This window comes from Amblyraja radiata, unplaced genomic scaffold, assembly GCF_010909765.2.
Source record: "Amblyraja radiata isolate CabotCenter1 unplaced genomic scaffold, sAmbRad1.1.pri S116, whole genome shotgun sequence".
NCBI classification, from domain to species: Eukaryota; Metazoa; Chordata; class Chondrichthyes; order Rajiformes; family Rajidae; genus Amblyraja; species Amblyraja radiata.
This window is the reverse complement of record NW_022630102.1, coordinates 1,500,001-1,570,197: the sequence shown is the minus strand read 5'-3', so window position 1 is coordinate 1,570,197 and position 70,197 is coordinate 1,500,001. Positions and strand designations below refer to the sequence as shown.

At 47.8% G+C, this 70,197-nt stretch overlaps 1 protein-coding gene across 1 annotated transcript; it reads left to right on the top strand.

Moving 5' to 3' along the window:
* The first annotated feature begins 24,837 nt into the window (after window positions 1–24,837).
* Window positions 24,838–39,503, top strand: LOC116969157 (gastrula zinc finger protein XlCGF49.1-like). Its single transcript, XM_033016079.1, has 3 exons — window positions 24,838–24,971; window positions 25,056–25,205; window positions 39,018–39,503. Exons 1-3 carry the CDS (start codon window positions 24,903–24,905, stop codon window positions 39,438–39,440), a joined length of 642 nt encoding a protein of 213 aa, XP_032871970.1. The 5' UTR covers window positions 24,838–24,902; the 3' UTR covers window positions 39,441–39,503.
* Window positions 39,504–70,197: the final 30,694 nt, after the last annotated feature.

Sequence of the window (70,197 nt, the reverse complement as noted above, 5' to 3'; positions counted from 1 at the left end):
AATTCTAATATTATGGTTATTAGTTGACTGTGTTATTGATTATATGTTATCTGATAGTTATTGTTGTTTATTGGTCAACTAAGCAGAACAAAATTATAAAAATAGTATTTGACAAGTACATGGATTGGAAAGGTTTAGAGGAATATTGGGAGAGCTTAAATGGGGCATTTTGGGCGGTAAGTACAAATTAGATAGAAGATCCTGTTTCCGTGCTGTGTGACAGTATAAATCTATCGCTACAACTCTAAATTCAAGAGTAATCAACGCGGGAATGAAAGAGTTTCCCAGAAAGCGGGTAGTGCGAGTTATTCCAGCGTGCCGTCATTCATTAGATAGTGTACTTCCAATGTTTAACATCATCAATGACCTGTCTCTCCATAATCGCAGAGGACTGGAGAATACCCAGGGTTGTTCCTTTGTTTAAGGAAGAAAGTAGAGATGAACCAGGAAATGAACCTCGTCTGTGGTTGGGAAGCCATTGGAGAGGGATTGTTTGAATACGATTTGCTCGCACATGGAATAGAATATGACTACTAGCGAAAGTCAGCGAAACATAGAAAATAGGTGCAGCAGGAGGTCATTCAGCCCTTCGAGCCAGCACCACCATTCATTATAATCATGGCTGATCGTCCCCAATCAATAACCCGTGCCTGCCTTCTCCCCATATCCCTTGATTCCACAATCCCCAAGAGCTCTAACTCTGTCTAGCTATATCAAAACTTGCTCTTAAATCCATCCAGTGACTTGGGCTCCACTGCCCTCTGTGGCAGGGAATTCCACAATTTCATAACTCTCTGGGTGAAACAGTTTTTTTCTCACCGCAGTCTTAAATGGCCTCCCCTCTATTCTAAGACTGTGGCCCTTGTTCTGGACTTGCCCAACATTGGGAACATTTTTCCTGCATCTAGCTTGTCCAGTCCTTTTATAATTTTTATATGTTTCTATAAGACCCTCCCCCCCCCCCCCCCCCCTTGTCCTTCTAAACTCCAGTGAATACAAGCGTAGTCTTTTCAATCTTTCCTCATATGACAGTCCCGCCATCCCAGGGATCAATTTCGTGAGCCAACGCTACATTGCCTCAATTCCAAGGATGCCCTTCCTCAAATTAGGAGACCAAAACTGTGCACAATACTCTGGGTGTGGTCTCACCAGGGCCCTGTACAACTGCAGAAGAACCTCTTTACTCCTATACTGAAATCCTTGTTATGAAGACCAACATTCCATTAGCTCTCTTCACTGCTTGCTGTAACTACACGCCAACTTTCAGTGACTGGTGTACAAGGACACCCAGGTCTCGCTGCCCACCCCCCTTACCTAACTTAATCCCATTGAGATAATAATCTGCCCCCTTGTTTTTGCCGCCAAAGTGGATAACCTCACATTTATCTATATTATATTGCATCTTCCACGCATCTGCCCACTCACTCAACCTGTCCAGGTGACCCTGCAACCTCCTAACATCCTGTTCACACTGCCACCCAGCTTTGTGTCATCCAAAAACTTGCTAGTGTTGCTCCCAATTCCTTCTTCCAAATCATTAATATATATGGTAAACATTTGCGGCCCCAACACTGAGCCTTGCGGCACTCCACTCGCCACTGCCTGCCATTCTGAAAAGGACCCGTTCACTCCTGCTCTTTGCTTCCTGTCTGCCAACCAATTTTCTATCCATGTCAACACCCTACCTCCAATACGATGTGCTCTAATTTTAGTCACCAGTCTCCCGTGCGGGACGTTATCAAAGGTTTTCTGAAAGTCTATATACACTACATTCACTGGCACCGCTTCATCCATTTTCACATCTTCAAAACATTCCAGAAGATTAGTCAAGCATGATTTCCCTTTCATAAATCCATGTTGACTTGGACTAATCCTTTTATTGCTATCCAAATGCCCCATTGACCTCTTTACTAATTGACTCCAACATCTTTCCCACCACCGAAGTCAGGCTAACTGGTCTGTAATTCCCCGTTTTCACTCTCGCTCCCTTTTTGAAAAGTGGGATAACATTAGCTAGCCTCCAATCCACAGGAACTGATCCTGAATCTATTGAACATTGTAAAATGATCACCAATGCGTCCACTATTTCTAGAGCCATCTCCCTGAGGACCCTGGGATGCAGACCATCAGGCCCCGGGGATTTATCATTCTTCAGTCCCATTAGCCTACTCAATACTATTTCTCGCCTAATGAAAATGTCTTTCAGTTCCTCTACCCCCTTAGATCCTCTGTCCTCCAGTACATCTGGTAGATTGTTTGCGTCTTCCTTAGTGAAGACAGATCCGAACTACCTATTCAACTCTTGTGCCATTTCCTTGTTGCCCATAATTCACCCGTGTCTGCCTTCAAGGGACCCACATTTGACTTTGGTACTCTTTTTCCCTTAACATATCTAAAGAAGCTTTTACTGTCCTTCTTTATATTCCTGGCCAGCTTCCTTCGTACTTCATCTTTTCAGCCCGTTTTGTTTCCTTCTGTTGTCCTATGAAAGTTTCCCAATCCTCTGGCTTCCGGCTACTGTTTGCTGTGTTATACATCTTTTCTTTTAGTTTTATTCTATCCCCAACTTCTCTTGTCAGCCACAGTTGCCTCCTACTCCCCTTAGAATCTTTCTTCACGCCAGGTCATGTCATATGAAAAACTGTGTTTTTGAGGAGGTAATGTAGGTGATCGTTGAGAGACGGACAGTGTATGTTTTCTACATGGACTTTGACATGCATTTAATAAACCCCATCATCGCCGGATGATATAGAAGATTAAGATTTACTATATTCACGGTGAATTGTTCAATTGTATTCAGAACTGTTTTACTGATGCAGGACAGATAGATGCGTTGGAAGGGAGTTATTCGGGCTGGATGTATGTGATTGGTGGAGTCCGCAGTGAACTGTGCTTGGAACTTTGCTGTTTATGATGTATGAAAATGACTTGGCTGTAAATATAGATAGGCTGCTTCGTAAATTTCCAGACACAACCAAAATTGGTGGAGTTGCGGAACATGTTATAGGAAATATGTTATCTAGCTGGAAAGGGTACAGAGAGGAGTTACGAGGATGTTGCCTGGACTTTAGTGTCTGAGCTATAGGGAGAGTTTGAGTAATAATAATAAATAATAAATTTTATATTTAATGGGCGCCTTTCATACAAAATCTCAAGGACACCTTACATAGTAAACATATAATCGGAATATAACAATAAGGACATCACAGAGACACAAATTAAAAACAGGATTCAATCCAAAAACAGAAAATCAAAAACACAGTGTGAAGAGGGAGCAGCGGCAACCAAATCGTGCCAGCGTCCACTCTCTCTTCACGGCAGCCATCTTGGACACAGACCTACAGGACTACAAATAGACAAAAAAAATCATCCCCCCACAGTGGATAGCACTGTGGAGGAAGGCACAATGTCCAGTCCCCACCCCATGTTCACCCCAAAGTCAGGCCTATTGAGGCCACCGCAATTGCCTCTACGGAGGCCCGATGTCCCTGGCCGTTCTCACCGGGTGGTCTTGCCCCGGCGTCGGGAGAGTCCTCTCGGCCGCTTCCTGGTTGGAGCCCGCGGCTGCCGAAGCCGACAAGGCCGCGCCGGTTTGGAGCTCCCAGGCTCCCGTTGTTGAAGTCGGCGCCGCCTCTACGCTCCGCAAACCCGCAGCCCGGAGTTGTTGCTCTCGGCGGTCCAGCTCGCCAGAGCTCCAGCGCGTCGCCCCAGGCAAGGGATCGCCCGCTCCACTCCGCTCCGCTCCAGCGCTCCGATGCTGTGCCGCCGCCGAGGCCGAGGTGCTGGGCGGTTCCCGCCAGGAAACGGCGCTCCAAGCCCGCAGGTAGGCCACGAGGACGGATCGACGGGCAGCCCGGAGAAGAAGCTGCCTCACCGACCAGGTAGGGACCTAGAAATAAAGTTGAGTTGAGTAGGCTGAGACTCTATTCCTTGAGCACAGGAGGACGAGGAGTGATCTTATAAATGTGTATACAATCAAGAGAGGAATAGATCAGGCTGCTGACATGGATAGAAAATTGGTTGGCAGACAAGAAACAAAGAGTATTGATTAACGGGTCCCTTTCAGAACGGCAGGCATTGACTCGTGGGGTACCGCAAGGCTCGGTGCTGCGACTGCAGCTATTTACAATATACATCAATGATTTAGATAAAGGAATTACAAGTAACATTGGCAAATTTGCAGATGACACAAAGCTGGGTGGCAGTGTGAACTGTGAGGAGGATGCTATGAGAATGCAGGGTGACTTGGACAGGTTGGGCAAGTGGGCAGATGCATGGCAGATGAAATTTAATGTGGATAAATGTGAGGTTATCCACTTTGGTGGCAAAACCAGGAAGGCAGATTATTATCTAAATGGTGCAAATTGGGAAAAGGGGAAGTACAACGGGACCTGGGGGTCATTGTTCATCAATAATAGTAAGCATGCAGGTACAGCAGGCAGTGAAGAAAGCGAATAGCATGTTGGCCTTCATAATAAGAAGAGTTGAGTATAGGAGCAAAGAGGTCCTGCTATTGTTGTACAGGGCCTTAGTGAGCCCACACCTGTAGTATTGTGTGCAGTTGTGGTCTTGAAATTTGAGGAAAGACATTCTTGCTATTGATGGAGTGCAGCGTAGGTTTACAAGGTTAATTCTCGGGATGACGGGACTATCATATGCTGAGAGAATGGAGTGGCTGGGCTTGTATACTCTGGAATTTAGAAGGATGAGAAGGGATCTTATTGAAACATATAAGATTATTAAGGGTTTGGACACGCAAGAAGCAAGAAACATATTCCCAATGTTCGGGAGTCCAGAACCTGGGGCCACAGTTTAAGAATAAGGGGCAAGCCATTTAGAACAGAGACGATGAAACACTTTTTCACCCAGAGTTGTGAGTCTGTGGAATTCTCTGCCTCAGAGGGCGGCGGAGGCAGGTTCTCTGGATACTTTCAAGAGAGCTAGATTGGGCTCTTAAAAATAGCGGAGTCAGGGGATATGGGGAGAAGGCAGGAATGGGGTGCTGATTGAGGATGATCAGCCATGATCACATTGAATGGCGGTGTTGGCTCGAATGGCCCACTCCTGCACCTGTTGTCTATTGACAATGCTCTGCGCAGTGTTGATGTACTGATCCTTGTAGTGCAAACTCATAACCCCTGACCAAGTGCCGACAAAGTTGATAGAGTGGTGAAGAAAGAATATGGTCTGCATTCTCCCACGGGACATTCAGTATGAGAATCACAAATTCACACTGCAGATTTACAGAAAAATAGGATCATACTGGTGTAACTCATTAGGCCATGCAGCATCCCTGGAGAACAAGGATATGAGATATGTCATGTCAGGAAACCTCTTCAGGCTGTTTAAAGTGGGGCTGGTTGGAGAAAGCTGGGAGACCTGGAGGACCAGTCGCCTCACAGTGTCAGAGACCCAGGTTTGATCCTGACCTCGGGTGCTGTTTATGTGGAGTTTGCAGCTTCTCCCCGTAACCATGAGGGTCCCCCCCAAGAGTCCTTCACTTTCCTCACACCGCACAGACGTGGGTTAATTGGAGCTCTGCAAATTGTCCCTAGACTGCAAGTTGATATAAACATGGGATACAATAGGACTAGCGTGAAAAGGTGATCGATGGATGACGTGTACGCACTGGGCAGAATGTCATGTTTCCATGCCCTATCCCTGAACTAAACAAAACATGCAATTGAATACCTTTCAGATGAGCAGATAGTTCCGAGGAAGCCTTCATGTCATTGTTGAACGATTCGATCAGATCAGAACCTGTTGGAATCAGTTCGTGGAATGAGTCTGAGGTGCATTGTGACAAAAAGATCAAATTCTATATAGAAACATGTCCTGTACCTTTTTCCCCCATTGCTTTCAGCAACTCCTCCAGTTTGGGGAGCAGGTGGTGCATTTTTACGAAACATTTCCATATCAGATTACGGACACGCGGGTCTTTCTCAGCCACCAGGTTGAGGAGAAGCGTGGAACCGGCCGCACGGCTTCCTCTCTTGGAGCGTTTGATGACTCGCTGTGAAGAGCGTAGAGACGAGGAGTTATATAGCTGTACTGCACGGAAACGGAACCCTCGGCCAACCTTGGCGATGGATTTACTGGAGTCACAGTGCCTTAAGTGGTAGAGTGATAGAGTAGTATAACACACGGAGACAGGCCATTCAGCCCACATTGTCCATGCCAACCAAGTTGCAATTGTAAGCTAGGGCCATTTGCCTGCATTTGGTCTACAGCCCCATTAGCCCCTCCTACCCACTCATCTGTCTGAATGTACTTTCAAATCCCTAATGTTATTCGCTTTTCCAGCTTCCTCTGGCATTGTGTTCCAGATATGGACTGCTCTCTAGGTAAACCTGGTGTCCCCAGATTCCACCTAAATTTCTCCCATCTCCCCTCAAGCCTACACCCTCCAGTTTGTGGATACTTTATCCTGGAAAACAAGACTGTGTTCTCGTTATCCTAGCATCTCTTTGTCTTGCACACCTCAGTAAAGTCACCCCTCATTCTCTTGCACACCGACAAAAAAATATCCCAACATACCTAACCTTCCCATATAACTCAAGAAGTAGGCCTGGGCATCCTGGTTAATCTAGCCTGTATTATTTCCAACTGAACGACAAGATTAATAAGGAAGATATTGTGAAGGAGCGGGACAGAGTCACGTCAAATAAGAAAGCGAGGAATTGCTCAGGGATGAACTTCCCGGACATATGGAGCAGTGAATGCAGTGGCCGGCTGGGTCTTTGTAACTGAGAGCATTACAGTCCCATGCCGGAGTTGGGAATTAGGGAGTATCAATGGGATCAAATTCCTCTGCCTTTCAAGCCACTCCGAAGCACAATGCGGGCATGTGATGAATGCAGAGCAGGACGTTCTGCACCATCCGACTTCATCAATTAAAAGTGTAGGAAGCTGCAGATGCTGGTTCATGCCTAAGATAAACACAACATGCTGGAGCATCTCAGCGGGTCAGGCAGCATCTCTGGAGATAAGGCACAGGAACAGAGGTTTCCCTCTCCCCCGACTTTCAATCTGAAGGAACTCAACCCGAAATATCAGCCAGTTCATTCCTCCAGAGATATCCTGCCTGACCCGCTAAGTTGCTCCAGCATTTTGCGTCTTTCATCGATTAACACATGCGCATACCTCACTGCCGCAATGTACTGTAAGAGAAAATGCATTCTCTTTAATCAAATAAAACAAAGCGCTGGAAGGTGGACACGATGGCGCAGCGGTAGAGTTGCTGCTTTACAGCCAAAGCAGCGACGGACACCCGGGTTCAATCACATTATGGGTTGTCTGTACGGAGTCTGTACGTTCGCCCCGTGACCTGCGTGGATTTACTCTGAGATCTTCGGTTTCCTCCCACACTCCAAAGACGTACAGGGTTGTAGGTTAATTAGGTCTTGTAGGTTAATTAGCTTGGTAAATGTAAAAATTGTCCCTAGTGAGAGTAGAATGTGCGGGGATGGCAGGTCGGCGTGGGCCCGGTGGGTTGAAGGGCCTGTTTCCGCGCTGTATCTCTAAACTAAATTCAAACACTTCGGTTCGGGTAGCAGCTATCAAGGCACAAGGACAGATGACATTTTGGTGTTGAGCCCTTCTTAAGATTCTGACCTGTGGTGTTGTATGTCGGTGCCCTCCTGAGACTGAAACATTTTGTCTATTAACCTGGTATGCTACAATGCTGGGGTCACTGCTCAGTCACTCAGGCCTGGTGGCTGGCAGCTCAGAAACTGCCAGAAATTCTGCCCAAAACAGGTGAGCGACTCTGTGAGAGAGAGAGCAGGGGGAGAGGGTGGAGAATAGATTTTACACATTTTTCATCTTTTTCTATAGATCACAGCAATGAAGGAGGAAAGTCTACCCTGGCCTGGATCTCACAGGGAGCCAATGAAGGGAAGGAGAAAAAAAACTGGGGTGATTAGATTAGATTAGATTCAACTTTATTAATACTTGCAGGGGGAATACTTACCGATGGGCTGAAGGGACTCCTCCTGGGCTAGTACAGACCTGATGGGCTGAAGGAACTGTTTAATAAAAACTATCTGTGTGAAATCTCATTGAAAGGCACGTTTCCAGGCCTGGCAAGGGCCTTTTGGGCCAAAATGCTCTTCCTGCGTTAATACGGGCATTTTGGGCAAAAGGGACTGGTTTCTCGGCTAATAGGTGCTGTGTGGGCCGTAATGAGTGGTTTCAGACAGGCCAAACAACTCATCTTCATTTCATTTCCATGCCATTTCAGTTTTAAGCACAGGCCAGGCCAAATAACTCATCTAATTTGCATTTCATTTCCATTGTCATTTCAGTTTCAAACTATTATCCAGCTATTATCAGACAACTGTACCGTCCTCTCACTAGTTCGAGTGCGATCCAGACTTTCTAGCAACCTCATTGGAGACCTTGAACTATCTTTAATTGGAATTTATGGGTCTTTATTTTGCAATAATTGTTGTGCCCTTGATCCTTGAACAACTACACTGTGGACGACTGGATTGTAATCATGAATAATCTTTTCGTTGTTTGGATTGTACGTAATAAAACGATTGTCACTCTACCCCGGTACACGTAACAACAACAAACTAAACTAAGATCCCGGCACTTGCATTTTACAGGGCTCATTATTAAATGCCATTCGAAGATCCAGTGAACGCCACAGCTTTCCCACAACCTACTCTGAAGAAAGGACCAAGCCGGAAATGTAGTCTGTCTGTTTCCTTCCACGGAGTTTGCCAGGCCCGCTGAATTAATCCACCACTTTGTTTCTTGCTTAAAATTGCTGCATCTGCAGTTCCCTCTGTTCCCCTCTGTGTACCCTGCGGGTTAAATCATCAACCAACTCAAATACATTTGTCAGACGTGATTTGCCTTCGTTAAAGCATGTTGCCATGGTCTGATTACTCACCGCTTTCTCAAAGAATTAGATTGTTTTAAATTATTATTGAGCCTATCATCTTGCTAACAATAGATGTTAAACAAAATGGCCCAGTGGTTGATGTAAGAATTCTGAAATTGATAAGAGTAAGTTAGTAGCATGCTAAACCCAAGGGTTTACATACTAAGGAAGCATGTTGGGGAAAAAGGTCAATATGTAGAAGGTAAATTACACTGGGAAAGGCAAATATAGATTCAGAAAGTGTTTACATTGTAAAGCATAGCTGGCCGGAGTAACGATAAATATAGGAGTTTGTAAACCAGGCTGAGGCTAACAAGATTTACCAGGACATAACAGAAGGCCTTTAATTGTACCGATTTGGCAGAGAAGGTTAAAAAGGACTCTGGGGAAAAACAAGGATGTAAGACTGCAAAAAGTTGATCACCTATTAATTATCCCAACAATGTACAATGCGCATTAAACTATTGTGTTGTGAGTGTTTTGCTGGCGATGTGAATCATTGAAACACTTTGGGTTGTGTCAGTGTATTGCACCACATCCTGAATATAATGGCGTGTTTGAGAAACTCACCACCACTGTACGGGATATTCTTTGTGACTGCGCCGTACTGAGCTGTAATTATAGAGAGCAGTACAGCACAAGAATGGACCCTTCGGCCCACAACATGTGTGCATGAAAACATTTGAGTATCGGCTGAAATTACCCACTCATCCACTCCTCTCCCTACCTTGTACTCTTCCTCACTGAAATATCTCTCGTATGCTAGAACGAAGACGACATTCTCCACCGCATCTTGAATCGCCTTTTCCAGCCTCTTGCGGTAATGATTTGTCAATTCCAGCAGCTGCGAATCATCACACCTATCCAGGAGCTCCGTCATCGAAGACATTGGAGGAGCTGTGATGAATCAAAATAACGGAATTATCAAGGATTGTCTGTTTTCCACCACAGATAGCTGTCACCACCCCCACTCTGCTAAAAGGCAGACCACATGACGGAGATGAGATGCTCCGATCAGAGTGTTGCTGTCAGGCCATGGGAGGAAACACACCGTCATAGGAAAAACATGCAAACTCCACACAAATAGTAGCCGTGGTTAGAATCAAACCAGTCTATGGCACCGTGAGGCAGCGGTTCTACCAGCTGCTCTACTGTGCTGAAACTTATTATTGTCACATGTACTGAGAAACAGTGAAAATATTTTGTTTGCATGCTATCCAATCTAATTCGATAATACTATACATAAATGCAACCAAGCCAAGCACAAGTACAGCAGGTAGAGCAAAGAGTGCTGAATATAGTTTTCTCACCATGTAGCGATACAGTTTCGGAGAAAACATCCAACATCCGCAATGAAATAGTTTGTAAAAATAAGGACTGTCCCCACACAGGCCGCCACTCACCAATGCAAGGATCTTTCAGCAGTCTGATAACATCATAATAAGAATGCACAAGATTCACAGCAACGTGATCCTATACATTCAGAACTGGTTTACTGAGAAGACAAAGGGTTGTTCTTCTGGCTGGGGGTCTGTGGCAATACTGGGGTGCGCAGCTGTAAGCTGAAGGGTGGAATTCAAAGGGGAAGTGCAGGTGAAGTTATTTTATACGTAGAGGATGATGGGTGCCTGGAACACGCTGCCAGGTGTGGTGGTTGAGGCATATACCATAGTGGCATTTAAGCTTATTTGATATGCACGGAATGGAGAAATATGGATTATGTGAAGGCAGGGGAGACGAGTTTCATTTGGCATCGGTCCGCATGGACATTGTGGACCACAATACCTTTCCTGTGCTATAGATTACTGTGCTCTATCTACCTTGTTGATATACGTACAAAATGGCCACGTATTATTTTCCATTCGGCCTTGTTACTTCAAACACGTCTCTTGCATCCTGGAATCGTAATGATATAATGCAATTGTATTTAATGGTTTATTTTCATCTTTCATTCTAATGTAGACGTTTTCAGATTATTTCTCTCTCGCTATGTGGCAGAATGACAAAGTCACACCGCACAGAGAGATGCTTCGGCCAGACGCAGACGTGTCGACCAACGTGCCCTATCTGAGCCAGCCCTGTTTGCCATTATCATTCCAAACCTTTCTTGCCCATGTACCTGCCCAAATGTCACTAAAACCATGTTATTGGCAACACATTCCATATATCCTCCTTCCTCTGTGCCCAAAGTCTTTTTTTAAAGGGGAATGGAACCAAGAACTAGACGGCAGATCAGTTCTTGTACTGCAGTGTACTAGTTTAGATAGAATTTTCCAACCTCTTTCAATACTTCCTAGTCCCTTTCCTTCTTTCCTTATCCCAATACATAACCTATTCCCCATCCGTAAATTTCCCCAACCATTCCACCCAAATCTCTCCACTGGCTTTATCATTTCATGTCATTCAAACATCTTCTCGCATTACAAGACCTTTGCCTCATTTTCTCTTTAGTCTCATTTTAGTCCTGGTTTCATCTCTAACCATCTGCCAATCCACACTCCCTCCTCCCTCACCACCTGATCCATATCCAACTTTCCCGTGCCGGTCTCCCACCACTTTTCCCGCATTCTCTCCCCAACCACAATCAACCCGTTCGGGTTCAGGCCTCTTTTGACCTTCCTAATTCTTTGGTTCTCTCTCATTTCCCCATTAAACCCAAATGACTCACTGAGAGTAGCATCCCATCCCTGACAAGCATTCACTTATTTTCCTTAATCAGATCCTCAACATCTGTTGTTCACCACTTAACCTCTTTGCTTCTTCTGCTAACGGCCACGCTGAGTCGGAGCAGTTCTCTCACTTTTAAAAACCTCCAATCATCACATGTTCGTTCCCCTCTAGTAGCTGCTGCCAGGCAGTCTTTATACCCATCAAATGACCCTATTGCAGACAGTCCTGCCCTATCATTCTTGTACTCCCTCCGGCTCAGGTCTATCGGCCTTCAGTTGATCCCCTATTCCCTCTCCCCATGCGTGCTGCAGGTCAGGCAATCTGATCCAGTCACATTGTTGGGACATTTATATCTGACGTAATTCTGCAACACACCATCGTCTGTCTTCGTTGTCGAGGCCACTGGATCTCCTCCCTGGTCCGCTTCATCAGCCATGATGGTGACTGCCGTTCATTCGTCCCGTTGCTCTGTAATATACAGATTAAAAACCGGTATTAGACAACAATTCAAAGGAGCAGGACAACACCTTCAGCTGATGACATCACATGCTGTCAACCGTGTAGGAAAGAACTGCAGATGTTGGTTTAAATCGCAGGTAGACACAAAATGCTGGAGTAACTCAGCGGGCCAAGCAGCATCTCTGGGGGGAAAGGTTTTTTAATAATGGGTGACGTTTTGGGGTCAAGTCCCTTCTTCAGACTGATTCAGTCCCTTCAACACAAGCTTGTCTTATCAATAATTCAAACCCCCAAAATAATGGAACAAATATACGTTGGAGACAGCGCAAATGGCAAACTATCGTTCCAGGAAATAAGAATAAGAAATTCAGAAGTGATAAATTTGGCTGTAAAATATTTAAATCGCCCATGGTTCTCAAGTGGGCATTTACATACAAAAAGAAAACGCCTCTGAAGCAAAATTTACAGCCAGATTTATCACTTCTGAGACTTTTTAGATACCAAAGGAATCAAGAAAAAACACAAATAATGCCTTACTGTTGATGAAATGCAGTGAGCAAACGCGATAATACCCAATATTTTCAATTCCGATATCTGCACGGCCAATGTCCGCCAAGCACTTTAGCTGTTGTTGTCCCTTCAGCTCTCGCTTCTCTTTACCTTCATTTCGCTTCACATTTGGAATTCCGAAGTTGGGTACGTATCTCCCACGCCTACCCCAACTTCCACAATTTTTTACAGCGCAAGTTTTTAACAGGTAAGAAAGTATGCGTTTCTTGCATTAATAACATATACCGGAAGCTGCAATGTTCTCCAGATGGATTGAGCGGCTCCGTGCGTCAAGCCCTATGACCCAGTGACCTTACGTGCAACCCCTCTATTACAATCTGTTACCTCTATATTCAGCTGCTTACAAAACCTATTTCATACAGCATCTCCCCAAGGTTTCAGAATGCCCGACTACAACATACTTCAAAAATGACAAACGTTGTAAATATAAAGGAAGATTTGTCTGGCTATTTTAAAATCATGAATGAAGGATGTGCCCAAAATTACAAGATCTCCATGTAGAATATTTCCTGGAACAGAAGCATCAAACACCAGCAATATAGATGAGATGAGAAAAACACCCCATTGAAAACAAAAAGCTATGGTATACCTATGTAACTCAAGAACCAAATAACAAGCGCAGGAGTAGACCACCTGGCACCTCGTGTCTGCCCTGCATTCCAAATGCCTTTTAGATGATCTACCCAAAGACCCAATTCATCATCTGTGCCAGATCCTCGAAGCTTTCAAATCCCCTGATCACCGTATCATTATTCCAGACCAAACAACGTCAATGCACAACATCCACGCCTCATCTGAATGGAGGCGTCAACTCACAGAGAAAGGGAAGAAACACCCTCGGATGGGGAATTACCGCCACACTCTGCTGGCCCTCTTCCAAACACAACCCTGCCACCCAGGACGAAAACTTCCACACCGCTATATAATTACTAGCTGGAAGGGGAAATAAACCATTTCATGGGCCAACTGCAAATATCTCAATTCTACTGGAAACTGTAGTCCCCACTGTCCCCATGGCACATTCCACCACATCCCTGGAGTTCCCATTCCACAATAGCAGGATTATATCCCAGGCTTGGACTCTGCAGGGTCTCCATGATGTCAGGTGATGTCTGCAGTACCACCACCAGTCCCACTTCACAGGAGAATCATCCGTCTCATCTTGCAGACATTCTCTATTATCATAGCTGAAAGATACAATTCTGCATTAAATGGTACTACTTCTGGTCCTGAACTATCCCAGCTGTGGACAGGTGATCTCTCTCCACCTTTAAACAACCTCTAGCATCTAAATCAAACATATTTGTTTACCTTACCGTTCTGTGGGATCGGGACAACCACAAATCACTACCATTTTTCCTACAGTGTAACAAAGACAAAGTGCATTTACTTCATTGATTAAAATAGTAAATACTGAAAACAGTGTAAAGTGTAATGTTGGATGATCCATTATCAGAACTGGGACTGTAATCAAATGCTTCTCAAACTGCTGAGTGTTTCCAGCATGGCAGCTTATTCCTCAGACCTTCTGGAATAGCAATGTTTCTTTAAATTTCCATGCCCATAAAAAGTTGCAAAAGTCACGTCATCCTGGTCAATAGATTTGTGGAAATGCCATACTTCCACTCACATACCCGACAGACAGCCCCAACTCGTTAGTTCTCGGTTCATTATTCAAATATGTACAAAATGCCTTCCATGCTACAAATCCACAAAGTATATTTTCTTCTTGCTACCATTCTGCTGCACCGTCTCCTGTGATCACTCTCTCCGCTGTGACCAGAGGGCGACAAAAACGAGCAACACTCATTTACTCTGGCAAGAGGAAGTTGCTGGCCAAAAATAAATGAAAACGGGAATAACAGGTTCAACATCTGACGCCCCAATTTAATTATAAATAATTACCGTGAATGTTCGGCCATTTTGTAACTGGAACAAACTCCAACATTTACTTTACAAATGTATAGATCTGTGTCATTGTGCAACATGAATCTCCACAAACCATCCAATGACAAAACGCAGCCTATTGCATTGTATCTGTTTATTTACGTGTGTGTGTATATATATCTATATATATATATTCTATGGTATATGGACACACTGATCTGATCTGTATTTATGCCGACAATATTCTGTTGTGCAGCAGCAAGCAAGAATTTCATTGTCCTATCTGGGACACATGACAATAAACTCTAAGAAGGAACTGCAGATGCTGGAAAATCCAAGGTAGACAAAAGTGCTGGAGAAACTCAACGGGTGCAGCAGCATCTATGGAGCGAAGGAAATAGGCAACGTTTCAGGCCGAAACCCTTCTTCAGACTATAAACTCTCATGACTTGACTGGATAGCGATAAAAAAAAAGTGCAACTCTCCGTACAGAAGGCTCAGAAAGGCCTTTACCCTGGCAAATGAAGAAGTTTTATCAGCAAAAATATCTGAAACCAGAAATAACAAGCTGACGGTTTCATTATGAAATAATTTCTTGAACATTGAGCCATTTAGTAAGTGTAAAACAAACTGGGACATTTGCTTTGACTCCAGCAGACTGCTCAGCTCATTCAACACATCAAGTGTTGGTTGCAACTTTATACAAGTGTGTGTGATGGATGTGCAGCATGAATCTCCACCAACACATCCAATGACAAAACACAGCAGCAACAGCTGTTGCTCAACATGATTTTTCTGCTTCAAACTATCACTGGGACACATTTAGTCACAACATTAACTTCAATGTCCTCACAGACAAGAGCAAATCACATTCAATGGGGGGATTTAACCCAAGTCTCTCCCCAAGATTAGAGCCGTGCACTGGGGAACGGCGGACAAAATACTCACCGATGGATGGATGGATGACAATCTGCGGTCCTCGCCCCCCGGCCCCGAGTCTCCCCGCCCGGACTGCCAGTAGTTAAGATGGCCGCTTATAGCTTCACTCCCATTGACTTCAATTAGAGACTGCCAGTAGTTAAGATGGCCGCCTATAGCTTCACCCCTATTGGCTTCAATGGGAGACTGCCAGTAGTTAAGATGGCCGCCTATGGCTTCACCCCTATCGACTTCAATGGACCCGTCCACTGGGGATCGGCGGACAAAATACTCACCGATGGATGTCAATCAGCTGTCCTCGCTACCCGGCCCCGAGTCTCCCCGCCCGCCCGCCCGGGCAACGGGGCCCTGAGTCTCCCGACAGCGGCCCGGAATCCCCTCATCCGCCGCTGCAACAGGTCGGTCCACAGATACTCGACGAGCCGCCGCCCATCCGGTGACGTGTCAGACCGCGCACATGCGTCATCACGGCGGGGGCGGGGCCGAGTCCGTCACCGGGAAGAAATTAAACAAACCCGCAGATGCTGTAAATGTGGAATAAATGCCCGCAGCTGCTGCAAATGTGAAATAAAGTCCCGCAGATGCTGCAAATGTGAAATAAAGACCCGCAGATGCTGCAAATGTGAAATAAAGACCCGCAGATGCTGCAAATGTGAAATAAAGACCCGCAGATGCTGTAAATGTGGAATAAAGACCCGCAGATGCTGCAAATGTGAACTAAAGACCCGCAGATGCTGCAAATGTGAACTAAAGACCCGCAGTGGCTGCAAATGTGAAATAAATACTCGCAGATGCTGCAAATGTGAAACAAAGATCCGCAGAATGGCGCGCCACCGGGCGGTGACGTATCAGGAGGAGGAGAGCGATGACGAAGCTGCCCGGTGATTGACAGCGTATGGTGGTGGCGGTCAAAGATCCTATAGGGTGATTTCACGAAAGGTCACTGGAGCGCAGATCCGCACCCACGTGACCGAAAATTTTAACTGGGGGACAAGCGTCACTTCCGGTACATGTTAGTGAATGGGAAAACACGCACTTTCACACCCGTTAAAAACATCGAAAACGGCCAGGTTTTGAGCTGCAATTTACTGTACTAGTCGGGGTGACCGTGAGGCACAGCTACCTAAATTTACAGTCCAAAAAGAAGATAGAAACTAAGGTAAATACAAGAGGGAGCTGAAGAGGCAAAATAAGCGGAAGTGATAGCGGACATTTTTCGTGGAGCTTTAAAGATCCAAAATATCGGGAATTATCGCGTTTGCTCGCTGCATTTCATCAAAAGTAAGGCATTATTGACTTTGTTATCTTTATTCATTTGTTAGATGAAAAGTATTAAAAGTTAGAAACCCGTCAGTAAAATTGCAAAATCGCCCATGTTTCTCGGGTGGGTTTTAACATGCAAAATGAACACGCTTCTGAAGCTCCATTTATCATTTAAATATCCGTGAATCATAAATGCGTCTTGAAATAAATTTTACTCAGATGCAAGCTAAGGACTGGTATAATTGTCAGCTGTTAATTTGACAAAATCAGGAAATTTTATTATTAGCCAAAAAATGTCCTGATTTCGCAATTTTACTGAAGGATTTCTAACTTTTAATACTTTTCATCTAACAAATGAATAAAGATAACAAAGCCAATAATGCCTTACTTTTGCTGAAATGCAGCGAGCAAACGCGTTAATTCCCGATATTTTCGATCTTTAAATCTCCACGAAAAATGTCCGCTAAGCACTTCCGCTGTATTTACACCTTCAACTCCCTCTTGTATTTACCTTAGTTTCTATCTTTTTTTTTAACTGTAAATTTAGGTAGCTGTGCCTCACGGTCACCCCGACTGGTACAGTAAATTTCAGCTCAAAACCTGGCCGTTTTCGATGTTTTTAACGGGTGTGAAAGTGCGTGTTTTCCCATTCACTAACATGTACCGGAAGTGACGCTTGTCCCCCAGTTAAAATTTTCGGTCACGTGGGTGCGGTTCTACGCTCCAGTGACCTTTCGTGAAATCACCCTATAGCGGAGCAGCTCCCTATAAGATCTTTGGTGGTGGTGGGGCGGCAGCGACGCGGCGCCGCCCTGAAACTCCAGTCCCCTGAATCCTGGCTCAGCTCAGCCGGTGCCCGCGCCCCAACCCCTCCCCCACCCGACTTTTCCCGACTTTTTAATTAAAATTGTTAACCAATCTGACCTTTTTTAAAATCTGACCGCTGCCCAGCTGCTGACGCTAATAGTGATGTTTTTACATCTTCTGGTAGAAATTTTCCATATGATTTCAAAATCCAATCCTCTATAAATTTGGTCCATTATTTCCTGAGATATTTGCTGAAAATCATCACCAAACTGACATTTTTTTATTTATATTAAGGTTGCCCAGCAGCTGAAAGATCGAGAACGTTCTGCAGCAAAAGATCCTTCAGCTCAGCCCCGCTTTAGGATCTTTGTTCTGCAGATCGCGGGGTCGGCAGAAGTGACGGCTGGTGCCGGGGGAGACCCGAGTTTGGCTGTCGATTGAGTGCAGCTGCAGGGAGGGACCGCGCCGGTGCGGGGGTTGGGAGAGAGAGAAAGGAGACACTTGAGTAGTAATAGTAGGGAGATATTGTATTGGGGTATCGGCCGACAGCCTGTATAGGTCCGGTAAACGATGCTCTGGCAATATTCCCTGCTGTTACAAAATGACAGGCGAGAGTGGGTCTAGTGGTATGGAGGCCAGTGGAGGAGAAGATAATGAAGGAAATGTTGAGAAGGAGTGGGAAACCGTGGGAACACGGGGTAGCCCCAGGAATAGCAGCCGTAAAAGAAGGAAAAGCAATATTGGTGGATCGGAGAGTGAAGACAAGGAACCAGAAAAGGAACCAGAAAAGGAAATTTCGTTAAATGTAGTGGTGAGGTTTGAAGGAGAAGGAGGAGTAAAGAAGATAGAGCCAATGAAGCTGACAAAAATAATCAGAGCCCAGGTTGGGGAAGTAAAGTATGCAAGAGTGCTGGAAGATGGAAACATGCTAATAGGGTGCAACAGTGAGGCTCAAGTTGAAAAGGCAATGAAAATGAACAAGATTGACAAAATCAAAATAATCAAAGTAGTGAGAGTGGGAGAACGGAGGAGGGCAGGGCGTAAAGGGGTTATCTATGGAATCCCTCTCAAAGTCAATATGAGTGAACTGGTTCAGGAACTCAGAAAGAGATGTGAATTAATTATGAATGCCAAAAGAATGACCAAAGGAGCAAAGAAAGAGGAAACTGAGTCAGTCCTGCTTGAATTCAAGACAGAATCCCTTCCAAAAGTGGTCCATTTTGGATGCATGCGATATAGTGTAAGAGAGTACATACCCAAACCAATGAGGTGCTTCAAATGTCAGAAATTTGGGCATATAGCTAAAATGTGCAAGGGGGCGAGGAAATGCGCAAGGTGTAGTGGGGACCATGAATATGGTCAGTGTGGAGAGGGGGTCAACCCAAAGTGCTGTAATTGTGGAGGAGAGCATAGTGTGGCTTACTGGGGCTGTGAGGTGATGAAACGTGAAGCTGAAGTACAAAACATAAGAGTGAAGGAAAAGGTCTCTTATGCAGAGGCAGCAAAAAGGGCTGACCCTACAAAACAGATTAATGAAAGAAGGATCAGGAGGGAGCAAGATATGGGCATAATGGAAACAATAAAAGAAAAAGAAAAGAGTATATGGAAAGAAAAGAAAAACCTGGTTATATTTATAGCATGAGTAATAAATGTGACAGCAGAAGTAAAATCCAAAACAGAAAGGATCCAAATCATTGTAAAGGCTGCAGTCCACCACTTGGGCATGGCAGGATTGAAGTGGGAGGAAATACATGATGGTCTCAGTATCCAGGGGAGCCAAGAGTCAACATGTGTGGGTTAATAATATTAATGTTAATCCTACAATGGAATGCAAGAAGCTTGTTAGCCAATGGGCAAGACTTTAAGCAATTCATAGACAGTAGGAAGGAAAAAACAGATGTCGTATGTATCCAGGAAACCTGGTTGAAACCAAGTTTAGATTTTGTTCTATATGATTATGTTGCAGTGAGATGTGATAGGGGAAATGGGGGAGGAGGGGGTTGTGCCACTTTCATTAAAAAAGGGATACCATACAAGGTATTAGGAATTGGGCAGGAACAGGAATATGTGGTAATAGAAGTGTGGTCTGAGAGGAGGAAAATAGTGGTAATAAATTACTATAATCCATGTAAGCGATTAGAGGTCAATAAGTTACAGGATGTAGAGGCCAGAGCAAATCTAATGTTATTTGGTGTGGGGACTATAACGCACATAATACATTATGGGGCAGTGGAAAGTCAGATAATAATGGACAGGTAATTGAGGAATTATTAAATGATGGTAATCTAGTATGTCTAAATGATGGAAAGAAGACCAGGGTAGATGTTAGGACAGGGAAGGAGTCTGTGTTGGACCTTACACTTGTTTCTAATAGGATTGCTGCTAAATGTAACTGGGAAGTATATGAAAAGGGTACCATAGGAAGAGATCATCATCCTGTGCTATGCAAAATAAATATTACTTTAACTATGAGTAAAGAAAACAGAAGTGGACGATGGGTGTTTGGAAAGGCTAATTGGGAGAAATTTAAGGAGGAAAGTGATAGATATGTAAAACCGATACAAGAAGAGACAGATATAGAAAACTTTGAGAATAAATTGTCAGAAGGTATCAAAAGAGCAGCATTAGTTTCCATACCTAAAAGTAAAGGAAGATCAAAAAGGAAAGTTGTGCCATTGTGGGACAATAAATGTAAAGAGGCGGTGGTGAATAGAAACAGAGCATTCAGATTATTAAAAAGAACTCATAACTACCAACACATGATTAATTACAAACAGGCTCAGGCAATTGTAAGGAGGACTATAAGACAAACAAAAAGAGCATATTGGAGGAAGTATTGTGATTCAATTGGAAACACAACACAGGTAGGGGAAATATGGGGGATGATTTTAAAAAATGGAAGGTGATAAAAGGGAGTGGAGTTATCCTATCTTAACAAATGGAGATCAAACTGTAGTCTCAAATAAAGACAACGCAGAACTAATGGTTAACACTTTTAGTAGGGTTCACAGCTCCCGCAACTTGTCAGATGAAGGAAGAAGAGGTAGGGAAAGAACAAGAGAGGAAAATGTTGAGGCCTTACAAAGGAAAGGTATCACAGAGGACAAGTACAATATTCCATTTAATTTGGGGGAGCTAAAGAGAGCTCTGGCCAAGTGTAAGAACTCAGCCCCAGGGAAGGATGATATTTGTTACATAATGATAAAGCATCTAAGTGAGGAGGGACTCCAAAAGATACTTGCACTATATAACAAGGTGTGGGAAGAAGGGCGAATACCGGAGAGGTGGAAGGAAGCAATCATTGTGCCTATTAGGAAACCAGGGAAAGATGCAAGTAATCCAGTGAATTATAGACCTATAGCTTTAACAGCACACATGTGTAAACTGATGGAAAGAATGGTAAATGAAAGATTAATGCATCTAATGGAAGAAAACGGTATAGTGGCTAATTGTCAGAGTGGCTTTAGAAAAGGGAGAGGTACTAATGATCCAGTTCTGTGCTTGGAAGATGATATAAGGAAAGCACAAGTTAAAAAAGTATCTGTAGTTACCGTATTTTTTGATGTAGAGAAGGCTTATGATATGTTGTGGAGAGAAGGTCTAATAAAGCTGCATTTAATGGGAGTAAGAGGAAATATTTTTAACTGGATAATGGATTATCTTAACGGTAGAAGTATCCAAGTTAAAATAGGGTCAGACATCTCTAGTAAATGTGTAGTCGTGAATGGAACTCCCCAGGGAAGTGCGATAAGCCCGATCCTATTCTCAATCATGATCAATGATATATTTGCAAACATTCAACCAGAGATGGGGCGATCGCTCTTTGCAGATGATGGCAGCCTATGGAGAAAGGGGAAGAATATAGATTTTATCGTGGAAAAAATGCAGCAAGGGATAGCCCAGGTGGAAGAGTGGGGAGTGAAATGGGGTATTAAATTCTCTATAGAGAAGACAAAGACAATGGTTTTCACAAGGAAGAAAATTAAAGAGGATGTCCAGTTAAAACTATACGGCAACAATTTGGAAAGAGTAAAAGATTTCCGTTTCCTGGGAGTCCATTTTGACTCCAGATTAACATGGAGGGTCCACATTACAAAAATAATTGGAAAATGCAAAAAAGCCATCAATGTAATGAGATGCTTAGCAGGTTTAGAGTGGGGAGCAGATATATTATCTCTTAAACATATCTATGTATCACTGATCAGATCCAGACTAGAGTATGGCAGTATAGCTTATGGATCAGCATCTAAGTCAGTGTTGTCCGAGTTGGACAAAGTCCATGCGGAAGCTCTAAGAATCTGTATAGGAGGTGTGCGGACGTCACCTGTATGTGCACTACAGGTAGAAACTGGGGAGATGCCGTTGAGACTGCGCCGCAGACAACTAATGGCTAATTACTGGCTAAGCCTTAAGGGTCATGGAGAGAACCACCCAACAAAACAGGTAGTACAGGAGTGCTGGGAGAGAGGGGTGGCTCAGTCTGGAAGCTTCGGCTGGGTTGGAGGAGGTGTGGCAAGGGACATGGAAGTAGAGGACAAAGAGTTCTGCCCTGCAGTATTGTGGCCATCTGTCCCAATATGGTTACTGAACATCCCAAAAGTTGATCTGGAGATATGGGAGGCAAAAAGGAGGGAAATAAATTCGGGCCTAAAAACAGAATACCATAACCATATATATAATAGATACAGGGAACACCTCTTAATTTTCACAGATGGATCAAAGGACCCAGTAGCTGAAACAACAGGGGCAGCTGTGGTAGTGCAAGGGGTGAATGTTGAGATTTGCAAAAGAACAAATAACTATTTGGCAGTATATACAGTGGAACTGTACGCTATTTTGATGGCAGTTCGGTGGATAGAACAGGTGCAACCATGCAAAGTATTAATATGTAGCGACTCATTGTCTGCAATCCAGAATATTGGGTCTGGTGCATCCCATAGGCGGCCTGACCTAGTGTATGAAATTCTACTACTATTAAGCCAAGTAACAAGGAAGGGCAGTGACGTGACTTTGTTGTGGGTCCCAGCACACATTGGTGTGCTAGGAAATGAAAAGGTGGATAAATTAGCGAAAGAGGCCGTTAAAAAAAGAGAACATAGTGGTAAACCTACAATTATGAAGGAATCAAATCTGAAGGAAGACACATTGTGTGGAAGAAAATAAATCAGGAATGGCAACAATACTGGGAACAGGAGACAAAGGGGAGACACCTCTATTCGCTACAAAACAGAGTGGGCATTACAGCAAGAAGAGGGGGGAACAGGAGAGAACAGATAGTACTAGCAAGATTAAGGATAGGACACACTCACCTGAACAGCACATTAAAAATGTTGGGAAAACACCCTACTGGGATGTGTGAGGAATGTCATCAGCCGGAAACAGTTCAGCATGCTCTAGTTGCATGTAGACGATATGAAACAGAAAGAAGAGTTTTGATCAGTGAAATGAAGAAAATTGGAATGACAGATATATCAGAAAATAACATTCTAGAGTATGGAGGGGAAGGAAAAGGAGTAAAGTTGTTGTTTAATTTCTTGAGAGCCTCTGGCCTTATAAAAAGGATATAATGTAAAGACATGAGGACTGTGGAGTGAAGCCAGAAGGTGGCAGCAATGCAACATTGTGGATGCCGGCTGCCGTAAAACTCCAAAGAAGAAGAAGTAGAAGAGGAAGATCGCGGGGTCAGCGGCGTCCACGTGCTGAAGAGGTTGTCTCCTCACTGCTGGCGCAGCCCTCACACCCTTCCCGACCCCCCTTTAGACGTGCCTGCGAGTTGTGGGCTATGGGTCAGTGGATAGGGCGGGTATGGGGTAAAATGAGCAAATTAATAATATTAATATATCAAGGGGGGTAGTCAGTGTATGTGTGGGGGTAGTTAGTATGTGTGACATCGCATGCGCCCCCCCCCCCCCCACGCAAACACGCGTTGGGGGTACAGACCCAACGGGTCTGCACTTGGTCGAGTATACTTTTAAAACTGTGTGCGTGTGTGTGTGATTTTGCCTGTGAAACGTATCTCCTCGAAAACCAGATGCCGAAATGGGGATTTTTTTACATATTCAAGTAGAGATTTTTCTTGTGATTTTAGAAATCCACTCCTCTGCACATTTGGTACATTATTTTCCCGATTTTTAAATTAAAATTATTGACCGATCTGACCGTTCTTTTCAAATCTGACCGCTGCCCAGCTGCTGATGTTATAATAACAGTGCATTTTTTACATCTTCTGGTAGAAAATTTCCTTATGATTTCAAAAATCCAATCCTCTATAAATTTGGTCAATTATATCCAGAGATATTTACTAAAATAAAATATCACCAAACTGATATTTAAAAAAAATATAACGGTTGCCCAGCTGTTGACCTCACAATGCCTTTGCTCTTGGCCCAGATCACTCGTGGCCCTGCCCCCCCCCCCCCCCCCCCCCCGTGGATTAAAGCATTGTTTATTTATTTTTTCATTGCATTGAATTCATTTATTTCTCATTTAACTCCACTAATTATTGTCGATTCCATTGTTTTTCATTAAATTTAATTTAATTATTTCTCACTTAACATCACTAATTCTTAACATTAACATTAAATTTCAAAGACAGTTTAAAAAAAGACGCTGTCTTCATTGATAGCTTAGATCGGACCCGCTGTGTGTGTGTGTGTGTGTGTGTGGGGGGGGGGGGGGGGGGGGGGGGGGGGGGGGGGTTGTGTGTGTGTGTGTGTGTGTGTATGCGCGCGCGGGGGGGAGTTGTGTGTGTGTGTGTGTGTGACGCCGCAGGCTCCGCCCCTGAATTCATGGAGCTGCCGACAGCTTTCGTTCATGAGACGCGCTTCATTTCCAGTACATTCTGAACGCGTGACGCACATGGTTGCATTTCGCTCTCTCTGTCTCTCCCCCTCCATCTCCCTCCCCCATCTCTCTCTCTCTCCCCCATCTCTCTCTCTCTCTTTCAGAATGGAAGGCAGTGACTAGTGGGGTACCGCAAGGCTCAGTGCTGGGACCCCAGCTATTTGCAATATATATTAATGATTTGGACGATGGAATTGAATGCAATATCTCCAAGTTTCCAGATGACACGAAGCTGGGGGGCAGCGTTAGCTGTAAGGTGGATGCAGTATAATTTGGATAAATGTGAGGTTATCTACATTGGTGGCAAAAACAGGAAAGTAGACTATTATCTGAATGGTGGCCGGTTGGGAAAATGGGAGATGCAAAGAGACCTGGGCGTCATGATACATCAGCCCATTGCATTTCGCAGGAGTGGTCTATCTTGCTCCGCTAAAGGATGTTTGGCCGGGAGTGGGTTGGTGTGGAGCGGCCATTGAAGTGAGCCCCCTCCCCCCCCCCCCCCCCACCCCACCACCTGCTGAGGGCTGAGATTCGAGGGGCCACATGACGGAGCACAACAAGGAGAGGCGTTATGAGTGCGAAAGTGTGTGGCGAGGCCTGGCAGCAACCGAGCAAGCTGGAGACCCACCGGCGGGTACACATGGGAGTACGTCCCTTCGACTGTTCCGACTGCAGAAAGAGCTTCAAGTCAGCGAAGAACCTGAAGTCCCACCAGTGAGTGCACACGGGCGAGAAGCCCTATGGCTGCTCCACCTGTGGAAATACCTTTTCCTGGTTGTCGGGGCTGCAGGAGCACTGGCGGGTGCACAGCAGTGAGCGGCCCTTCATCTGCTCCGACTGCGGCAAAGGCTTCAAGTCGTCCAAGGACCTGAAGGTGCACAGGCGCCTGCACACCGGGGAGCGGCCCTACACCTGCAGCGACTGCGGCAAGGGCTTCACCCGCTCTGCCAAGCTGCTGGAGCACCATTTTTCACACCGGCGAGCGCCCCTTCACCTGCGCCCAGTGCGGCAAGGGCTTCACCCGCTCCAACAGCCTGCTGCCCTACCAACAGCTGCATGCCGGCGACCGTCCCGTCCCCAACCCGATGTGTGGAGAGCACTTTGACATGGCCTCCCACGCCCTGTCCCACCAACCCGTGCACAACAGTGTCCAGCCGTACAACCGCCCGTACTGCAGTGAGGCGTTTGACAGCTCGCGGGGGTTATTGCATCACCGGCGGGCCTACGCTGGCGAGCGGCTGCTCCCACTGCGTCAATCGTTTCAAGAGCGCACGGCGGCGGCGGGAGCACCAGCGGATGCACACTAGAGAGAGACCCTTTGTGTGCGCTGAGTGTGGCATGGCTTTCACCTGCATGTCCAGCCTGTGGCAGCACCGGCGAACCCACATCGGTGAGCGTACCTGTTGATTCCGGATATGAACCTAACCCCCTAATCTGGTTCAAACAAACACCGAATGCGAGCACTGGAATTCCAAATCTATTTTATCGTACACAATACGGCTGGACCGATCCTCGTTTCCACTTACTCGAGCCCAATACAGCCTCGCGCAGATAGAACAGACCCAAGATGATCGGCACAACCCAATGTGCTCCTCACCCCTTCATACCCCTCCAAACTAAAGGCGGGAAAGTACTTGGGAGAGGCAACCCCTACATGCAAACCAATACAGTCTGCAAAGTACATGGAATGACAGCTCGCTAGCCCAATCATAACATCGTTTCACCACATAGCACTTAGGGGGACACACTTCCATGAAGTAAAGAAATATAATCACTAGATAAAGAAACATCTTTGGTGAGGCCACTCTCCTGGACCAATCACAATTAGCAGTGAGAAGGCACTGCAACATAATTGAAACCTAACTTTTCCTCAACCACGCCCAAGCTTTCCTTTACAGCAGTGTATAGCTCCTTCTGTAGAATCCCATACATATTAACTTGCAGGCCATCTGGACAGAAACCTCTCTGCAACTCCTTCCCAAGCTTCAGACTCCCTGGAGCCATCCATGTCGCATGGTTCTGCAGCTCTGTACAAATGATGTCAAGCAGGTTTCACAAATCTTTACACAGACATCGTCCATTTTCCCAAGTGCACAAATTTCTGATATTAACATTCCCCCCTTTTATCATACTATGATAATCAAAACAGCGTTAAAAGACAACTGTTCACGTTATACAATCCGACAATGATAGCGATGTTGTTGTGTCAGAGCTCTAAGTCACTTCCTGAGTTTACATGGGCATAACTTAGAAGAATCCTGAATGACGAGTCTCCACCTCCCGAGTTCACATGGGCATGAATTCTCTTGATCCACCATGTCAGCAGCTCTTGACGCTCGATGTAATGTTCGTATACTAAGAGATTCCTCAAAGAAAATAAGTTAGCAGCTCAAACCTTTCCACTAATACTTTTGCAATGGTGCAGATGGGCCCACGCATTCATTCCTTCCACCTTGGCAGCATTTGGGGTCGTCAGGAGAACCTTCCCACCGAGCCTCCAAACCTTTCCTCACCCAATTCTTCACCATCACAAAATCACCAGGATTTACCTTAATAGACGAAACCAGGGGAGGTAATCCACTGTATGCTGCTCGTACCCTGGAATGTAAATCTCTTAGTGCTCGAGTCAGGGTTAGAACATAATTGGTCATTATTGTAGCCATATAATGGAAATTGTCAACCTTTGGGTTATTTTGGTTCAACAGGGTTCTTAAGGGACGTTTGCGGACGACACGACTGTGGTGGGACTGATAAATAACAACGACGAGTCTGCCTACAGGGATGAAGTCCAAAAACTGACTGTCTGGTGTACCAAAAACAACCTGGTACTCAACCCATCAAAGACAAAATAACTGGTATTCGACTTCAGGAGGAAGAGGAGAGAGGAACCTGCTTCCTTATACATCAAAGGAGACATGGTGGAGAGAGTCACTGGCTTTATGTTCCTGGGAATAAACATCTCCCAGGACCTCAAATGGCAAATGAACACCGTCACTCTCGTGAAGAAGTCACATCAGCGGCTGTATTTCCTGAGGTCTCTGCGGAGAGCAAACGTCTCACAGCCGCTGTTGCTGTCCCTTCTACTGATGCGCCGTGGAAAGTATCCTCTCCTATGGAATCCTGGTGTGGTTTGCTAGCTGTACTGTGGCTGAGAAGAGGGCGCTGCAGGGAATTATAAAAATTGCACAGAGCATTACAAACGCTCAACTGCCCTCCTTGGATGATATATATCGGGGCCGATGCTTGCACCAGGCCACAAATATCAAGCAGGTCACATCCCACCTTGCCAACCACCTTTTCACTCTGCTACCCTCTGGGAGGCGATTCAGGTCTCTGAAGGCTCGCACCGGTAGACTAAAAAATAGTTTCTACCCATGTGCGATAAAAGAGCCTAATTCCAACAGAGAACACTGGGGAAGCAAAATGTAATTCCAAGAAATGCCGCCAAATTCTTTTTAATTCTTTTTAAATACTTATTTAGTATTTTACTAATAAGTGTACATATGGTTGTCGTGTTTGTATTTTTTTAACCGGAGGAGATGTAATGGAATTTCGTTGCACAGTATTGTGCAATGACAATAAACGTATTCATTCATTCATGGACAATTTCAGCTGGGCTTAGTCTTGATTTCCATGCAGGCATGACATGCATCTGAAATAAAGCTACAGGGAGCAATTTAATCCAATTAATTCCTGTCTCAGCCTTTAATTTAGCCAATTTGGTTTTTAGGGTCTGATTCGCTCTTTTGACAAGTCCAGCAGCCTGTGGTCGATAAGCACAGTCGAACTGCTGCTGGATGCCCAGCTGTTCATAGAATTCTTTGTTAATTTGCCCAATGAAATGAGGACCAATGTCAGAGCCATGCCGCATTGGAATGCTGAATCTGGGAATGATTCATAGCATACGCACCTTGACAACAGTAGCCGCTTTGTTATCAAGTGTTGGATAGGCCTCCATCCATTTGCTGAATACATTGACAATCACAAGTACATACCTATATCATTGGCACTTCTCCAGCTCGATATCACTCATTTGAAGAGTTTCAAAGGGACCCATGGGTAAAGGAGTTTTACCATCCTCACAAGCCATTTCTTTCCCAGGATTATATTTCTGACAGATAATACAACAGATACTCACTTTTTGGGCTAAAGTCTGTAATCTTGGATGCCACGAAGTCGCCGAGAAAGCATCACCAATCGCTCTAGCACCACAGTGAGTGGCAAAATGCACGCACTCCACAACCCAAACTGCAAGAGAATCTGGCATACGTCTGCCCTGCCGGAGTGACGCTAAAACCTGACATACAATCTATTGTACATCCAAGCTGTTTCCATATCTTATATTGCCTTCAGGAGCTTCTTCCTGCAACTGAATAATTTCCTGGATGGTTGGCATTGGCTTTTCCGAGGGAGACTTGTTACCTGAACTTTTAATCTGCCTCATCATCTTTGGCACTCCCACCTTGCGTTCCCGGGATACCTCCTTTGCTGCTTGGTCAGCACAACGATTCCCCAAGTCTAACTGGATCTGGCCCTTTGTATGAGCACTACATTTCATTAACAAGATTTGCCTGGGTAGCAGCAGATACTGTAATAAATCGGTTACCAATTGCTTGTGAGATATTTGAGTTCCTGCTGAGGTCGGGAATCCTCGACTATGAATCCTCCTTAGTTGTCCAAAATAGTCTACTACCCCAAATGCATATCTAGAAACTGTTTCTACGTTTACTTTCAGATCTCTTCCATAGAAACATAGAAAATAGGTGCAGGAGTAGGCCATTTGGCCCTTCGAGCAAAGGAATGCACCGCCATTCAATATGATCATAGCTGATCATCCAACTCAGTATCCTGTACCTGCCTTCTCTCCATACCCCCTGATCCCTTTAGCCTGACATCGCAGGAATCAGTCTGGTGAACCTTCTCTGTACTCCCTCTATGGCAAGAATGTATTTTCTCAGATTAGGAGACCAAAACTGTACGCAATACTTTAGGTGTGGTCTCACCAAGACCCTGTACAACTGCAGTAGAACCTCCCTGCTCCTATACACAAATCCTTTTGCAATGAATGCTAACATACTATTCGCTTTCTTCACTGCCTGCTGCACCTGCATGTCTACTTTCAATGACTGGTGTACCATGACACTCAGGTCTCGTTGCATCTCCCCTTTTTTTAATCGGCCACCATTCAGATACAAGTCTACTTTCCTGTTTTTGCCACCAAAGTGGATAATACATGTTCTGATTAAAGCGAACAGCTCAGTCTGTTGGGCTGAAAAGGGTGACTCGAAGGCAGCTGCCTTCCATCCTGATCTATGATAGCATAAGACTGACTCCCATGGCTATCTGGACTACACTCTTCCCACCCTGCTTCCTGTAAGGACTCCATCCCTTACTCCCAATTCCTCCGTCTACGCCGCATCTGCTCCCAGGATGAGGCGTTCCACACCAGGGCATCTGAAATGTCCTCATTCTTCAGGGAACGGGGGTTCCCCTCCCCCACCATAGATGAGGCTCGCACCAGGGTCTCTTCCATACCCCGTAACACAGCTCTCTCCCCCCATGCCCCCCCACTCGCAACAAGGGCAGAGTCCCCCTAGTCCTCACCTTTCACCCCACCAGCCGTCACATACAACAAGTAAACCTCCATCAGTTTCGCCACCTCCAACGTGACCCCATCACTCGCCACATCTTCCCCCCTCCCCCCGTCTGCCTTCTGCAAAGAGCGCTCCCTCTGTAACTCCCTGGTCAATTCTTCTTTTCCCTCCCGTACTACCCCATCCCCGGGCACTTTCCCTTGCAACCGCAAGAGATGCTACACTTGTCGCTTTACCTTCCCCCTCGACTCCATTCAAGGACCCAAGCACCAGGTGCGACAGAGGTTCACCTGCACCTCCTCCATCCAACTTCATCTATTGCATTCGCGGCTCTAGATGTCAGCTGATCTACATCGGTGAGACCAAGCGGAGGCTTGGCGATCGTTTCAACCAACACGTCCGCTCGGTCCGCATTAACCAACCTGACCTCCCGGTGGTTCAGCACTTCAACTCCCCCTCCCATTCTGTATCCGACCTCTCTGTCCTAGGTCTCCTCCATGGCCAGAACGAGCACCACCGGAAATTGGAGGAACAGCACCTCATATTCCGCTTGGAGAGTCTGCATCCTGGGGGCATGAACATTGAATTCTCCCAATTTTGTTAGCCCTTGCTGTCTCCTCCCCTTCCTATCTCTAACTCAGCCCTCGGGCTCCTTCTCCTCCTTTTTCCATTATGCTCCCCCCGCCAACCCCCATCAGTCTGAGGAAGGGTTTCGGCCCGAAACGTTGCCTATTTCCTTTGCTCCATAGAAGCCGCTGCACCTGAGAACTGAAGGGACAACAACAGCCAGAGTGCTTGGCAAACATTGGCCGTTTGCTCACTGCATTTCATCAACAGTAAGGCATTATTTGTGTTTTTTCTTGATTCCTTTGGCATCTAAAAAGTTTCAGAAGTGATAAATCTGGCTGTAAAATTTTAAAATCGCCCATGGTTCTCAAGTGGGTTTTTACACACAAAAGGAAAACGCCTCTGAAGCAAAATTTACAGCCAGATTTATCACTTCTGAGACTTTTTAGATACCAAAGGAATCAAGAAAAACACAAATAATGCCTTACTGTTGATGAAATGCAGTGAGCAAACGCGATAATTCCCAATATTTTCAATTTGGATATCTGCACGGCCAATGTTCGCCAAGCACTTTAGCTGTTGTTGTCCCTTCAGCTCTCGCTTCTCTTTACCTTCATTTCGCTTCATGTTTGGAATTCTGAAGTTGGGTACATGTCTCTCACACTTACCCCGACTTCCACAATTTTTTACCGCGCAAATATTCAACATTTTGGCGGTTTTTAACAGATAAGAAAGTACCCGTTTCTTACATTAATAACATATACCGGAAGTTACGGATGTCCTCCAGATGGATTGAGCGGCTCCGTGCGTCAAGCCATATGACCCAGTGACCATACGTGCAACCCCCCCATAGTAAAACTTAATGAAGGCAGCAGAATTAACCGGGCAGAAAGCTCAGGAAGGGATAGGAGAATATGGCCAAGCGAAATAGGACTCGATGTGAAAGGTGAACTTTCTGAATGTTGTAGTCGGCAGGGCGGTACTCTGCATATCGCCAACTTGGACAATTTTCCATTTTTTTAATCAAGCCAATTAACCTTCAAAAACAAGTACATCTTTGGAGTGTGGGAGGAAACCGAAGATCTCGGAGAAAACCCAGGCAGATCATGGGGAGAACGTGCAAACTCCGTACAGACAGCGCCTGTAGTCGGGATCGAACCCGGGTCTCTGGCACTGCGTTTTGCTGTAAGGCAGCAACTTTACCGCTGTGCCACCGAGACTGGCCGTGAGCTGAGTAATGGATTAAAATTATTATATATGCATCCACGAAGTATAACAATAAACTGGACGAGCTTGAGGCTCAGTTAGAAACTGGCAAGTATGATGTTGTGGGAATTACTGAGACATGGCGGCAAGAGGGCCAGGGCTGGGAACTGAATATTCACGGGTATACCTCATATCGAAAAGACAAACAGGTGGGCAGAGAGGGTGGGGTAGCTCTGTTCGTGAGGAATGAAATTCAGTCCCTTGCAAGGGGTAACATTGAAACAGGAGATGTGGAGTCATTATGGATATAACTGAGGAACGGAAAGGGTAAAAATACCCTCATGGAAGTTATCTACAGGCCCTCAAACAGAAGTCTGAATATAGGGTGTAAATTGAATAAAGAGTTAAAATTGGCATGTTGCAAATGTAATATAACGATTGATATGGGAGCTATCAACATGCAGGTAGACTGGGGAAATCAGGTTGGTACTGGACCCGAAGAAAGGGACTTTGTGGAGTGCCACCGAGATGGATTCTTAGAGCAGCTTGTACTGGAGCCTACCAGGGAGCAGACATTTCTAGATGTAATGTTACGTAATTACCTGGATTTGATAATGGAACTCGAGGGAAAGGAGCCATTAGGAGGTAGTTTTAATCTACAATTTGAGAGGGAAAGGGGAACATCGGAAGTGTCAGTATTCCAGTTGAGCAAATGGGACTAAGGAGCCATGAGCGAGGAGCTGGCCAAAGTTGACTGGAAAGAGACCCCGGCAGGGATGAGAGTGGAACAACAATGGCAGGTAATACAGAAGGTGCAGGATTCTAAAGAGGAAGAAAGATTCTGAGGGGAGTAAGAGGTGACCGTGGCTGACAAGGGAAGTCAAGCACAGTATAAAAATAAAAGCGAAGACATATAACATAGCAAAGATGAGCGGGAAGCCAGAAGATTGGGCAACTTTCTAAGAACAGTAGGAGATAACTAAATAGGCAATACGGGGAGAAAAGATGAGGTATGAAGTTAAGCTAGCCAAGAATATAAAGGAGGATAGTAAAAGCTTCTTTAGGTATGTGAAGAGGAAAAAAATAGTTAAGGCCAAAGTTGGGCCCTTGAAGACAAAAACAGGTGAATTCATTATGGGGAATAAGGAAATGGCAGACAAGTTGAACAGGTACTTTCGATCTGTATTCACTAAAGGAAGACACAAACAATCTCCTAGATGTACTAGTGGCCAGAGGACCTCGGGTGATGGAGGAACTGAAGGAAATTCACATAAGGCAGGAAATGGTGTTGGATAGACTGATGGGACTGAAGGCTGATAAATCCCCAGGGCCTGATGTTCGGCATCCCAGGGTACTTAAGGAAGTAGCTCTAGAAACCGTGGATGCATTGGTGATCATTTTCCAATGTTCTATAGACTCAGGATCAGTTCCTGTGGATTGGTAGGTCGCTAATGTGATCCCACTTTTTAAGAAAGGAGGGAGAGAGAAAACAGGGAATTGTAGACCAGTTAGCCTGGTGGTGGGGAAGATGCTGGAGTCAATTACAAAAATGAAATAGCGGCACATTTGGAGTGAGGAAGGGTAGGAGGTCTCGGCGCCCTCTGGTATCTGACTGTATCGCCTACCTGGCGGCGGGAGGCAGTGGCGCACCGTCTTTGTTTCTTTGTCTGCAGCGACCCCTGTCTATTGAAGGGACATCACCGTTATGAGAGAGAAAAGTGGGTTCGACGACTACCAACCGCCGCCCGTCTCCACCGCCCACGTTGCACCAAGGTGTGCAGGTGGGTTGAAGTTAGTTTATTGTCACGTGTACTGAGATACAGTGAAAAACTTTTTTGTTGCGTGTTAGCCAGTCAGCGGGAACATGATTACAATCGATCCGTCCGCAGTGTACGGATACGGGATAAAGGGAATAACGTTGCGTGCAAGACTTTTGCGACTCCAGCGTGGAGACATGGTTTCTCCCTGAAAAAGGGTCTTAAGTGATAGGAGCAGAATTTGGCCATTCGGCCCATCAATTCTACTCCGCCATTCAATCATGGCTGATCTATCTCTCCCTCCAAACACCATTCTCCTGCCTTCTCCCCGATAACCCCTGACACCCGTATCTCGATGCACAAAATGGTGCTGAGCCAATATTAGGGGAAGGGGAGGTGGAATGAGACCTGGATGTCCTCATGCATCAGTCACTGAAAGTAAACATGCAGGTACAGCAGGCAGTGACGAACACAGATGGCATGTTTAAGAAAGAACTGCAGATGCTGGTAAAATCGAAGGTAGACACAAAATGCTGAAGTAACTCAGCAGTTGAGGGACACAAAATGGTGGAGTAACTCAGCGGGTGAAGAAGGGGTTCGACCAGAAACGTCGCCAATTTCTTCTCCATAGATGCTGCCTCACCCGCTGAGTTACTCCAGCATTTTGTTTCTACCAAAGCATGTTGGTCTTCATTGCAAGAGGATTTGAGTAGGAGGAAGGAGGTCCTACTGCGGCCCTGGTAAGACCGCACCCGGAATATTGTGTGCCATTTCAGTCTCCTAATTTAAGGAAGGATATTCTTGCTGTTGAGGGAGTGCAGCTTAGGTTCACCAGGTTAATTCCCGGCATGGCGGGACTGACATATGATGAAAGGATGAGAGAGGATCTTATTGAAACATAAAAGATTATTAAGGGGTTGGACACGCTTGAGGCAGGAAACATGTTCCCGATGTTGGGGGAGTCCACAACAAGGGGTAGGCCATTTTGAACTGAGATGAGGGATAGACGGCGGCAGAACGATAGATGCGAGATCGAGTGTTCGAGAGTGGGCGACGAGGGCCTGCGTGCACACGAGGAGGGGCGGGGGGGGGGGTCTCCTTTGTTGGAGAATTCAATGTTCATGTCATGGAAACATAGAAAATAGGTGCAGCAGGAGGCTATTCGGCCCTTCGAGCCAGCACCGCCATTCATTGTAATCATGGCTGATCGTCCCCAATCAATAACCCGTGCCTGCCTTCTACCCATATCCCCGGATTCCACTAGCCCCTAGAGCTCTAACTAAATTAAATCCATCCAGTGATTTGGCCTCCACTGCCCTCTGTAGCAGGGAATTGCACAAATTCACAACTCTCTGGGCGAAAACGTTTTTTCTCACCTAGGTCTTAAATGGCCTCCTCTTTATTCTAAGACTGTGGCCCTTAGTTCTGGACACGCCCAACATTGGGAACATTTTTCATGCCTCTAGCTTGGCCAGTCCTTTTATAATGTTATATGTTTCTATATGATCCCCCCTCATTCTTCTAAACTCCAGTGAATACAAGCCTCGTCTTTTCAATCTTTCCTCATATGACAGTCCCGCCATCCCAGGGATCAATCTCATGAACCTACGCTGCACTGCCTCAATGACAAGGATGTCCTTCCTCAAATTAGGCGACCAAAAGTGTACACAATACTCCAAACGTGGTCTCACCAGAGCCCGATCCAACTGCAGAAGCACCTCTTTACTCCTATACTGAAATCCTCTTGTTATGAAGGTCAACATTTCATTAGCTATCTACCCTGCCTGCTGTACCTGTACGACAACTTTCCGTGACCGTTGTTAGCATTCATAGCAAAAGGATTTGAGTATAGGTGCAGGGAGGTTCTACTGCAGATGTACAGGGCCTTGGTAAGACGTACAGTTTTGGTCTCCTAATCTGAGGAAAGACATTCTTGCCGTAGAGAGAGTACAGAGAAGGTTCACCAGACTGATTCCTGAGATGGCAGGACTTTCATATGAAGAAAGACTGGATAGACTCGGCTTGTACTCGCTAGAATTTAGAAGATTGATGGGGGATCTTATAGAAACTTACAACATTCTTAAGGGGTTGGACAGGTTAGATGCACGAAGATTGTTCCCGATATAGGGGAAGTCCAGAACAAGGGGTCACAGTTTGAGGATCAGGGGGAGGTCTTTTAGGACCGAGATGATAAAACATTTTTTCACACAGAGAGTGGTGAATCTGTGGAATTCTCTGCCACAGAGGGTGGTTGAGGCCAGTTCATTGGCTATATTTAAGAGGGAGTTAGATGTGGCCCTTTGTGGCTAAAGGGATCAGGGGGTATGGAGAGAAGACAGGTACAGGATACTAAGTAGGATGATCAGCCATGATCATATTGAATGGCGGTGCATGCTCGAAGGGCCGGATGGCCTACTCCTGCACCTGTTTTCCATGTTTCTATGTTTCTATGACCGTTGTACAAGGACGCCCAGGTCTCACTGCACCTCCCCCTTACTTAACCAAAACCAATTGTGATAATAATCTGGCCCCTTGTTTTAGCCTCCAAAGTGGATAACCTCACATTTATCTATAATATTCTGCATCTACCACGCATCTGCCCATTTACTCAACCTGCCCAGGTCACCCTGCAACATCCTAACATCCTCTTCACAGTTCACACTGCCACCCAGCATTGTGTCATCCGCAAACTTGCTAGTGTTGCTCACAATTCCCTCTTCCAAATCATTAATATACATGGTAAACAGCTGCAGCCCCAACACCGAGCCTTGCGGCACTCCACTCGCCACAGCCTGCCATTCTGAAAAGGACACATTCACTCCTACGCTTTGCTTCCTGTCTGCCAACCAATTTTCTATCCATGTTAACACCCTACTTCCAATACCATGTGCTCTAATTTTAGTCACCAGTCTCCCGTGCGGGACCTTATCAAAGGCTTTCTGAAAGTCCAGATACACTACATCCACTGGCACCCCTTCATCCATTTTACTTGTCACATCCTCAGAAACTCGGCGGGTCAGGCAGCATCTCTAGAGAACATGGATAGGTGACGTATCAAAGTGTGCTGGGGTAACTCAGATGGTCAGGCAGCATCTCTGGAGAGAACGAATGGGTGAAGCCCTTACCACAGGACGGGCCGGGGAAGGGACGTTCACTACTGTTGGTACGCCGGTGCTGCCACAGGCTGGACATATGGGTGAAACCCTTGCCACACTCAGCGCACACAAAGGATCTCTCTCCGGTGTGTAGCCGCTGGTGTTCCCGCAGCCCCGTGAGCTCTTGAAACGCTTGCCGCAGTGGGAGCAGCTGCTCGCCGGCGTGGCCCGCCCGTGCTACTGCAACCACCGCGAACTGTCAAACGTTTCACTGCAGTACGGGAAGTCGGATGGCTGGCCACTGGTGTACACATGCTGGTGAGACAGGGCGTGGAAGGCCATGGCCAAGCGCTCTCCACACACCGGGCTGGGACGGGACTGTCGCCAGCGTGCACCCTCTGGTGGGACAGCAGCTTGGTAGAGCGGGAGAAGCCCTTGCCGCACTGGACGCAGGTGAAGGGCGCTCGTTAGGGTGGGTGTGCTGGCACTCCAGCAGCTGTTGGAGCGGGTGATGCCATTGCCGCAGTCATTGCAGGCGTAGGCCTGCTCCCCGATGTGCAGGCACCTGTCCACCTTCAGTTCCGGCGACGACTTTAAGCCTTTGTCGCAGTCGGAGCAGGTGAAGGGCACTCACTGATGTGCAACCGCCAGTGCTGTCGTAGTCCCTACAACTTGGCAAAGCTCTTGCTGCAGGTGGAGAAGACATACGGCTTTTTGCCCGTGTGCACCCGTCGGTGGATCATCAGGTCCTGCGCCGTCATGAAGACCTTGTCGCTGTTGGAGCAGCCGGAGAGCCTCTCGCCGGAGTGCACCTGGTTGTGTTGCAGCAGAGCCTCGCAGCGGGTGAAGTTCTTGCCGCACTACGAGCAGTCAAGGGGCGTTCTCCCGTGTGCACCCGCCGGTGGGTCTCCAGCTGGCACGGGTCCTGCCAGGCCTTGCCACACACATCGCACTCATAACGCTTCTCCTTGTTGTGCCCCGTCATGTTCTCCATCGAAGATCTGCCCCTCGAGGGGGAGTTTTGGGGTAGAGGTATGTGGGGGCTGATTGAGGGAGGGGGGTGAGGGGGCGCCGAGCATCCGGACACCGACCCTCCCGCCCTCCCTGCGCCCTGGCGTCACCCTTTAATACGAAACCCGAAACGGTGCCCGTATTTTTACCCCAGCACTTTCTGCCAGATGCTGGTTCATAAACAATAAGTCAGAGTGCTGGAATAACGTAGCGGGTCAGGCAGCATCTTTGGTCAACGTGGAGATACGGCGTTTCAGGTCTGCAGAAAGGTCGTGAGCCAAAACAAAGTCAAATTTCCGTGTTCTCCACAGACGTTGCCCGACCCGCAGAGTGATTCCAGCACACTTTGACCTTCTTCCAATGATGCATCCCCGCACCCACGTAATGGCAGGGGCGATGAGGTTCGGGCGCCGCGCGTTTGGATTACGTCGTGGCGTAGGGCGGCTCACGTGCGGGCGGTAGTCTCGCCCCCCCAGGTCAGTGCGGTGCACCCTTTCCCCCTCACCCTCACACGTCCTCACTCCCACGGCCCTTCACCCCCACACGTCCTCACCCCATAACCCCCTTACCCCCTCTCCCCATCACCACCTCATCCCATTACCCCCTCACCCCATCACCCCCACACCCCGTCACCCCCTCACCTCCTCACCCCCACACCCCCTCACCCCTCACCTCCTCACCCCCACACCCCCTCACCCCACACCTCCTACCCCCCACCCCCCACCCCCCTCCCCACACCCATTCCCCCCCCCCCCTCCCCCCCCTCATCCCTCACCCCCACCCACCCACCTCCCCCACCCCCACTACCTCACCCCCCACCCCCCACCCCCTCCACCCCCACGCCCCTCACACCCCCCACCCCTCACCCCCACTTCCCCTCACCCCCACGCCCCCCTCACCCCCACCCCCCTCACCCCCACGCCCCCTCACCCCACTCCCCCTCCCCCTCCCCCTCCCCACCCCCCCCCCCCCCACCCCTCACCCCCACCCCCACGCCCCTCACCCCACGCCCCCTCTCCGACATGCCCCTCATCCCATGCCCCCTCACCCCCACACATCCTCACCCACGCCCCTCACCCCCATGACCCCTCACTCCACGCCCCCTCACCCCAGACATCCTCACCCCCACGCCCCCTCAACCCCACACCCCTTCACCTCCTCACCCACTTTCCTCCTCCCGCATATCCCCCTTTCAAGCACGACTAATGTTCGCACGTTAGTAACGTGCTGTTTGCCAGCTTGTTGACCCTCTGTATTCCCCTCCTGCCGAGTTTAGGAGCCGTTGCTGTGGACGGAGGGACGGGGATGGGAGCGGCCATTGAGACCGGTGAGCCCCCCATCTGCTCGGTGTGCGGGCTGAGCTTCGATGGACGACCACATGACGGGGCATGACATGCAGAAGCGTTATGAGTACGACGTGTGTGGCAAGGCTTGCCGGAGCCCGAGTCGACTGGAGACCCACCGGCGGGTGCACACGGGAGAACGCCCGTTCGACTGCCCGGAGTGCGGCAAGAACTTCACCCACTACGAGGCCCTGCTGCGGCACAACCGCGTGCACTCCGGCGAAAGGCCCTTCACCTGCTGCGACTGCGGCAAGAGCTTCAAGACGACGAATGACCTGAAGTCCCACTGGCGGGTGCACACGGGTGAGAAGCCCTACTGCTGCTCCACCTGCGACAAGAGCTTTGCCCGGTTGTCGGTGTTGAAGGCCCACTGGCGGGTGCACAGCAGTGAGCGGCCCTTCACCTGCTCAGACTGCGGCAAAGGCTTCAAATCGTCGCTGGAACTGAAGGCGCACAGTCTCCTGCACACCGAGGAGCGCCCCTATACCTGCTGCGACTGCGGCAAGAGCTTCACCCACTCCAACAGCCTGCTGTAGCACGAGCGCACCCACACTGGCGAGCGCCCCTTCACCTGCGACCAGTGCGGCAAGGGCTTCACCCGCTCCGCCTATCTGCTATACCACCGGGGACCATCCCTTCACCAGGCCCTTCGGCTGCTTCAACTGCGGCGAGAGCTTCAAGATAGCGCAACAGCTGGATATCCACCGGCGGGTGCACACGGGCGAGAGGCCCTTCACCTGCTCCACCTGCAGCAAGAGCTTTACCCACTTGGCGGGGCTAGGGCAGCACCGGCGGGTGCACAGCAGTGATCGGCCCTTCACCTGCTCCGACTCGGCAAAGGCTTCAAGTCCCTGTCGGAACTGATGGTGCACAGGCGCCTACACACCGGGGAGCGCCCCTACACCTGCGCCCAGTGCGGCAAGGGCTTCACCTACTCCTCAGCCGGTGCACGCCGGCGAGCGTCCCTTGCCCAGCCCGGTGTGTGGAGAGCGATTTGCCATGGCCTCCCATTCCCTGTCTCACCAGCGTGTGCGCACCAGTGACCAGCCCTACGACTGCCCGTACTGTGGTGAGGCGTTTGACAGCTCGCGGGGGTTGCGGCAGCACCGGCGGGCCCAGGCCGGCGAGTGGCTGCTCCCACGGCGGCAAACGTTTCAAGAGCGCGCGGAGGTTGCGGGAGCACAAGTGGATACACAGACCGTGTTGGAGAAGGTGAGGACAGTCTATGCGATGGCAGTATAAAACTGGACCAGAATTGCCTGTGTCAGATTGTGTTATCTTAGCTGCCGCAGGAAGCACATCCTCTGTTGGGCCTTTTTGAGTGTGGAGTCGATGGTGGCCTCCCATTGATCTATCGAACACCAATCTGTTCTACATTTTTCTTGAACTCTATTCCCTTTATCCTGGAGTTCTGGCGTATTGTGTAAAGTTCTGGTCTCCTCATTTGAGGAAGGACATCCTTGTGATTGAGGCAGTGCAGCGTAAATTCACAAGATTGATCCCTGGGATGGCAGGACTCTCATATGAGGAGAGATTAAAAAGACTAGGCTTGTATTCACTGGTTTAGAAGGATGAGGGGGATCCTATAGAAACATATAACATTATAATGGCCAAGCTGGATGCAAATTAGTCTTTACTCAAATTAGGAGACTAGATGCTGGGACATTTCCCTCCGCAACTCCCTGGTTAACTCATCCCTTCCCACCCAATCCCCCCCCCCCCCCCCCCCCCCCCCCCCCCCCCAGGTACCTTCCCGTGCAACCGCAGAAGATCCGCTATAACTCCTCCTTCGACTCTGTCCAGGTATCCCGACAGTCCTTTTAGGTTAGACAGAGATTCACTTGTACCTTCTCCAACCTCATCTAATGTATCCGTTGTTCAACATGTGGACGCTTATACATTGGCGAGACCAAACGCAGATTGGGCGATCGATTGGCGGAACACCTTCGCTCAGCCCGCGTGACCCAACCTGATCTCCAGCTTGCTGCATGCTTTAATTTTCCTTCCCAATCCTAGCCAGACCATTCGGTTTTCTCTATTTTTAGAGTGAGGCTAATAATCACAAATTGGTTCCACGGGTGACCTGGAATCATGTGAACCTGCCGATTAGTGAATTGTCCATTAGCTTTACCCCCACTGTACAGATAAGCGGGGGAATCTGGGACGGTTGATTTGAAAGCGGGAATATAAAAGCGAGTTGATGTCGTAAGTGTGGACATGACCTTTGACAGTCGGAGCGGATCCAGGCTGAGATGTTATTCCTGACCTAAATCCCTGGACTGCACTCCTGCAGCCTACCCCTGTCCCACGGTCCGGGTTCATTCCAAGAGCTCTCCCGAGTTTAAAAATAAAATCAACTCGTGGTAAGCACGGAGAATGAACGTAGCGGGTGCGTCGGAGCTCGGGGACGATCCTGAGCGCTAACGGCAGGTGCTCGGGAAGACTCTCCAACGGAAGGTAAGCACGAGAAGACTCGTGAAGATTTTTTAACGTGATGAAAAATGTCCGCGAGAGCTCCGAGTAACGACGAGTGGCCATTACCGTAAATCTCCGAGTTCGAATCAGGGCAAACTCGGGAGAATTTTAGGAACGAACTCATACCGTGGGACAGGGCTTGTTAACTCACATACGGCATTCAACATTGAAGTAATTGCTCCCAGCTTCACAGTAATGTCTAGTTTCTGGCTATGACCAGCGTGGCTGAACAACGGGCGCTCCTACGAGGAATGCGAGTGCAAGAAGCTGAACGCCAACCGAAGCTTGATAATTACCCGTCTTTCTGTGCAGAGGTTCATCTGTGGATATTTGAAGACGGAACACGCCTTACTATGTACAAGTTGAGAGGAGAGATATTTTGTTTTCTAAAACAAACGTCCCGACAACCAAGGTTTTAAATCAAGTTCTGTGCAAGCGTGATTACGATTTAACCCGTGACCATCAGCTCGCTCAGTATCCAACCCAGCCTAAATCTGCCGACTTGTTCACTAAAGCAAAATGTAGAAATCTTCAGGATATTTTGGATGTTGCACTGAGATAGGTCAGATATACCCGAGAATATTGCTGGCATAGATGAAATGGGAGAGACAATGCTGCTGTGATTTATTTATTATAGTTTCTACATTAGATTCCTCCCTTAACACATTTAGACATAATTCTCCTCAGATATGTTATCCCGCTCTTCAGTTCCTCTCTGAATTTAGACTGAGTTACCGCGTAAATACACGTGTTTGTGCAGCAACTCAAAAGCAGGAGCATGTAGCTGGTTTCGTCCGCGATAAACACCGGGTCACTGAAACCGGTATAATAATACCGCTTTGTTATCTGTGTCCAGAGGAAATATATAAAATACGTCATCCACAGCATAATGAAGTTGCCGGAAATTGCAAAGAGCAAGATGATTGACTTCCTTCTGCTTTCCAGCTCGGCATCATTCTGATTCGCACCATTCTTGCTGCCTCTCAGATTCCTGCGGACTTGACTGGCCCTTAAAATGTGCCCGACTGTTAGAGCGTTGAGCAGTAATATCAGAAACATTGGGAGCATAGGGGTGAAACATCGGTGAATCCAGGTGAATAATATCCATGTGGGTTCAATGTACCATTCTTGTTTTACATTACAGCCCCAGCCTACATTGTGTACTGATATATAAGGTTCGAATGCAAAGTACCAGGGGATGTTTTTGCAGCAGAACAGCGGACACACAGTTGCTATAACCCTGGCTGCAGTTTTCTCGGTGCAAAATCTGGATCTCAGCTTGTGGCAACAAATCATCAAATATCGATCAAATGTGAACGAGAGGGTTAACCACACGGAGATGTCTGTGACTGCGTGGTTAAGGACCCGGTGGAAGGAGCACACTTGAGTAATGATGAGAAAAGTTGTGGGGAAATATAGATCATTGATACGACAAAATAAAACGTCAATGACAGCAACCAACAGATCCGCCGCAGCCATGGCCACAAGATAGCGTGATACACATTTGGAGAGACCGCACTTTCCCCGGGACAGGATCACAATGGATATTACATTAGCTGTGTTAGGGAAGAATCAAACATCGACAAAGTGCGTTATCAGTGTAGGTTACAGAGTCCCCCCATATAACACGCGATTTCACATTAAGATTAGAGTTGAGCATAGACATTGAGTTCAAGTGAGTTTATTGTCCCTGTCATGTGGCCCTGATAGGACAATGAAATTATTGCCTTGCTTCAGCACAACAGAACATAGTAGGCATTTACTACAAAACAGATCAGTGTGTCCATATACCATTATATAAATTTATACACACATGCATAAATAAACTGATCAAATGCAAATTACAGATAATGGGTTATTAATAATCAGAATTTTGTCCGAGCCAGGTTTAATAGCCTGATGGCTGTGGTGTAGTAGCTATTCCTGAACCTGGTTGTTGCAGTCTTCAGGCTCCTGTACCTTCTACCTGAAGGTAGCAGGGAGATGAGTGCGTGGCCAGGATGGTGTGGGTCTTTGATAAACTGCCAACCTTTTTGAGGCAGCGACTTGAGGTTGGGCGACGAGAAAGAAAAGCATTTCCACTGTTAGGACTGTCGCCAATGTTGACGGGCGAATGGAATCGCAATAGATGCGTGAATGAAAATAATGATAAATTTACAATGAATTTACACGGAATAATATTTTATCAGGTCGGATAAACATGATGTTCGCGGCAGGGGCTGTATTAGAGAACAAATATGTGATCTGAAAATGAAGCGAGGCGACACGGCGTTTTATTTGTGGAGATAGTGAAATCAAACACCATCAGACAACTTATAATGGATATCTGTAAATCTAGCCGTGATTTTCTACGTCTTTAACTCATTTACGCTTCGTTTCATTAACATGACATGCTTACAGTAAACGATATAGTTATTTGCATCGAATTACATCGGTACAGTTAATTGCAGTTATTTTCAGCATTTTCTATTTGACTGAAACGTCCCGCGGTAAATCAATAAAATCAATTATTTTCACTTGATCAATTCAATTCATCAGGACTTTCATATGAAGAAAGACTGGATAGACTCGGCTTGTTCTCGCTAGCATTTAGAAGATTGAGGGGGAATCTTATAGAAACTTACAAAATTCTTAAGGGGTTGGACAGGCTAGATGCAGGAAGATTGTTCCCGATGTTGGGGAAGTCCAGAACAAGGGGTCACAGTTTAAGGATATGGGGGAAATCTATTAGGACCGAGACGAGGAAAACATTTTTCACACAGAGAGTGGTGAATCTCTGGAATTCTCTGCCACAGAAGGTAGTTGAGGCCAGTTCATTGGCTATATTTAAGAGGGAGTTGGATGTGGCCCTTGTGGCTAAAGGGATCAGGGGGGTATGGAGAGAAGGCAGGTACAGAATACTGAGTTGGATGATCAGCCATGATCATATCGAATGGCGGTGCAGGCTCGAAGGGCCGAATTGCCTCTACTCCTGCACCTATTGTCTATGTTTCTATGTTTCTATCCTTCACCTGGGTCTGAAGCAGTGGAGATATTCTGGCCAACGGCACCGCAGCCGGGGTCATGTTTGCTCAAAAACCAGAGTGTATCTATTGAACCGAACGGCTCACGACATATGTGTGCACAGAGGCGATGAGGAAGCGAGCTTTGTTACACATGTAAATGACGAGACGTTACCTGGTGTCACTGGATAGGAGCGGTGTCTAGCTGATGAATGGGAACTATAATGTAAACACAAAATATTTTATTGACTGCAGTAAGTTTCAGTCAAACAGACAATTAATGAAAGACATTAAATCATTTCAAACAACTGCAGCAGTTGCTGTTGAAAATGTACATTTCAGGTGACCGAAACGAGGTAATACTGAGTTCAGCCCTTCAGAAACACGGCTGTAGTCGTCTTTCAATGGATTGGGGACATCTAAACGCCACATATCTGCCAAGAATGGAGTAGGAAAAAATGCTTTTATTGACGATCCGTAGCATAGATCCAATTACTTACCAAGAATTCCAAGCACTGCTATTATCGGGTAATAAATCATTTCTGCCTGGACTATGGGAGGCAGCAGAAAAAACGGATAATCGGTGAATACAACTTTCATCCTGGAGAGACGTGAGAGAGAAGCTCAAAGTTCGATGCTGGAATGCAACTGACAGCGCGTTGCAGAGAAAGGCTTCATATCTACTCGAGATCGTCTTCCCCTGGGATCACGAAGACACAAACAAGAACATTAACATCACTTCATGGTATCTGAACATCGTATCAACAATATTCACAGCTATGATTTCACCACACGATCTATAACCACTAATGATGTTTTTATCTAAGTGGAAGTACCTGAACTTAAGATTATATATTTACGTAATTTCCCTCTAACTCTGATTCCAATTGCGAAATTTGAATGCTATACAGTAACACGTTCAACAAGTGCGGCCTCGCTTCTCTTATTCTGTAAAACGCTGCTTCTCTGCCGAAGCTCAAACGAAATTCAACAAGCTGTAACAAACTTTCAAAGTTTCGCTACCCTCGCAGTGATACAACTAGATTCGAATCAATATGAGTTTCGACTCGCTAAAGGCTACTAGAACAATAACGATACATGTAAAGCCGGGACAGTTATGCGAGTTCAGTAAATTACAATATTGGGAGTGGATGGCAGCAAATGTAGTCGTATAGTCATAGAATCATACGTTTTGAAAACAGGGCCTTCGGCCCAACTCTCCCACACCTACCAACATGTCTTACATACATGTCTTCTGCATGTATTTTGCAAAGACATGCGAGTCCTCAAGTTGCTAGGACACTGCGAGTGTCATGCATGTCCCGGTGCGGATGACGACGCTGGGATAGGTGAGGGGGGGATACGGGTTTGCTCTTGAGTACGAGCACTCTATAGGTATGCAAGGTATATATAGCAGACAGTTGTGAGTCGATGGACGTGTCCATATGCCAGGACTTTGCGGCTGACCTATATGAATAAGCCTCAGTTGTCACAGACCTCGTCAGCAAGTGTATTGGGGATGGTGCATCACAAACCGCGATAGTTGGTTCCATAACAGAATATACGGATAAAGCGCGAGCTCGACTCCCACGTGATGTTCATGTCTGCAACGTTTAGCCCAAGTGATCCTGAGCGGTACAAGATGTCTACTTACGTCCTTCGCAGAGTTATTAAGAATAACCCGAGGCTATTGCGGACAAGGATGAAGTCCCGAGTCAACTGCACGGATGCCGGTGATTTGCGGTAAGGCTTGCACGGGATGGGATCAATGCATTAAATGCATCTTTACTCTCCACTCGATTATGAGTATAACCTACTTGAAGAAGACGGCCTTCATCCTAATGCAAGGGAAGGCAAAGGTAGCGTGCCTTCATTGCTATCCTCCTATTACTCTGACATCCAGCACCGGCAAGTACTTCCAGATGTTGGTGATGGCGCCCAGTCTCTCCAGCCTCCCAGACAACTTGACCCGTTGCATTTACCTACAGTCCCAACAGGTCGACAGAGAACGCCGCCACTTCCTTGACCACTAAACATCTTTCGAACACTTAGATAACAAGGATTCCTGCTTATTGATCGGATATTGCTCCGCCTTCAATGCCATTATCACATCCAATCTTATCGCCAATATCCTGAACCTAGAAATATAGAACTATAGAAAATAGGTGCAGGAGTAGGCCATTCGGCCCTTCGAGCCTGCACCGCCATTCAATATGATCATGGCTGATCAACCAACTCAGTATCCTGTACCTGCCTTCTCTCCATACCCCCTGATCCCTTTAGCCACAAGGGCCACATCTAACTCCCTCTTAAATATAGCCAATGAACTGGCCTCAACTACATTCTGTGGCAGAGAATTCCACAGATCCACCACTCTGTGTAAAAAACTGTGTAAAAAAGCTTGAAAACGCACTCAATTAGACCCGAGCACAGCTTCTTCCCCTGCATTGTTAGGCGTCTTTATGGCCTTTTCATGAGTTCAGAATTCATGTTCATAAGTTATAGAACTAGCATTCGGCCATTCGGCCCATTGTCTACACCGCCATTCAATTATGGCTGATATATCCGTCTCAACCCCATGTTTCATTTGAACCTTTCTATTATCTCCATTGACGAGATGTGTGTGTGACGGAGACTATCCATGATGGAATATGTGGCCGGTGATGGCGAAGATCGTCAGGATATCTACGAGATGTGGAGAGTCACCTTGAAGAGATTTGTGGGATCCAGTGGGGCATACAATGTATATTTTATTGTTTGATTTCTACGCAGCTGCACACATATTTTTGGAAGGGTTTGAGTATTTTTTGGAAATGCTGTGCAAGATGAGTGATAATGGTGGATCCTCTCCCGGACAGGTTTTCTGCAGTTGTAGATTCCAGACGTTCCAGCGGTGTCCTTGTATTAATCTTGTTTACATTAATCTTGTTTGTGTAGGAGCCATACTCGGCATATATTTTGGGAGCCGGCCGACCTGTTCCCGAATTATACTGTTTTATATGCCCCATCTCTAGTGTCAAGTGAGGGCGAGGCGTTTGACACTGACTATAGATGGATATACCTTATGATCATCGGTTATCGTTCCGTATCACAGCGTCTCCGTACCTATATACAAAGGATACAAAGGACATTTATTATCACATACACCAAATGGTGTAGTGAAATTTGACTTGCCATTGCAGCACACAAATAAAGATAAGACACAACATCAAATAATTTAACAGTAAACATAACCCCCCCCCCCCCCCCCCCCCACACACAATGTTTCCCACTGTGGGGGAAGGCAGCAAAAGTTCAGTCCCGTCCACTGTTGACCCATAGTCGGGCCTATTGAGGTCTCTGCAGTCGCGGATACGGCAGCCCGATGCTTCAGGCCGTCTCGCCGGATGATGGAGGATGGAGTTCTGGCGTCTGGGGACCACTCTCAGCGGCTCGAAGTGTGTGGAGCCCGGCCGCTTCATCCCCGGAGACCGCGGCTCCCAAAGTCCACGGGCCGCGCTGGTCGGAGCTCCGACCCTGACGACCTCGTCGTGAGAATCCAGGCTCCGCGGTTTTTAAAGCTCAGCGCCGCCCGCAGCTTGAAGCTCCACAGACCGCAGCTCCGCGACGTTGGAATCGGCGGTCACAGCACTCCGGAGCTTACTGCACGGCGACCCGGGTAAGGCATTGCCCGCTCCACGATGGTGTCTCAGCGCTGAGCCGCCGCCGAGGCTGAAGTCCTGGCCGGTCCCGGAATGAAAACGCCGCTCCAGTCTGCCCGGAGGCCGCGAGGAAGGGGCGGAAACACGGCTCGGAGAAAAGCCGATTCTCCGACCAGGTAGGGACTGAGAAAATAGTTTCCCCCCTTTCCCCCCACCCCCCACATAAAAAGACTAAAAGAACTCCAACAGAAACACTTTTAACTAACTAAAAAAAAGGGGGGTGCTGAAAAGACTAACAGCTGCTGGCAGGGCAGCCATGCTCGACGCCGCCCCCTACACTGGAGGGGGCGCCGTTATGCTTCATTACTCCCTCGTGTTAGATACATTCATTCCCTACCAGAAGTCAATGAAGGGTATTCTTAAGAGTCAAGTGTCAAGAGTCAAATTGACATATGTAACAGATAGAACAATGAAATCCTTACTTGCAGCAGCACAACAGAATATGTAAACATAGACTCCTGTAAACAATGAAATAAACAAGCCAAAAAAGTGTGTGTGTGTGTCTGTGTGTGTGTGTATATATACACATAATCACACATACCCCCCCCCCAAACATACACACACATACACATACCTCCCCCCCCCCCCCCCCCCCCCACCCACCACCACCCCCCCCCCCCCCATACACACATGCACACAAACGTAATCATAAAAAACAAACAACAATGATAATGCAACAATAATATTAATAGTCAATGAATTTCAGAGGTTAATGGAGGTTGTGGAGTTTAATACACTACTGGCGGGTATGGGATAGGCTGATCCTGACGTGAGAGTTTTCAAGCTCATATATCTTTTTCCCGGTGGCAGCGGTGAAATGAATGTGTGGCACCGACTCTTCTAAATCCATTCGATGGTGGGGAGGCAAGGAACTAGTGATGCACTGGACAGTGTTCACAACTTTTTGCAGTCTTCTTCGCCTCTGTCTTTAAGAGCTCTGTCTACCTCTATCTTGAAAGCATCCAGAGAAGCAGAAGGCAGAGAATTCCACAGACTCACCACTCTCTGTGTTGAAAAGTTTTGCATCATCTCATTTCTAATGCTTTACTCCTTATTCTTAAAATGTGCCCCCTGGTTTGGGACTCGCCCAACTTGGGGAACATGTTTCCTGCCTCTAGCAGATCCAAAGCATTTATAATCGTATATGTTTCAATAAGATCACCTCTCATCTTTCTAAATTCAAGAGTGTACAAGCCCAGCCGCTCCATTTTATCAACAAATGGCATTCTCGTCATCCCGGGTATTATCCTGTTGAATCTACGCGGCACTCCCTCAATAGCAAGAATGTCCTTCCTCAAATTGGGAGACCAAAACTGCACACAATATTCCAGGTGTGGTCTCACTAGGGTCCTGTACAACTGCAGAAGGACCTCTTTGCTCCGATACTCAACACCCTCTTGTTATGAAGGCCAACATGCCATTTCCTTTCTTCGTCGCCTGCTGTACCTGCATGCTTATGCCCTTGTCCCACTTAGGAAACCTGAACGGAAACCTCTGGAGACTTTGCGCCCCACCGAAGGTTTCCGTGCGGTTCCCGGATGTTCCCGGAGGTTTTTGTCAGTCTCCCCACCTGCTTCCACTACCTGCAACCTCCGGGAACCGCATGAAAACCATGGGTGGGGCGCAAAGTCTCCAGAGGTTTCCGGTCAGGTTTCCTAAGTGGGACAGAGGCATAACATTCATTTTAAGTGTTGGGTCCCGGAAAGATCTTCAAACATATGCACGCCAAGGAATTTGATGCTTTTGACTCTCTCCACCATTGTCCTGTCGATATAGACAGATTTGTGGGACCTCATCCTTCCTCATCCACAATCAGTTCATTGGTCTTACTGACATTGAGAACCAGGTTGTTGTGCTGGCACTGCTTGGCCAGTCGATCGATCTCATCTCAATACTCTGACTGATCATCATCTGTAATTCGGCCAACAAGGGTAGTATCGTCGGCGAACTTCAAGATGGATTTAGCACTGTGTCAACCTTCACAGTCATGAACTTAGAGTGGATAGGGCATGGGGGCTGCGCACACAGCCTCGAGGTGCCTCCGTACTGATGGTTATTACGGAAGACGTGTTTCGCCAATTCAAACAGATTGTGGTCTGTTGATGAGAATGTCGACTACAAATCATCGGTATTCTGATGAAGTGATTTCCAGTAGGTGCATGCTGAAAGTGGAATCTCGTGTAGATAGGGTGGTAAAGAAAGTTTTTTGGTGTGCTGGCCTTTATGCTGGCAGACAGAACCATGCGTGTAAGCCTTGCTGGCTTTGAATCCTCCTCCACTCCCTTGGCATATGGGGTTCCACAGGGCTCAATTTTAGGGCCCCTGTTCTTCTCTCTATACCTACTTCCTCTGGGCTCAATTTTAAGAAGGCATGGCATCTCCTTTCACTTTTACGCAGATGATAGCCAGTTATATATGCCACTCACGAAAGAAGACGACTATTCTCTAAAATCACTTCTGTCTTGTCTTGAGGACATTAAGTCCTGGATGGCCTTAAACTTTCTGGGACTTAATGAAAAAAATACAGAGGTGATTTTGTTTGGCCCCAATGGCTGCCGTGAACCTCCCTTTGTTGACTTGGGTCCACTGGCATTGTCCGTAAAGCCAACAGTTTTAAATCTGGGTTTTAGGATGGACGGTGATTTTAAACTAGATAAACAAAGGTGGTTAAGTCCAGCTTCTTTCACCTGAGGAAGCTGGCAAAGGTGAAGCCCATCCTCGAGCGGCAGCATTTTGAAACAGTAATCCATGCCTTTATTACTAGGCTGGATTACTGTAACGCACTCTACTCTGGAGTCGCACGAGCTTCATTGGATCGTCTCCAGCTGGTTCAAAATGCTGCCGCTCGCCTTTTGACCGGAACTCGAAAGAGGGAGCACATTACGCCAATTTTGGCCTCCCTTCACTGGCTCCCAGTGCACTTCCGAGTTCATTTTAAGATTATTTTATTTGTTTTCAAATCATTGAATGGGCTCGCCCCGCCTTACCTCTCTGAGCTGCTCCACCTATATGCTCCTGCCCGGTGCCTCAGGTCAGCTGATCAGCTGCTCCTTGAGGTACCACGGTCTAAGCGGAAGCTCAGAGGGGATAGAGCCTTTTCTGTTGCTGCTCCGGCACTTTGGAACACCTTGCCGTTGCACATTAGACAGGCCCCCTCACTGTCCATCTTCAAATCCTCCCTAAAAACTCATTTTTATTCTCTGGCTTTCGACACTGGCTGAGAAATTGCTCCTGTTCTTAGTGCTTTTAATATCTTTTAATTTTTTACTGTTTTTAGTCCTTCGTTTTACGGATTTTAATGATTTGTAATAACTTTTTGTCCATGAGTTCTCATGTACAGCACTTTGTGGCAACTGCGGTTGTTTAAAGCGCTTTATAAATAACGTTTATTATTATTATTATTATTATTATACATCAGAGCATAGAAAGATAGAACCATAGAAAATAGGTGCAGGAGTAGGCCATTCGGCCCTTCGAGCCTGCATCGCCATTCAATATGATCATGGCTGATCATCCAACCCAGTATCCTGTACATGCCTTCTCTCCATATCCCCTGATCCCATTAGCCACAAGGGCCACATCTAACACCCTCTTAAATATAGCCAATGAACTGGCCTCAACTACATTATGTGGCAGAGAATTCATGAGATTCACCACTCTCTGTGTGAAAAATGTTTTTCTCATCTCAGTCCTAAAAGATTTCCCCTTTATCCTTAAACTGTGACCCCTTGTTCTGGACTTCCCCAACATCGGGAACAATCTTCCTGCATCTAGCCTGTCCAACCCCTTAAGAATGTTGTAAGTTTCTATAAGATCCCCCTTCAATCTTCTAAATTCTAGCGAGTACAAGCCGAGGGGTAGCATTGAGTATAGAAGTTGGGATGTAATGTTAAAATTGTACAGGGCATTGGTGAGGCCAATTCTGGAACATGGTGTACAATTTTGGTCGCCAAATTTTAGGAAAGATGTCAACAAAATAGTGAGAGTTCTAGTGAGAGTACTAGAGGAGATTTATAGAATGTTGCCTGGGTTTCAGAACCTAAGTTACAGAGAAAGGTTGAACAAGATAAGTCTTTATTCATTGGAGCGCAGAAGGTTAATGGGGACTTGATAGATGTCTTTAAAATTATGAGAGGGATAGACAGAGTTGACGTGGCTAAGCTTTTTCCATTGAGAGTAGGGAAGAAAACAAACAAGAGTACATGATTTGAGAATTAATGGACAGAAGTTTAGGGATAACATGAGGGGGAACTTCTTTACTCAGAGAGTGGTAGCTGTGTGAAATGAGCTTCCAGTGGAAGTGGTGGAGGCAGGTTCGATTTTATAATTTAAAAATAAATTGGATAGGTATATGGACGGGAAAGGAATGGGGGGTATGATCTGAGTGAAGGTAAATGCGATTAGGTGAGAATAAGTGTTCGGCACGGACTAGAAGGGCCGAAATGGCCTGTTTCCGTGCTGTAATTGTCATATGGTTATATGGTTATAGGATACACGTTGTCCACAGCAAGGGGAACTCTAGAGGTGCAATAACAATATATATATATGCGATGCTGCTGTTTGAGGTGAAAAGATGCAAATGAGCAGCGGTGATTTATTAATAGAAGTTTGCTCCATCAAATTAGGAAATTGCGATCGTAATTTTTACCAAAGACCATGTTTGATAAAACAACAATCAGAAATATATATATGTGTAGCAGAGAGATATGAAGTTTCAAAAAATGAAAGAGATGTTGCATCATCCAACTTTGCTAGTGCCGGCAAAAGGCCGCGCCTTTCATGGATCATATGTTTACTCTCTTCACACTCGCATCATCTCGTTGGTGGAAATTCGGTCGGAAAAGGGTGATGTCGGGAAATGCAGAGCAGATTATATTTTCCCGTCTTTACTGAGAAGTACTTCACGTTTTTGATACTGTGTACTTTGGGATCCTTCTCATCCATCTGGGCTGACAGATGGTGTGCCATCTGATCCAGAATACCAGACTGATTCCTGGGATGTCAGGACTTTCATATGAAGAGAGACTGGATAGACTCGGCTTGTGCTAGAATTTAGAAGATTGAGGGGGAATCTTATAGAAACTTACAACATTCTTAAGGGGTTGGACAGGCTGGATGCAGGAAGATTGTTCCCAATGCTGGGGACGTCCAGAACAAGGGGTCACAGTTTAAGGATAAGGAGGAAGTCTTTTAGGACTGAGATGAGAAAAACATTTTTCACACAGAGAGTGGTGAATCTGTGGAATTCTCTGCCACAGAAGGTAGTTGAGGCCAGTTCATTGGCTATATTTAAGAGGGAGTTAGATGTGGCCCTTGTGGCTAAAGGGATCAGGGGGTATGTAGAGAAGGCCGGTTCAAGTTACTGAGTTGGATGATCAGCCATGATCATATTGAATGGCGGTGCATGTTCAAAGGGCCGAATGGCCTCTACTCCTGCACCTATTTTCTGTGTTTCTATCTGCCCGCATTTCTCTCTCGGTACTGTACAGAGGTGTCCACTGCCACTGATGGGCCAGAGAGTTTGTTTACACTTAAAGCCCGGACCATCAGCGCTGGCTGCAAACTGACCTCTGCTGTCTACCACAGCCTCACAGCTCCTAGAGCTGCTGCCTCACGGCAACACTGACCCTGTTCAGTATTGACTTCGGCTGCTGCCCTTGTGGAGTTTGCAATTTATCTTTGTGAGAAGATGCGTTTCTCCCAGATGTTCCTGTTCCGTCAAACATCTCAAATACCTGCTGATTGGTAGATAGAAACATAGAAAATAGGTGCAGGAGTAGGCCATTCGGCCATTCGAGCCTGCACCACCATTCAATATGATCATCTAACTCAGTACCCTGTACCTGCCTTCTCTCCGTACCCCCTGATCCCGCTAGCCACAAGGGCCACATCTAACCCCCTCATAAATATAGCCAATGAATTGTGGCCTCACCTACCTTCTGTGGCAGAGAATTCCATAGATTCACCACTCTCTGTGTGAAAAATATTTTTCTCAGCTCGGTCCTAAAACATTTCCGCCTTATCTTTAAACTGTGTGACCCCTTGTTCTGGACTTCCCCGACATCGGGAACAATGTTCCAGCATCTGCCACACCCACAACCACACCTGGAGTATTGTGAGCAATTTTGGTCCCCTAATTTGAGGAAGGACATTCTTGCTATTGAGGGAGTGCAGCCTAGGTTTACAAGATTAATTCGCGGGATGGTGGGACTGTCATATGCTGAGAAAATTGAGCAGATGGGCTTGTATACTCTGGAGTTTAGAAATATGAGAGGGAATCTCATTGAAACACGTAACATTGTTAAGGGCTTGGACACACTAGAGGCAGGAAACTTGTTCCCGATATTGGGGGAGTCCAGAACCAAGGGCCACAGTTTAATAATAAGGAGTAAGCCATTTAGAACCGAGGAAACACTTTTTCACACAGAGAGTGGTGAGTCTGTGGAATTCCCTGCCTCAGAGGGTGGTGGGGGCCAGTTCTTTGGATGCTTTCAAGAGAGAGCTAGATAGGGCTCTTAAAGATAGCGGAGTCAGGGGATATGGGGAGAAGGCAGGAACTGATTGGGGATGATCAGCCATGATCACATTGAATGGCGGTGCTGGCTTGAAGGGCCGAATGGCAACTCCTGCACCTATTGTCTGTTTTCTAACCGGCGCCCTGACGTAATCCCCAAAACCGAGGGGGGCGCCGGTATTTGGCGCTGAGTCACCTGGGTGGGGGGCGACGTGCATCATGGGAGGAAGGTGACAAAGTGCTGGAGTCACTCGGCGGGTCGGGCAGCGTCTGTGGGGAACGTGGACAGGTGCAGCTCGGCCTCCCGCCGACAGGTGGGGCATTATACTCGGAGGACCAGGGACGCTGCACCACCGCCTCCCGCCGAGTGGGGGGCGCTACAGTTGGTAGACCAGAGACGCTGCATTACCACCTATCGCAGACAGGGGGCGCTACACTCGGAGACCAGTGATCGAAAATCCCCCCCCGCCGCCCGCACGCCCGCACGCCTCGGGGCGCCGGCCGCAGGATCGTCCTTGGAGAGGGGAGGAGGGGGGTGGGTGGGGAAAGGACGCGGGGCCGAGCGGCGGCGGCGGCGGCTGTTCCCACATGAGCTCCCGGCGATGAGCAGATGCCTCCTCCCGTCGACCATCGCGGCGACCTGGACCTGCCCCCTCATGCGTCACAAAGGGCCAGGTCACGCGCCCTCCTTGCGTCACAATGCACCAGGTCCCGCCCCTCACCCCCCACCAATGACGGGCAGCAGCACGTCACATCTCCCCCGGCTCCGACGTCACAAAGGACCAGGTCCCGCCCCTCACCCCACGCCATTGACGGACAGCAGCACGTCACGCCTGCCTGCCGGCCCCGACGTCACAAAGGACCAGGTCCCGCCCCACTCCCTCAATGACGGGCTGCGTCACGTCACGCCTCCCCCGGCCCCGATGTCACGAAGGACCAGGTCCCGCCCCTCCATGCGTCCGATGAATCCGAGCCGCGTCCTATACGTCGAGCTGTAGCCCCGCCCCTCTGACTGACAGCGCCCTTCACCAATCGGAGCAACGGTTGTCACGGCGAAGGTACACCACATGCTGGAGAAACTCAGCGGGTGCAGCAGCATCTATGGAGCGAAGGAAATGGGCGTGTTTAGGGCGGAAACCCTTCTTCAGACTGATGGGGGGTGGGGGGGAGAAGGAAGGAAAATGGGAGGAAGAGGAGCCCGAGGGCGGGGGGATGGGAGGAGACAGCTCGAGGGTTAAGGAAGGGGAGGAGACGGCAAGGGCTAGCAAAATTGGGAGAATTCAACGTTCATGCCAGCCGGACGCAAGCAACCCAGGCGGAATATGAGGTGCTGTTCCTCCAATATCCGGTGTTGCTCAGATTCAGATTCAGATTCAGATTCAGATTCAATTTTAATTGTCATTGTCAGTGTACAATACAGAGACAACGAAATGCATTTAGCATCTCCCTGGAAGAGCGACATAACAAATGATTTGAATAAATAATAATAAGTGATAATAAGTGTCCGGGGGGTGGGGGGTGATTGGCAGTCACCGAGGTACGTTGTTGAGTAGAGTGACAGCCGTCGGGAAGAAGCTGTTCCTGGACCTGCTGGTTCGGCAACGGAGAGACCTGTAGCGCCTCCCGGATGGTAGGAGGGTAAACAGTCCATGGTTGGGGTGAGAGCAGTCCTTGGCGATGCTGAGCGCCCTCCGCAGACAACGCTTGCTTTGGACAGACTCAATGGAGGGGAGCGAGGAACCGGTGATGCGTTGGGCAATTTTCACCACCCTCTGCAATGCCTTCCGGTCGGAGACAGAGCAGTTACCATGCCATACTGTGATGCAGTTGGTAAGGATGCTCTCGATGGTGCAGCGGTAGAAGTTCACCAGGATCTGAGGAGACAGATGGACCTTCTTCAGTCTCCTCAGGAAGAAGAGACGCTGGTGAGCCTTCTTGATCAGAGTTGAGGTATTGTGGGTCCAAGAGAGGTCATCGGAGATGTTGACTCCCAGGAACCTGAAGCTAGAAACACGTTCCACCTCCGTCCCGTTAATGTGGATGGGGGTGTGCGTGCCGCCCCTGGACTTCCTGAAGTCTACAATGAGCTCCTTGGTCTTCTTGGAGTTAAGGGCCAGGTTGTTGTCAGCGCACCATGCTGCTAAGTGCTGGACCTCCTCCCTGTAGGCCGACTCATCGTTGTTGCTGATGAGGCCAATCACCGTTGTATCATCTGCATACTTGATGATGGTGTTAGTACCATGTACAGGTGTGCAGTCATAGGTGAAGAGGGAGTAGAGGAGGGGGCTCAGCACACAACCCTGTGGAACGCCGGTGTTCAGGGTGAGGGTTGAAGAGGTGTGCTTGTCTAACCTAACAGACTGGGGTCTGTTGGTTAGAAAGTCCAGTATCCAGTTGCAGAGGGAGGGGTCGATGCCCAGGTTACCGAGTTTGGTGATCAGTTTTGAGGGTGCAGGAGTTGCTCACTCTGGCAATGGAGGAGACCCAGGACAGAGAGGTCGGATTGGGAATGGGAGGGGAAGTTGAAGTGCTGAGCCACCGGGAGTTCAGGTAGGTTATAGCGGACTGAGCGGAGGTGTTCGGCGAAACGATCGCCCAACCTCCGTTTAGTCTCCCCGATGTAAATCAGCTGACATCTAAAGCAGCGGATGCAGTAGATGAGGTTGGAGGAGATACAGGTGAACCTTTGTCGCACCTGGAACGACTTCTTGGGTCCTTGAATGGAGTCGAGGGGGGAGGTGAAGGGACAGGTGTTGCATTTCTTGCGGTTGCAACGGAAGTGCCCGGGGAGGGGGTGGTACGGGAGGGAAGGGAAGAATTGACGAGGGAGTTGAGGAGGGAGCGGTCTTTGCGGAAGGCAGACATAGGGGGAGATGGGAAGATGTGGCGAGTGGTGGGGTCACGTTGGAGGTGTCGGAAACGGCGGAGGGTCGGCGGAGGAGGTGGCGAAAATGGCGGACGGTTGTCAAGGCGAGGCCGGCCCCGCCTCTGCGGCTCCTAAACCACGTGGTGGGGGGAGGGGAAACAATGACAGCAGCTGCAGAGGCTGCAAACCTGAGATAAAACCTCAAGGGGGGCCAAACTACAAAATGCTGCAGTAACTCAGCGGGACGGGCAGCATCTCTGGAGAGAAGGAATGGGCGACGTTTCCAGGTCGAGACCCTTCCTCAGACTGAGAATCGCAGGAGAGATGTAGACGGTGATGTGGAGTGAAAAGCATTAACATAGAAACATAGACAATGGGTGCAGGAGTTGCCATTCGGCCCTTCGATCCAGCACCGCTATTCAGTGTGATCATGGCTGATCATCCACAATCAGTACTCCGTTTCTGCCTTCTCCCCATATGCCCTATCTTTCAGAGCCCTATCTAGGTCGAGTGGTGGCGCCATCGAGTGTGGTAGCCTCACCAGCAGCTGTCTGTCCTTTCATCCTTTTTGATATTATTAGTTTGTCTAAAGGTTTGTTTGTCGAAGTCTTTTAGTCTTTTCTATGTGGGGGGTTGGGGGGGTTAGGGGGAAACCATCTTCTCACTCACTACCTGGTCGAGGATGCATCTTTTCTCCGAGCCGCACCAACACCCCCCCCCCCCCCCCCCCCCCCTCGCGGCCTACCATCTGGATTGGTGCGGGATTTCCTGCCGGAGACTGGCCAGAGCTTCAGCGGCGGCGCAGCACTGAATTCCATCGCGGAACGGGCGATGCCTTACCGGGATCGCCGTGTTGGAGCTCCGGAGTGTTGGGCCTGCCGACTCTAACACCGTGGAGCTGTTCTCTGAAACATATAAGATTGTTAAGGGGTTGGATACGCTAGAGGTTGGAAACACGTAAGTGATGTTGGGGGAGTCCAGAAACAGGGGCCACAGTTTAAGGATAAAGGGTAAGCCATTTAGAACGGAGACGAGGAAACACTTTTTCTCACAGAGAGTGGCGAGTCTGTGGAATAATCTGCCTCAGAGGTAGGTGAAGACAGGTTCTCTGGATGCTTTCAAGAGAGAGCTTGATAGGGCTCTTAAAGATGGTGGAGTCAGGGGAAATGGGGAGAAGGCAGGAACGGGGTACTGATTGGGTGTGACCAGCCATGATCACATTGAATGGCGGTGCTGGCTCGAAGGGCTGAATGGTCTACTCCTGCACCTATTGCCTATTGTCTCTATCTCATAAGTACGTTAATGCTGTTAACAGAGCAAAGGGATATTAATCTCAAGAATCAAAATGGTGAAACTGGGGGCAATTTTGTTTAAATGATAATGCTAGGCCCATTCGGATCTGCATAGAGTCAGAGTTATACAACATGTACATGGCTGGCCCAATTTGCCGATAATAATCAAGTTGGCATTCTGCATGCCCCGGGACTGGTTGCAGTTCCCAGATCAGATCGCGTCCCAGGAAATGGCTGAAGTTCTCAAGTTGGCTGCCTGCCCCAAACCCGCAAACACGAATTTAAACAAAACGTGGTTTTTCGGGTTACGGGCCGGATTCGGTTGCCGAACCCAGTCCCAGATGTTTGGCCTCATTGTGGTCCCCCCCCCCCCCCCCCATGTTTTACAACTGATTCGCCTGGTTAGTTCCATCTCCGGCTGCTTCATGTTGTCAGCGGCAGCACATCCAACCAAGAAAGAAGAGAAGAGAAGAAACGTGATGTCACTAAGAGCCGTCAACCGGCGCGCTGCCCCAGACCGCACAGATCGCTCTGATGTGGCGCTAAGAGACAAACTGTGCAGGGACTGAAGACAGTGTGAGAAATCTGTCATCAGCGTGAGGGCGTGAGAATTGGCTGAAATACATGACTCTCACGTTTAAAGCATGCGAGTTGGCAGCCCTGTCTAATGCCAGGATGTGACAACACACACACACATGGAGACACATACACAAAGGAAGACACACAACCCACAGCGTGACAGACAGACACACACACAGGGAGATACATTGGGAGACTGTGTCCCCTCCCCAAATATCGTTCACAAACACATTCAACCTCGTCCATACTTTGACAGCTAGGCACCTGTCAAAGTAAAGCCACTGTCGATCGGAATGTCTGTTTTTATTCTATTGTAAATTTTCGGCCTACTTTTTGTTTTTAGACATGTTAATTTTAATTTGTTTTTAAAGCCCTTTGTATTTATCCTTTGTATATTAACTACACAGAATGGAAACTGATCGAGTAACGTATTTTTCGTTACCTCTGTATATGCAAGTACTCAGTGAAAATGATATTAAATAAATACTGAATACTGACATGCACAAAGAGACAGACATACACACACACACACACACACACACACACACACACACACACACACACACACACACACACACACACACACACACGCACGCACGCACGCACGCACGCACACACACACACACACACACACACACACACAGGGAGACAGACACACGCACATAGGGAGACAAACAGACACACACACGGGGAAACACACACACACACACAGGGAGACACACACGGGGAAACACCCATGCACACAGGCAGACACACACACACACACACAGGGAGACAGACACACACACAGGGAGACAAACAGACACACACACACACAGGGAGAAGCACACAATGAAACACACACACACACAGGGACACACACACACAAGGAGACACACACAGGGAGGCGCACGCACACACACACACACACACACACACACACACACACACACACACACACACACACACACACACACACACACACACACACAAAGGTGACACACACAGAGAGAGACACGCAATCACATACCTTTCCTTCCCCCTCCCTCCCTCCCTCTTTCCTCACCGCCCTCTTTCCTCCCCATTCCTCCCTCTTTCCTCCCCCTCCCTCTCTCTCCCCGGCCGCCCAATGGGGAGACTAGCGGGCACGGTGTAGCGTGGATTGGCGGCGCTGGCACTGCCGTGTGAGTTGAAGGGCAGGAGGAAGGGAGGGAGCGAGGCTGCAGCGCCGGCCGGCAGCGCAGCTCTCGCAGCCGGCGCACAGAGGCGGTGACTACCGCTGCCTCTGGACCGACGCGCTTCGCCAGACCGCAGAGATTGCTGTCACGTGGCGCAAAGAAACAAACTGTGCTGCAAAGATCCTATAGCTCCGCTAAAGGAGCTTTGCTGTGCAGGGACTGAAGACAGCGTGAGAATTCTGTCATCAGCGTGAGGGCGTGAGAATGTGCTCAAATGCGTGATTTTCACGCTCAAAACTTGAGAGTTGGCAGCACTGATTATTGTGAGATATTATTGTGGGTGCTTAGTGACAGATATACAATACAATACTATACCGTTTATCTTAACCACAAATGAAGTTCAAACGAAATTTGGTTTCTGCAGACATACAACAAGAAAAAAACCCAAGGCACACAATAAACACAATTTGCAAAAACAAAAGACAAAGTCATTGTACCTCCCCTGTTTCCTATTCTTCTCCCGATGTTAAAGCCCCCAGCAATGTAAGGCCCTGCTCCGGGTCTTGATGTTGGAACCCCCGGCGGGCGATGGCAAGTCCCGCGGCCGTTAAAGCTGCGCCGGGCGATGTAAGGCTCTGGGCCTGTGTTGTAGGCTCCAGGCCTAAATTCTGGGTTTTGGCCTAAGTTCTGGGTCACAGGACTATTATAGGCTCTCAGTGCTGTATTATAGGCTCTGGGCCTGTGTTATTGTTTCCGGGACTAACTTCTGGCACCCTAAGCCTGTGTTTTGTAGGCCACATGGCTGTATTATAGGCTCCAGCTGTGTATTTTATGCTTTGGCCTAACTGAGCTTTGGTCTAACTTCTGGGCCTCAGAATCTTTGTTGTGCATCTCAGGGCTGTGTTGTAGGCTCCAGAGCTTGTTATGGGCTTTGGCCTATGTTCTGAGCCTCCAAGCCTGTGTTTAGTAAGCCTTAGTGTTGTGTTGTAGGCTCCGAACCTGTCTTATAGGCTCCAGGCCTAAATTGTGGGCTTCCGAGCCTGTATTGTGGGCCCCTGGATTGTGTTATAGACTGCGGGCCTGTGTTGTGGGCTTTGGCCTAAGTTCTGGGCCTCAGAGCCTGTGCTTTGTACGCCTCATGGCAATGTTACAGGCTCCAAGCTTAACCTCTGGGCTTTGGCCTAAGTTATGGGTCTCGGAACCTACCAAGTTAAGGCTTACTGAAGTCAGGCTCCTGTTGCTAGAGAAGGCCTAGTCTGTTGTCAATGAAGGCCTATTGCCAGCAGGCTTCAGTTGCGAAGGAATCAGGTTCGGTGCTAAAAAACTCACACAGAACTGCTTGCTCACTCCAGCACTAATAAATGAATCCTTTCACTTCTCACAATAAATGCTTCTTGTAGTTATGGGGACCAGAATAGCACACCACACTCCCCAAGTATTGCCCTACACAAACCAACATCTTTCGTATGCCCGCCCTAACATGAAGTATGTCCCAACTAACAAACTAACCAACTTGACAAACTGCTGCTGCTGCTTCTTCATCACCCCGTCTGTCTGTCTATCTGTGTGTTAGCGATTCGGAAAATTATGCACGTACTGTTTTCTCTCTCCTCCCCCCAAAGTTGGTGACGTACAGGACTTTAAAAGCAAGCGACTGACTTACTCTCTGAAATTGCAGCAGTGTCTAGATCAATTGGAAATGTGGGCCGAGGAACAATGGCAGATTGAATTGAACTTGGACAAGTGCAAAGTGGGAAGTTAAATCAGTGCAGCAGCAGCAGGAGGACTTACACTGTAAATGGCAGCAGAGCCCCAGAGAATGTTTTAGGAGGACACATATGCCGCCGAATAATACGAGTGCATGATTGTCTGCAAGCGATACACTTTGTCCCATAGAGAAATTGGGATGACTGCTTTGTGTCCCTTGTTTATGACACCGTCCTGCATCACCAGTTCCTCGCGGACCAGGTAGTTTGGGCGAATAGGAAGTGGAGCGAGTTATTGTTTATCCGGCCAGTCACGCCGGATGACTGAAGACAGCAGTTGTAAAGTTGTATCCGCAGCCAGGTCGCTTGGGCATTCTGTAGGTACGTACGGCACCAGCATTAGACACAGACATAGAAAATAGGTGCAGGAGTAGGCCATTCGGCCCTTCGAGCCTGCACCGCCATTCAATATGATCATGGCTGATCATCCAACTCAGTATCCTGTACATGCCTTCTCTCCATACCTCCTGATCCCTTTAGCCACAAGGGCCACAGCTAACTCCCCCTTACATATAGCCAATGAACTGGCCTCAACTAACTTCGGTGGCAGAGAATTCCACAGAATCATCACTCTCTGTGTGAAAAATGTTTTTCTCATCTCGGTCCTAAAAGATTTCCCCCTTATCCTTAAACTGTGACCCCTTGTCCTGGACTTCCCCAACATCGGGAAGAATCTTCCTGCCTCTAGCCTGTCCAACCCCTTAAGAATTTTTCTATAAGATCCACCCTCAAACTTATAAATTCTAGCGAGTAAAAGCCGCTTCTATTCAGTCTTTCTTCATATGAAAGTCCTGCCATCCCAGGAATCTCTGGTGAACCTTCTCCGTACTCCCTCTATGGCAAGAATGTCTTTCCTCAGATTAAGAGACCAAAACTGTACGCAATTGTCCAGTTCTGGTCTCACCAAGAACCCGTAAAACTGCAGTAGAACCTCCCTGCTCCTATACTCAAATCCTTTTGCTATGAATGCTAACATACCATTCGCTTTCCTCACTGCCTGTTGCACCTGCATGCCTACTTTCAATGACTGGTGTACCATGACACCCATTACTGTGAACTGGTCATTTTCAGACGGCTTTTGTTCGCAGGTTGTTCATGGGGCTCTTGATAGCGTGTTAGCCAGATGCATGTCCTTGCCCCTTTTGTTGACGAGGGTCAAATCGAAGCTCTGTAGCCGCATCATCAATAGTTTCAGCAGGTACCATGATCTGATTGTTGTGACCCAGAACCGCAGGAGCAAGGTCATCATGCTCTGCTCGTTTGACAGCTTCTGGGCCAGCGACGTTGAGACGTATAGAGTTATGGTGGAACATTGCGATGAACAGCACGGATGTAATGGTCGAAATCATGCTCGAAAATCAGAGGATCAGGTTTATGGAATGAGTTGGCCTTAGCAACATGAGAAAAGGGACAAAACGGGTGAAATAAAACACTGGAAATAAAATTAAAAAGGGCGGAGGGTGTTGACCTCCTCTGACACCATGTTGAGTCTATCACACATTGATCTGGTATAACAATATTTATTCAGTAACAGTTACAACACACCACAGAATGGTTTGTTGAAGAAGGGTTTCGGCCCGAAACGTTCTCTATTTCCTTCACACCGTAGATGCTGCTGCACCCGCTGAGTTTCTCCAGCACTTTTGTCTACCTTCGATTTTCCAGCATCTGCAGTTCATTCTTAAACACACAACATAATGTTACTCCTGCCATGCAGCACTACTGACTGTCAGCACATGGCGAGTTGCCATAATATGAATGGTGTGGTCCACCACCACATGGTCCACCAACACCGCTGCACTGGTCAAGAAGGCACAGCAACGACTGTTCTCCCTAAGGACATTAAAACATACTGGTCTGCCCCAACAGCTGCTGACAACCTTCTACCGCTGCACCACAGAGAGCATATTAACGTATGGCATCTCTGTGTGGTATCTCAGCTGCACGGAGGCAGCGAGGAGAGCTCCTCAGCGCGTCGTCCACAGAGCGTAGAAGATTATTGGGCCACCGCTACCAACCTTGGAGGGCATCTACCACACACGGTGCCTCAGGAAGGCCGTTAGCATCCATAAAGACTCCTCACACCCTTGTAATAGACTGTTCAAAGTACTTCCCTCCGGCAGACGTTACAAGGCCTTCTTCTCCCGCACCTCCAGCTCAGGAACAGCTTCTTTCCCAGAGCTATAGCGGCTCTAAACCGGCCCTGCTGAGTGTCCCCCACCCCTATGGACTGTCTCCCTCTCATGGTCACGTCGCACTGACACACCTGCACTTTAGTCTGTCTGAACTGTTTTAACTATTTTACTGTTGTAATGTTCTTTTTACAAACTATGTTCTCGGGGTATCCAAATCTAAATTGTATTAGTTACTTAAGTCATGACATCGGATGGAAGCTGCATACCAAATCTCGTTGCACTTATGTGCAATGGCAATACAATATATTATTATTATTATTATTATTAGTAGTAGTAGTAGGCGGAGCTTATAATAATACAGCACCACATTGGTTAGTAAGTAAAGTAACCAAGTGACCCTTCTTCAGACTGATTGGAGGAAGCTAGAAACGAGAGATGGGGCTGTGATGCAAAATTAAAGAGAAAGAAAATTGCTTCAAATATCTTCGACGTTAGGAAACCACTTAATGGTTTGATATCTCCCATAGGGTTACTGATCGGCACCAACATCTGTACATTCATTTCAAGGGTTGGGCTCTCTACTTGCGAGGTTGGTGGATGGAATGATTGACCTGATGTGAAACAGGCAGTTTCTCCACTGATGGATAAGGCTTCTGGTGGGCAACTTGTGCGGCTGCTGGAGGAAAGTCTTTATCCCCCCTTGCTAAAGCTCCAGAGATAGGTGGACACAAAATGCTGGAGTATCCCAGCGGGACAGGCAGCATCTCTAGAGAGAAGGAATGGGTGATGTTTCAGGTTGAGACCCTTTCTCAGAAGTGATAGGTGGATATAGGTGAGGGAGACACAAGAAATTGCAGATGCTGGAATCTTACATAGAACCCAATTTAGTTAGATGCATAGAATCTCTTGCCCAGAGTTGGGGAAATCGAGGACCAGAGGACAGAGGTTCAAGGTGAAGGGGAAATGATTGACTAGGAATCTGTGGGGTAACTTTTCCACACGGAGGGTGCTGGATGTATGGAACAAGCTGCCAGAGGTGGTAGTTGAGGCTGCGACTATCCCAATATTTCAGAAAAGGTCAGACAGGTACATGGATAGGACAAGTTTCGAGGGATATGGACCAAATGCAGGCAGGTGGGACTAGTGTAGTTGGGACATGTTGGTCAGTGTGGGCACGTTGGGCAGAAGGGTCTGTTGCCACACTGTATCACTCTAATACACTGAATGACTTTAACACAAAGTGCTGCAGGAACTTGGCGAGTTAGGCAGCATCTGTGGAGAAAATGGATAGGTGCGATTCAGAGTACTGGAGTAACTCAGCGGATCAGGCAGCATCTATGGAGAACATGGATAGGTGACATTTCGGGTCAGGACCCTTCTTCAGACTGACACTATGTTAACAGATGAGGGGGTGATCGGCAGATGAGTGGAGTAAGTGACAGAGGTGAGAGAAAATTAAGATAAGAAAAGGGTGTGAGATAAGGAGAGAGGAATGTACAGTATATGTGCAGCTTTATGGCACATTGGTCAGGTAGCATTTGGAGTATTGCATACAGTTCTGGTCACTCCATTACAGGACTGATGTGGAGGCTTTGGGGAAGGTACAGAGATGGTTAAACAGAATTGAAAGGAACTGCAAATGCTGGTTTATAAAAAAAGGACAGAAAATGCTGGAGTAACATAGCAGGACAGGCAGCATCTCTGGAGAGAAGGAATGGGTGACGTTTTAGGTCGAAAATGAAGAGGGTCTTGACCTGAAATATCATCAATTCCTTCCATTTTACAGTGCATTCAGAAAGTTTTGAGACCCCTTCATTTTTTTCACATTTTGTTACGTTACAGCCTTATTCTAAATTGGATTAAATTCATTTTTTTATCATCCATCTGCACACAATGCCTCATAATATAAAAGCGAAAACAGGTGTTTAGAAAGTTTTGCAATTGAAAAGAAATAATTGAAATATCACATTTACATAAGTATTCAGACCCTTTGCTATGACACTCAAAATTGAGCTTCAGTGCATCCTGTTTCCATTGATTATCCTCGAGAAGTTTCTACAACTTGATTGGAGTCCACAAATTAAATTGATTGTACGTGATTTGGAAAGGCTCACACCTGTCTATATAAGGTCCCGCAGTTGACAGTGCATGTCCGAGCAAAAACCAAGCCATGAAGACAAAGTAATTGTCCGAAAAGCTCCGAGACAGGATTGTGTCGCGACACGGCTCTGGGGAAGGGTATAAAACAATTTCTGCAGCATTGCAGGTCCCGAAGAGCACAGTGACCTCCGTCATTCTTAAATGGAGGAACTTTGAAACCACCAGGACTTCATAGAGCTGGCCGCCCGGCCAAAACTGAGCAATCGGGGGGAAAGGGCCTTGGTGAGGGAGGTGACCAAGAACCCGATGGTCACTCTGACAGAGCTCCAGAGTTCCTCTGTGGAGATGGGAGAACCTTCCAGAAGCACAACAGCAGCACTGCATCACAGAAGGTCTGCAGCACTCCACCAATCAGGTCTTTATGTTAGAGTGGCAAGTTGGAAGCCATTCCTCAGTAAAAGGCCCATGACAGCCCGCCTGCAGTTTTCCAAAAGACACCTAATCAAGATTCTCTGGTCTGATGAAACCAAGATTAAACTCTTTGGCCTGAATGCCAAGTGTCACGCCTGGAGGAAACCAGGCACCGCTCATCACCTGGCAAATATCAAACCTACGGTGAAGCATGGTGGTGGCAGCATCATGCTGTGGGGATGTTTTTCAGCGGCAGGAACTGGGAGACTAGGCAGGATCGAAGGAAAGATGAACGGGGCACAGAGAGGTCCCTGATGAAAACCTGCTCCAGAGCGTTCAGGACCTCAGAGTGGGGCGGAGGTTCACCTTCCAACAGGACAACGACCCTAAGCACACAGCCAAGATAATGCAGGAGTGGGGTCGACAAGTCTGTGAATGTCCTTGAGTGGCCCAGGCAGAGCCTGGAGTTGAACCCGATTGAATATCTCTGGAGGGACCTGAAAATAGCTGTGCATCAACACTCCCCATCCAACCCGAGCTTGAGAGGGTCTGCGGTAAGGGAGAAATTACCCAAATACAGGTGTAGCGTCACACCCAAGACTTGAGGCTGTAATTACTGCGAAAGGTGCCTCAACAAAGTACTGAGTAAAGGGTCTGAATACTAATGTACATGTGATATTTCAGTTATTGAAACCCTTGCACACTCAGTGTACACAAAGCGTCTCTCTCCGGTGTGTAACTGCTGGTGTTCCCGCAGCCCCGGTGCTCTCTTGAAACGCTTGCCGCAGTGGGAGCAGCTGCTTGCCGGCGTGGGCCCGCTGGTGCTGCCGCAACCCCGCAAGCAGACAAACGCCTCTCTGCAGTACGGGCAGTCGTAGGGCTGGCCACTGGTGTGCATGCGCTGGTGAGACAGGGCCTCCACACACTGGGCTAGGGACGGGACGGTCGCCGGCGTGCATACGCTGGTGCTCCGCAACCCCGGAGCGGGTGAAGCCCTTGCCGCACTGGGAACAGGTGAAGGGGCGCTCGCCGGTGTGGGTGCGCTGCTGCGACAGCAGGTTGCTGGAGAGGGTGCCGGAGTCGCTGCATGTGTAGGGCCGGAGTCACTGCAGGTGTAGGGCCGCTCCCCGGTGTGCAGGCACCTGTGCCCCTTCAGGTTGATAGATGACTAGAAGCCTTTGCCACAGTCGGAACAGGTGAAGGACAGCTCACTGCTGTGCACCCGCCGGTGCCGTTGTAGTGCCGACACCCAGGCAAAGCTCTTGCCACAGGTGGAGCAGCCAAAGGCCTTCTCGCCCGTGTGCACCCACCGGTGGTTCTTCAACTCTTTCGCCCCCTTGAAACCCTTGCCACAGTCGGGGCAGCTAAAGGGCTTCTCGCCGGAGTGCTCCTGTTTGTGGGACAGCAGCCTGGTGGAGCATATGAAGCGCTTGCCGCACTCGGCGCAGATGAAGGGGCGCTCGCCGGTGTGGGTGCGCTGGTGCACCAGCCGGTCGTTGGAGCAGGTGAAGCCCTTGCCGCAGTCACTGCAGCTGTAGGGCCGCTCCCCGGTGTGCAGACGCCTGTGCATCTTCAGGTCCGTGGACGACTTGAAGCCTTTGCAGTAGTCGGTGCAGGTGAAGGGCCGCTCACTGCTGTGAGTCCGCCGGTGCCGATGTAGCCCCGACAACCAGGCAAAGCTCTCGCCACAGGTGGAGCAGCCATAGGGCTTCTCGCGCGTGTGTATTCGCTGGTGGGACTTCAGGTCATGCGTCGTCTTGAAGCTATTGCTGCAATCGGAGCAGGTGAAGGGCCTCTCGCTGGAGTGCACGTGGTTGTGCCGCAGCAGTCTGTCGTAGCGGGTGAAGTTCTTGCCACACTCCGAGCAGTCGAAGGGGCGTTCTCCCATGTGCACCCGCCGGTGGATCTCCAGCAGGCTAGGGAGCTGCCAGGCCTTGCCACACACGTCACTCACATAACGCTTCTGCTTGTTGTGCTCCGCCATGTGGTCCTCCACCGAAGCTCAGCCCCTCGATGCTCAGCCCACACACTGAGCAGATGGGGGAGGGAGGGGGGCTCACCTGGACGCCCTCAATGGCCGCTTACGTCCCCGTCTCTCCGTCCACAGCAACAGCTCCTAAACCCTGCAGGAGGGGAACACAGAGGGTCAACAAGCTGGAAAACAGGACATTACTAACGTGTGAACACTACTAGTGCTTGAAAGGGGGAGGAAGGGGAACAGGGGGATGGAGTGAGAGTGGGGGGAGGGAGAGGGAGTGGAGCAGACAGTGAAGGGGAGAGAGGGGACGGAGAGGAGGAATTGTGGGTGAGAAGGGAAGGGGGAAGGAGGGAAGAGATGGTGAGGAGGCAAGGGGGGGAAGTGAGGAAGGGGGGTGAGGACAGCGGAAAGTGAGGGGAGGGGGAGAATGGATGAGGAGAGTGAGGGGAGAGGGGGCGTGAGGAGGGGGTGAGGGGGAGAGCGGAGAGGGGGGAGGGGAGGAGGCAAGTGGGAGAGGGGGTGAGGGTCGCGCCGACTTGGGGCGACGAGCACTGCATCGAGCCACTCGCCCGCCAGCGAGTCGCCCTGCGTCATGACGAACGCCCGCTCTGCGCGACGTGTATACAAACTTAAAGCACACGGTCTATCTTGCTCCTCTATAATCTTTGGTTAAAATGGTTGGCAACTGGGAGATCCAGCAGGTCTTGGTGGACCGAGCGCAAGTGTAGGGTGTAATGCACGCCTAGTCTAGATACATGGAGCAGCAGATGCTGGTTTACAAAAAGAGACACAATCTCCTGGAATAACTTGCACCTCTGGAGAGCATGGACAGGCAACATTCTAAGTCAGGACCCTTCTTCACACTGCTCTACAGATGCAGCCTGACCCACTGAGTTCCTCCACCGCTTTAGAAACTTACAAAAATTTTATGGGGTAAGAAACATAGAAAATAGGTGCAGGAGTAGGTCATTCGGCCCTTCGAGCCAGCACCGCCATTCAATATGATCAGAAGGCAGGTAAAGGATACTGAGTTGGATAATCAGCCATGATCATATTGAATGGCGGTGCAGGCTCGAAGGGCCGAATGGCCTACTCCTGCACCTATTGTCTATGTTTCTATGAATGGACAGACGACGTTTTGAGTCACGACCCTTCTTCAGACTGATTGGAGAGGGTGGGGGGAGGAAGCTGGAAAAGAGAGATGGGGGCTGGACAAAGCCTGGCAAGTGATAGGTGGATACAAAATGCTGGAGTAACTCAGCGGGACAGGCAGCATCTCTAGAGAGAAGGAATGGGTGATGTTTCAGGTTAAGACCC

Excerpts from the sequence above, each read along its gene's own strand:
- LOC116969157 (XM_033016079.1), top strand. The coding sequence starts at position 24,903 with ATGAGTGCGAAAGTGTGTGGCGAGGCCTGGCAGCAACCGAGCAAGCTG. Across the intron at positions 24,972-25,055 it reads AGACCCACCGGCGGGTACAC|ACGGGCGAGAAGCCCTATGG; the intron begins ATGGGAGTACGT and ends CAGTGAGTGCAC. Across the intron at positions 25,206-39,017 it reads AGTCGTCCAAGGACCTGAAG|ACCCACCGGCGGGTGCACAC; the intron begins GTGCACAGGCGC and ends AGTCGACTGGAG.